Source organism: Lynx rufus, unplaced genomic scaffold, assembly GCF_022079265.1.
Source record: "Lynx rufus isolate CCGP_SWC_20201006 ecotype Redwood Valley unplaced genomic scaffold, mLynRuf1.p SCAF_10, whole genome shotgun sequence".
Classification (NCBI taxonomy): domain Eukaryota; kingdom Metazoa; phylum Chordata; class Mammalia; order Carnivora; family Felidae; genus Lynx; species Lynx rufus.
In genome coordinates, this window is record NW_025814824.1 from 28,547,839 (window position 1) to 28,606,051 (window position 58,213).

A 58,213-nucleotide genomic window follows, 5' to 3' on the forward strand; every position below is an offset into this window, starting at 1 on the left:
GTCCGTGAGTTCGAGCCCCGCGTCGGGCTCTGGGCTGATGGCTCAGAGCCTGGAGCCTGTTTCTGATTCTGTGTCTCCCTCTCTCTCTGCCCCTCCCCCGTTCATGCTCTGTCTCTCTCTGTCCCAAAAATAAATAAACGTTGAAAAAAAAAATTTAAAAAAAAAAAAAAAGCAAAGGAAAGCAAAAGTTTTTATACTTCTCTTTCATGCAGGTGCCTGGATTGGCAAATGTTCACAAGGATGCAGAACCACTGGGATGCCTGAAGTGTTGAAGCCATAATAGGAATCATTACAACCCAAATCCAAAGGGCTTAAAGACCACTGACCTCACTGTCCCATCCTGGGAAAGGCCATGAAGGCAGGCCAGGGAGCCTTTTGACATCTTTAGTGCATGAACTCAGGTGAAGCTGGAACTGTCTGGCAAAGTCTCACCATGGGAAGCCGGCTCCACCCCCTACAGGAGGGAAGAAACCAGAACACGTCTCATTTCCTTCAGCCACAGTGAAACTCATAGGGTGCAAGTTCTTAGGAGCCAGAAAGCAAAGCCTCCTCGGATCTTTTTTTTAGTGTTGCCGTGAAATGCACTTGGGAACCTGCTCCTTGTCTCCTATGGGCGGTGCTGACCATTGGCACAAAGTCCACCCTTAGGCTGCTCTCTGGCGCCTGTGGTCTCCTTTTGGACAGGAGATTCCCAGGGACCACAGCAGCTAGAGGACACTGTGGGAGTTCTGACTAGTTCCAAATCTGGATGCACTGTAGGTGGAGATTCTGGTGGACAGTTTGCAGAAAGGGGGTTTTAATTACAACTACAGGATTCCCTGAAATGTTGAAATCGACCGGCTCCCCTCGTGTGCTGAGTCCACACGGGTCTTACGAAACCCTGATGGGGTGACCCTGACAAGCCGCTCCAAAGCGAAGGGCTGACTTAGGTCTTCCTACATAAACAGCGGCTACATGCCTGTGAGGCAGTAAAATTGAGAGGGTGGTCAGGAGATCCGAGCTTGACAAGTGGAAGGCCTTCACAAAGGGTCAAACAGTAGATCCAGTTCTGAAGACGAAAAGAGTTCTGGGGACAGATGCTAGTGATGGTGCATGGCAATGTGCATGTTCTTGTAAATGTGGTTAAAATGAACAACTTTATATTCTATTTTACTACAATTTTTTTTAAATAGAGAAAATATATAAAGGTAGAACATTAAAAAAAAAATCCAGGTAACAATAAGACTTGCAGAGGGATGCAGAAGATTATCTGCTGTGTTTAGACCATCCAGCAAAGCAGGACTCCCAAAAAGAGGGATATAGAAAAAAAAAAAAAGATAGATTTTGTTTTGGAAGAATTTCATGTGTGTTATTTCAAAAAAAAATTCTTTAAGGGATGTCTGGGTGGCTCAGTCAATTAAGCATCTCACTCTTGATCTCAGCTCAGGTCTTGATCTCAGGGTCATGAGCTCAGGCCCAGCTCTGCACTGGGTGTGGAGACTACTTAAAAAAAAAAATTCTTTAAAGTGGTATCATGGGAAGAAGAAGTAAGAATTTAGTTTGGCTTCTTTTCTCTTTTTCTTTACTACTCAATTTTTTTTTCCTCAGTTTCAATTCATACATGGGATAACGCCATAGTCTTTTCAGGACATTGGATTCTGGAAGACTTAATCAGGCCAAACTTTATGGGGAGTAATGTTGTCTGATTCATTATACCCCAGACCTTTGCTGAGCACCTACTATGGGTGCCAGCCCTGGGCTCACAACAGGGCACAGAGACAGGTGACCATGTGTCTGCTCACCCAGGCTCATCACAGGGATCCACTCCACAGCTGCCTGAAAAGGTGGCTCTGAGGGGCTATTTCCAGAGACTGTAACTATGCTTTGGGTGGCCACCTGAGGGTAGATCAGACTTCATCTTTGCAACCAAAGATTGTGCATTTCTGAGAGGCTGGAGCCTCAGACCCCTCTGAACTCAGCCGCTTCCAGACACGGGTCAGGATAGGGTTGGGAGTGCAGGTCCCTGCTGAACACCCTGGAGGAGGGAGGACCAGGGAGGAGTCCCTGGAAGGGGATTTTAAGGAAGTCAGTCCCCTGTCATGGGCACCTCTGGAAATGTGTGTGGCAGGAGCAGGAAATGATCCAGGGGACAGCTGCTAATCTCCCAGAACCCCAGCCTCGGATGCTTGCTGGTCGTAACTATTGCTCACAGGGCCAAGTCTTTGCTTGGAAAAGATGAAGAAGAGTGTAGGTATAGGGAGGAGGGGCAGGAAAGAAGTTGCACAGGTTTCTACAGCAGAGGTTCCCCCGAGATGGGGCTGTGATGTGCCCTCCCTCTCAGGGCTGATGCTTGGTGAGGGGGCCTGGCCGGGTGCCCAAGGTTGTCACTCCAACCTGCGGGGCTCCTGTCAGGGCACAGAGAAGGTCCTGAGGCCAGCTCTGGGTAGATGATGTGCCTTGTCCCCCTTAAATCATGGAATTTTATAACTGAAAGAAATTTACAGATGGTTTCATTCAGCCACACTCTGTGGGGTCTAGAAACAAAGAGCTTAAGAGATTTAGACAAAATTGTACCATCAGTTATTAACAATTCAGACTAAATATCAGGACATCTGACCACACCTGGGGATTCACTTTTCTCCTGTGCTAAGTATTTATATTGTAATGAAGTATGTGTGTATTGTGCTGAGTGTATGTGTACATGTGTCTATTGTGTAACTGTCTATGCATATGTGTGCATCTGTATATATGTGCATAAGTGTATGTGCATAAGTATATGTGTCATGCATATCTGCAGGTGCATGTGTGTAACTGTGTATTGTGCCTATAGGTAAATTGTATGTGGGTACATACATGCATAATGTGTGTGTGAGAGAGTATGCCTGTGTATATATGTGCATAAGTGTGTTTTCATGTGTGTGTACCTGTATAGTGTGTGTATTTTATATATGCTTGTGTATATGTGAGTGTGTGTTTCACAAATTAAAGGATTCTCTGTCCCTAAAGACCTGTTCTCCCGGCCAAGAGTCATGACCCTCACCAATCCATCCATGAGTGCCTGTTCCCCACAGTTAGGGAGGCTCACAGAGTAGGTGAGGACTGTCTTCTTCCCCCCAGCTCCCCACCATCCCCACCCCTGTGTGAGCCCCACAGGGTTCTGCAGAGCCCTCAGGTTGCATCACAGCCAGTACTGATGATAATCTTTCTGTCTTCCAAGAAGAGAAGGCCGGTCATCTTATAGTCATCTTATAGGGAGACCGGTGCTGACTCCTGTGAATCATGTGATTCTGTGACCAGCCCTCACATGGTACAGAGAAACGTGGAATTTATTGCTGACAATCCAGTGTACTAGAAGTCAGCGCAACAAAGTCCTTTGGTGCTGGCTCTCCCTGGAACTCGGGCAACAACCCTCTGGGATTTGAGGACAATTTGATGCAATGAAAGTTTTTATTCCCTTCAATTTTTTTCCTAGACATATTTTAATGTAACTGAAATCAGAAAATGTACAGTTTTACATCCTGCCTTTTTAAAATTATTTTTAATGTTTATTTATTCATCTTAGAGAGAGAGAGAGAGCATAAGTGGGGGAGAGGCACAGAGAAGGAGAGGCAGAATCCCAAGCAGGCTCTCCACATTAGAACAGAGCCCGATGTGGGGCTCGAACTCACGACCTGAGATATCATGACGTGAGCCAAGATCAGGAGTCAGATGCTTAACTAACTGCGCCACCCAGGCGCCCCTACATCCTGCCTTTTTTCACCTAATGTGTCATAACAGCAATAATTCAATGTTATTAGAAGCTCTTCAGAAAGTACAGTGTTAATGGCTGCATACACTTACATGTTCCCTACCATGAAACACACATTTTTCCCTATTAGAAATAAAGCTGAGAGGGGTGCCTGAGTGGCTCAGGCAGTTAAGTGTCTAACTTTAGTTTTTGGCTCAGGTCATGATCTCACAGTTCGTGGGTTTGAGCCCAACATTGGGCTCTGGGCTGACAGTACAGAGCCTGCTTGAGATTCTCTTGTCTCCCTCTCTCTTTGCCCCTCCCCCACTCACTCTTTATCTTTTCCTCTCAAAAATAAATAAATAAACATGAAAGAAAGAAAGAAAGAAAGAAAGAAAGCTGGGATAACCAAGTTCCTGAACTTTTCTTCTGTATTTTGGATTAGATATGAATTTTTTTTTTTTTTTTTTGCTTTGTCACATGACAATTAAAGTCCAAGGAGAGAAGTACTTCTTACTGAGGAGAGAAGCACTTCTTGTATTTATATGGCTCTTTCTCTGGTTTCCTTTTTCCCCAGAATGCATTACTATATGAATAGACTGTTGACACACCTCATAATGCTTTTAATACAGTTTTTGCTACATATAACAGATTTCATAATAGCACTCTGACCAAAACAGAAAGATGATTCAAGCATTCCAACATGAGAAATGAAAATGATTTGTCAGTAATTATAGTTACTGATAGTTTAGAAAACTTTCAGTTTCAAAATGTATTCTTGGTACTACCATGCACATTTTTAGGATTATTTTCAAATCTGGGGAACCTCTATCATGTTGTATTTTTTTCTTATTGAAAGCTGTAGGCTTTTCTGATGAGGAGTTTTTTTTATCTAGTGACCTATTTTGAATGTTTCTTGATTGTCAACTCTGGTTAACCAGTCTGTGGGGGTCATCGTCCTTCTCCGTCTGGTTTGAGGGGTTGAGTTCCTCTGCGGGCTCCCCTTGTTGGGGACACAGCCTTACTAGTGCTCTGGGTTCTTCTCCGTGAGAGTCTCCCCTGCCACCTGGCCCAGGTCCCCACTTCTCCAGCCTCCTCACATCCCTGCTCCTGGAGGCCTGCCATCCAGCTGGGGGCCCTGCCCCCCTCCCATTGGGAAAGGACTGGGGGACCTTATCACTGTAAATGGTGAAGATGCCAAGAAAGACTCTTCTTTCATGTGGAGAACACTCAGCCCCAGGGCCAACATGCAAAAACGGTTATCTTCTAGAATGTTCTCATTTGTGGTCTTATCTGATTGCTTTCTCCTGCTGACACCTAACTTATCCTCCATAGTCGGGACAAAGGTGGACTTCAGGCCCGGTTAGGTTCTCATTCATCATTTTGGCAAGAATGCTGTCCTAAAAATAAGAAATAAAAATTAATTGTACTATTCTGTGTCCTCAAAGAGTGTAGCCTGAAGCTGTTTTCCAATGAAGGTGAGAAGCTGTTTTCTCATCTACCGACTCCTCAACCCTGAGAAGCCCTACTGTGTGCCAGTGGTTCCCATACTTTGGGATTTTCATGAAATAGTAAAATTTCACGAAGAACATAGGGGCTGACACTTTCTTATACAACGTAAGACCACTTAGAAACTGTTGTCACCAGTCATCACAAAAAACATATATTTTTTAAAGATTTTATTTTTAGGTGATCTCTACATGAGGTTCGAGCTTACAACCCTGAGATTAAGAGTCACGTGCTCCACTGGCCGAGCCAAACCAACCAAGCAACCCACTAAAATTTGTCTTTCATATGTAAAGACATCATAAAAGAAAGAGTAGATTTCAAAAATCAAAAAAGATACAGTCTTGGAATATTGGATATTTATTTCAATTAAATAATTTAACCTTAAGAAAAAAATCACCCAGTGGTCCTTATTTCTCTACTTCACTAAACTATTGGACACATTGTTGTGGTTTTAAAAAGTTTACTGTATGGTTTGTTCTGTATCGTGTGTAGAAATGCAGGGAAAGCCCACAGGCCCCTTTCCATGTAATATTTCGTGCCCGCGTGGATCCCATCCCCTGACACTGTAAAACTCACCCTGTGTTCGCAGGCAGGGCCTCCCTTTGGGAAGACCAGTGATTCTGGCTGTACTTGAAATGTGCTCACAGATCCCAGCGTTAGCAGGAAACCTGGAGTCACGCACATGTCAGACCACGGCCCTGTCATGAAACACAAGGGTTGACAGGTCTCTGCTCCAAAAAAGCCCAGGATAAGGAAAGGGAAAAGTAGTTTTTAATTCATAAGTGCGCTGACACTTGCCTCCTGAATTTCCCATCCCTGTTCTGCCTCCAGGTTACATAGAAACCTTGATATCTGGGGCACTTGGGTGGCTCAGTCTGTTAATCGTCAGACTTCGGCTCAGGTCATGATCTCGAGGTTGTGAGTTGGAACACGGCCTCAGGCTTTGTGCTGACAGCTCAGAGCCTGGAGCCCGTTTGGGATTCTGTGTCTCCCTCTCTCTCTGCCCCTCCCCTGCTCACACTCTGTCTTTCTTTCAAATATAAGTAAATGTTAAGAAAAAACTTTTTTTTTTATTTTTTTTTCAACGTTTATTTATTTTTGGGACAGAGAGAGACAGAGCATGAACGGGGGAGGGGCAGAGAGAGAGGGAGACACAGAATAGGAAACAGGCTCCAGGCTCTGAGCAGTCAGCACAGAGCCCGACGCGGGGCTCGAACTCACGGACCGCGAGATCGTGACCTGGCTGAAGTCGGACGCTTAACCGACTGCGCCACCCAGGCGCCCCAAGAAAAAACTTTTTTAAATAGAAGAAACCTGGGTTCCACGTCTACAATAGCCACATAAATATTCGTTAAAATAGTGATTATGCTGCTTGCTATTGTTTTCAATCTCCTAAAGACATGTATAGTGGAAGACAAAATGATCTTGAGTCAGGACAGCATAGGGTGCACAGCCTTTCATGAGTTTTTTTTTTTTTCGGCAATTGGTAGCACAGTGTCTCTCTCTTTATAAAGCCTGGGTTTATGTTGAAAGCCATGAGCTCAAAAATCTTGTTTTGAAAGTTAAAGACTGAACATGTGACTCTTTTTCCTATCATTTCATTTTAATTAATCCTAAGACTTTCCAAGGCAATGCATAGCTCTGGCTGAATGAGGGGCGGGTTGCACACAAGAAAGTCAACAAGAAGTGAACGTTACCCTTTCAACCTTACCACCTGGGAGACTCAGGGGAGAGCAGGGCGTGCCTAGCTCCCTGGTGCTGTCCTGTGAGTGTGACCAGCCAGCCGGGACCCCGTGCTTCCCCCACCTGTCTAGATCATGAGCTCTGAGCAAGCAGGGGTGCAGCAGGCTGTGCATCTTCCCTAAGGCAGCGTATTTCCTGTCTGGCCCCTGCAAATGCTTGCACTCTTTGTAGACTGCTGCAGGGTGCCTGCAGGAGGGGGCAGTGGGGTCACATTTCACCTGTATTCAACCCAAGCCGTGTGCGCGCCTGGGGCGGGATCTCTTCCTGCGCAGGTGATCCTTAGCAGCACACCCTGACCTTTCTAGTATATCCATTTGGCACAGCCTGAATCTCGTTTGTGCCCGGACTGCCTGGAGCTCACCAAACACTCCAGTATGGAAATCATGGGGCATCAACTGAGAACAATTCCCTTTGCAACAGGAAAACACACAACTCAGGTGGAGGAGACTCAACTGGAAGGAGGTCACCAGCCAGGAGGCACAGGCTGAGCGCACATCGCTGATGCGGCAAAAATGTCCTAACCCATTAGAGAGACTGTGGCATTTTCTCTGTTTGTCAACCTTCACCCTGTTAGTGGCTGAGTGGGACTAGAAGTTAGTGATTCCACTGCAATGATAGGAATGGCCCAAGAAGAAGCAGTAACCTTAATCCCCCACATTCCAGCAACCCTGTGCATTTCCTTTCATTTTTGGGGAAATGAGTCCCTTTCAGCTTTAACATGACTCCAACACTGCCCTTGGGTATAGTCACTGTCCACACTGTCGAGAACTATCATATTCCTTTATTATTCTTAAAATGAATCTGACTTGGAACCATTCATGCAAAATCTAGCCTCTTTCATTCTTCAACAAGTGTCTCCTCATGGAGAGTGCAAAGGTCCTGGGGTCTTACGGGCAGTCTGTGTTTCCTACTCTTGGTCATTTCAAATATGTGACCTGTACCCCTCCTTGCCAAAGGCTGTGTTGGGAATCTTCCAGAGCCCACCAGCCACACATGAGTGTAAGCATGAGTGTAGGCAAGTGGTTCCCTTCAGAGCAGCCTCCTGCCCCTCTCCCAGTGTTAGGGAGACACCTCTCCCCTCTCCCACTCAATAGGCAAAGGACACTTATTCCTCCCTGCAATGACATTATGGGAGGTTTTCAGACTGGGCCCTAGGATTAGAAAATCTTTTTCTCTCTCTTTAAAGCCTGGCTTTCAGGCCCCTCCTGGGCTCAGGAATTCTAATTGGAATGTCAAGTGCTGAACAGTGACCCTTCTTTGCATTCCTGTTGTTAAAATTCTGATTGTCTATGAGACAAGGATGTCCCTGGTTGTAGAGTAGACCTGTCCCTAGAAATGGAACACAAACAGGAAAAGAATACAGACATTTCAGACAGTATCACTCCCTGTGTCACACATGACACAGGTCTGCAGGCCACTACAGGGCCCCTCTCTGCATCTGATACAGTCTCCCTCAGCCCTGACAACTGTACCCTAAGACCTACTCTAGAAGAAATAACTCAGGGGTGGAGGATCTTCTTCTAGGAGAAGAGGGTGATGGTTCCTGCAGGGAGAAGGGAGGTCTCCCCATACACAGTCACAGACACAAGAGGCACTTTCCAGAAATGTTGAGTGGACACAGTGACAGTGGTTAGTGACTGTGCCTGGGGTAATGATGTGGGGGCCAAGGGAAGACTGTGGTCCCTTGGTTGCTGTCCCCACACTGCAGCATAAAGTATTAGCCGTTGTCCTCTGCAATTCTCTTTAATGATCTTTATTGATGTCCAGCCTTCAATCCCGGGTCTGGTACAGCCCTGTGTGTTGCCTTGTCTGGAGTTACAGCTCCTGAGATCAAACCCTGACTCCCTGCTCACCAGCTGAGGAAGCTGCCAAGCCCCTCCAAGCTTCAGTTCATTCATCTGTAAGGTACAATAAGGGGTATTATGGTGAACAAAGGCCATCATCCAAAGCAGAGCATTGGTGAGTGAGCCATACATCCCAGTTGTCTACTGGCTTCAAGAAGCCACAAAGACCAGAATTTTGGATGCATTTTTCCCCTTTTTTTGCTTATCTGTACTTTTAAAGTTTTTCGTAATGACTGTTTTGTTTTTTTAGCAAAGAAAGGGGGGAGGGAGGAAAGAAAAAGAAGAAGAAACAGAAGGAACCAAAGAAAAAACAGAAAAAACTCCCAGAAGGACAATGGCCAAGGTCCCTCTGAGAGTCCTTGAAAAGAGCCACTGCCAAGTTGTTCATAAAAACTCTAATGGGACGAGACAAGCCAGGGTGACAATGTGCTTACTGTCCCATCCCCAGGGGCACAATATAAGGAATGTGTGACATTGTGGTTCATGAGCCAGGTAACTGGTTGGTTAATTGTTCCTCTTGGGAATAGAACAGCCACATACTCTATATTTACAAAAAAAACCACTGCCTTTTCCATTAGATTACAAATAGGTCAGGACCTAGAGACTGAAATTTTAAGGCAACTGTTCACTCATATTTGTTGGCAAGTTCAATTTGCCAGGACCAATTGGAGAGTGGATCCACTAGACATCTACAAAGTCATTTTTCACTTGCCTGTTATTTTTCTGAGAACATGCAAGAGAAGAGGGGGAAGAACACCAGATTCCCAGATGGATCACCGATGACCAAGGTTCACCAAGACGAGGCCTGGACTGAGCATTGCATTTTGCCAACAGTCTGCCCACAGTTGACCTATTTCAGTGCATCGTGCACATTTGGGGGCTCCACAAGCAGGGAAATGCTGGGGGGGAAGCCATGATGATGGAAGCTGGTTTGGTTGAGAGTCTCCAAGGTCACCTTCGTCCTTCACTCTCAACGTTTATTTATTTTTGGGACAGAGAGAGACAGAGCATGAACGGGGGAGGGGCAGAGAGAGAGGGAGACACAGAATCGGAAACAGGCTCCAGGTTCTGAGCCATCAGCCCAGAGCCCGACGCGGGGCTCGAACTCACGGACCGCGAGATCGTGACCTGGCTGAAGTCGGACGCTTAACCGACTGCGCCACCCAGGCGCCCCCGTCCTTCACTCTCCATCCAGCCTTGAGCACAGAGCACACCGGAGGCAGCATGTTGGCATGGCTTCAGCTGAGACTTGTGGCCTCGTGTCCCTAATCCTCTGTCCACCTCTGCTGGGTCTGGTGACCTCAGGTGTTCGCCCCCTGCCCCACAGCCCTCAAGGGCTTATCATGTGTCCTATTATATCTGGACTGTCTGATATTCTAAAACTTTCAGTGATATATCTTAAGATATGACACCAACAAGGATGTTTTGATAAGAGCCCTCTTAAATTCCAGAACATCATTTAGCATAATAATAGTAGCTACATTCTAGGGATTGTATGCTGACCATCATATCCTCTATAATCCTTAGAAATAGACATTTTTTATTCCCTTTGACAGGTGAGAATATAGACCCTCCAAGGTGAAGTGTTTTGCCAAAGTTACATGACTGTTGAGAAGCAGAATCAAAACTTGAAACTAAAACTGTTTTGCTTTAAAATCAATGGCCTGAATTAGTAAATATTTATTTACATATCATGTCTCTTGCCTGCCAACCACCATGTTCACCACTCACCTGATATATGATTGACCTAAAATAAATATTTGTTGAATGAATGAAAGCTATCTCCCCTCCAGACCTAGGGAATGGAGGCATAATCGTGGAATGACAGATCATTGTTCTGTTTTGCAGCTCATTGAACTATTAGGGCCAGTTGCCTATGGCTCCAAGGAGTCCAGCCAACTCCATGGTGCCTATAAAAGGGGGGATGCCTTGTTGCATTGCAGAAGTACTTTAGTTCAAAACTTCTGTAAGATTTCTTTTTTCTTTCTCTGCACTCTGCACATTAGATTCATTAGCTCTAGCTGTTATAAATCCAAAAAATTCTGAATTAAGTAGAAAACATGAACAAAGAGGCGCCTGGGTGGCTCAGTGGGTCGAGCATCCGAGTTCAGCTTAGGTCATGATCTTGCAGTTCCTGAGTTTAAGCCCCGTGTCAGGATCTGTTCTGACATCTCAGAGCCTAGAGCCTGCTTCGGATTCTGTGTCTCCCTCTCTCTCTGCCCCTCCCCTGCTCATGCTCTCTCTTAAAAATAAACTTTAAAAAAAAATAAAAAGAAAAAAGAAAACATAAACAAAATGATTTTCAAAAGGGAAAAAACTAACTCTAGCTCAAATGGAAATTCCTTGCCCAAAATATCACTTCCTCTAAAAAATATGGCTAGCTTTGTTTAAGGTCATTCGTGGATTGCTGACAATTTTCCAGAAAGGTTTTTGAATGTTTCTTTTGGCCACTGGGGACAGAACTGCTGAAGCACCAGGGAGCATAAAGGAAATGGTCAGATGGAGGAGGCTGAGGGAAGCAGAAGGCCCAGCGGTGACCCCTCAGGGCTGTGTCAGCATGATGAGAAGGCGGGACCCACATGCCCCAGGCAGCAGGGCCTGTCCCTCCGACCCCACGTCATGGGAGAAGGACTTGACTTTCTCCCACAGATGAGAGTCATTATTAATTACATTGGAAGTGCAGGATGCATTTCTGCCCCTTTCTCCACCCAACCTCCCACAAATAGAAGCCTCAGGTAATAGTAGCTTGCCCTGATACCAGGAGCTAGTTCAGTCAAATGTATTTTTAATTTCAACATCTCCTGAAAATCCTGGCACATTCCCCAGCTAGTTACGTTTCCAGTTGTGTTTCTTAAACGCTTAGTTACATAAATTAATATTCATATATAAACATATTTTCCTCCATTGAAAATATTCTTACAAACTGCCATGGAAATCCTGGCATTACATGTAAATTAAAGTAATAACCACAGAAGTAAAACTCATTCAAGCAAATTTCTTAAATCTAAAGAAAAACATGTCGGATACTGAGGAACATAATACTCCATAACACAGAGAGTGGGAAAGAAAAAGCAGTTTCTACATTTTGCCTTTCTTTTATTAAGCCAGATTTTTCTGTAAATGACACGTTTCTGTCAGTTCTGAGAAAGACTTAAGAGGGAAGTAGAATCCCTGCCTGGGGGAGGCAGGACAGGAGCCTTACCAAATGCCACGCCTTCCCCGGACACCCTTCCCCGTCTGCCCCTTTCCCTGAAAGGACTTGAGCCTTGCCCAGCGCATGCCCCGTGTGGGGCATTGTCAGCCCTCTCCAGATTCTTCCATAACCCCAGGGCATCCCATCCTGACACAGTGATAACACCTCCCCCTGTGGGCTCTGCATCCTCCGCCAGCCCTCCGGGAGATTTTAATCCAAAACGCTAGAACTAAAGGACAGGAAGGGTGACGCTGAAAACCCACTTGGGGTTCCCTGTGAGGTTCTTCACGTGAAACACCTGCCAACACATAAATTCGTGGTAATTAGTTGATCCGGGTCCCCAGGGAGACGCCGGACCCCTCCACGGGGCTGTCACTGGTCCCCCGGCTCACCTCCCCCGGGGCCACTGAAGCAGGTGTGGCCTCCTCTCTGGGACAATTGATCCAGGCAACTTACTCCCCGGGCGCGCAGAGCTCCAGGGCACAGAGGCCCCGCCCACAGGCTGGCTCAGCCACTCGCAGCCTGAGCAAGGCGAGCAGGGCGGGGCTGGCCGGGCCGAATCCTAGGTCTTAAACGGGCGGCTGCGGGCCCAGTGCAGGGCCTTCTGGACCCCCCCGACCTGCACCTGTGACTGAGATTGCTCAGCTGTACCTACCACAGCTGGTCTGCCCCCGCCAAACCCGAGCAGGGGGGCCATCCGAGGAACCAGCGCGGCCACCTGCCTTGGGGGTCGGAGGTTCGTGGCTCCCAGGAGGCGCTGTCCCCGGGCCTGACCTCTCCTTACGCGGCAGCCTGAGCCTCCGACGCCGCGCTGCGAGGCCCTCCCCTCCCTGCGCCAAGATCGAAATCCCTTGCAAAGTGGGAGGCGGGTCTCAGGGAGGGGAGCAGGGCAGCAGGCCCCCAGCACATCCCACATCCTCAGGCTTCCTTCCCAGCCCTGTGCAAACACTCGGGAGGATAAATTCAATTCCACCTTAGTGGCTCTAACATCTCAGAAGAAAGGAGGATGGCTTGGTCTAATTAGAAACTCATTTCCCTTTCTAGGTTTTGAAGCATGCATCCTTCTCTCTTCCTGGCTGCCCTTTGCTTGGGAATAGCCTCAGCTGCTCCGCAACTCAACCAGAGCTTAGATGAACTATGGTCCCAGTGGAAAGCAACACACGGGAAGCTATATGGCATGGTTGGTAACATTTAAGCTGCACAGAGGGACCCCCGCAGAGAACAGTCTGTGCTGGTGGGAGTTCGTAGCAGGGAGTAGCTTCTTGAGGCCGCTCTTACCAAGGCAGTAAGCGGGGCACCTTGACTGTACACAACGTGGGCATATGTCCTGCTGTGTGGTTGCTGGAGAACAGCTCGCAGAAGCATCAGGCCATCCCTGGCTGTGGTTTATCCTCCTGTCTGTGAGCACACGCGCTTGGTGCAGGTGAGTTGGTTTTAAATAGAAATAAAGATGATGAATTATATGTTTGTCTCCAGGATGAAGAAGGATGGAGGAGAGAGGTGTGGGAGAAGAATATGAAAATGATCAGACAGCACAATTGGGAACACAGCCAAGGGAAACACAGCTTCACGGTGGCAATGAATGGCTTTGGTGACATGGTGAGTGTGGCATGGATTGCTGACTTTTTGTGCTTCCTCTCCCCAATACTTTACCAAAAAATCTCATGCTTGTCAAACATTGTATTCCCTTTTCCTTGAAGACCAATGAAGAATTCAAGCAGGTGATGAATGGCCTTCAAATGCAGAAGCACAAGAAGGGGAAAGTGTTCCAAGCACCTCTCTTTGCTAAGATCCCTTCATCTGTGGACTGGAGAGAGAAAGGCTATGTAACTCCCGTGAAGGATCAGGTGGGACAATGTTCAGCAGGTCCCTCTCAAGAGTAAAGGCTAAAGGAATCAATATCCTTGCTACGGTAGACTGAGAAACAATGTGCAGTTCGCCATGTTTTAAGTTTTCAAATCTGTGGGCTGTTGTCAAATCTTGATATTTGTTTTGTAGACTGAGAGCTTTATGATTTGTTTTCAGGGTCCGTGTGGTTCTTGTTGGGCTTTTAGTGCAACTGGTGCTCTTGAAGGACAGATGTTCCGGAAAACTGGCAAACTTGTTTCACTGAGTGAGCAGAACCTGGTGGACTGCTCTCAGGCTGAAGGCAATGAGGGTTGCAATGGTGGCCTAATGAATAATGCCTTCCAGTATGTTAAGGACAACGGAGGCCTGGACTCAGAGGAATCCTATCCATATCATGCACAGGTAAGTGGAGCTCTTTACCTGTCATTCCAGTTCTGTTTTTTAGAGTTAAATACATTTGAAGAAAACAGATACCACATTTAATATGTGCATTTCATTTTTAACGTTTATTTATTTTTGAGAAAGAGAGAGAGAGAGAGTGGAGGAGGGGCAGAGAGAGAAGGAGACACAGAATCTGAAGCAGGCTCCAGGCTCTGAGCTCTCAGCACAGAACCCAATGCGGGGCTCGAACTCACGAATCATGAGGTCATGACCCGAGCTGAAGTCAGACGCTTTAACCGCTTAACCGACTAAGCCACCCAGGCGTCGCTTAATATGAATATGCACATTTTAAATTGTAGACTCTAGATCTGCAAACTGTCAGATCTGTCATTAAATTGTATCGGCCGGGCACATTTCTCTGCTTAGATCGTTACCATATAGCTGTTCCTATTTCTATGTTATGTGGTGATATACATACCGTTCTATATATATTGCAAATTTCTTCAGAGCAACAAAATTCTTATGGACAGGTAGACTGAGAGTGTCTCATTAAATACACAGCAGCGAATATTTCCATTTCAAAACAACCAATAGCATTTCAGCGTTAACAAACCTGACTTGGAAATCTTTTACCTGTAAGCTGTCTTGAAGTCATGTTCCCAGTGGATGGTAGTAATCAAGTCTTTTCCCCTTCACCTTTGAAAGGATGAATCCTGCAAATACAAGCCCCAGGATTCTGCTGCCAATGACACTGGCTTCTTTGACATCCCTCAGCAGGAGAAGGCCCTCATGGTGGCTGTAGCAACCAAGGGTCCCATCTCTGTTGGTATAGATGCAAGCCATTTTACCTTCCAGTTCTATCATGAAGGTAAGCTCTGTCTATGTAGAAATTTAGGCAGAAAAATGGGGAAACCACCATAAGGTACAGCAAGATTGACTCTTTGTTATGTAGAAGTCGATGTAGAATTTTGGAGGGTGTAGATTTAACATCATTCTGTACATGTAATTTTTGTGCCTGTTGTTTGTTTGACGTGACTTGAACCACATCCCCACAATTTTAAGTACACCATAAATATATTTAAATGGCTATATAGTTCAATTGGCATACTTTAATTTACTTTTTTCTAATTGTTAGACTATGAAACATTCCAAAGAATTTTACCACTGTTGTTGAGATTGGACAGAATCCCTTGGCTCAAGGAATTTAGTGTTCTGTGCTGTTTCCTTAAGCTGACATCCTAAAAGTCAAATCACAAGGTTTCAATGAGTGCTCTTTTAAGCCTCTTGACAGGTTGTTTTATGCTTCTTGCCAAATTGTCTTTCTGCCGGTACTAGATGAGAGCCTCAATCCCTAGCCTGGCTCAGAAAAGATCTGCTTTTAACTCTTATCTGGTGTTATGTCATTTCGCTGAAGGTTGAAATGCCTCCCTTACTCTGGTTGATAGGCTGGGTTGCTATCACATGTCACATGGGAATCCTCACCCTAGCATTGAGTTTCACTTTTCCAGGCATTTATTATGATCCAGACTGCAGCAGTGAAGACCTGGACCATGGTGTTCTGGTGATTGGCTATGGCACTGAAATAGGACAGTCGATAAACAAAACATACTGGATTGTCAAGAACAGGTATAAGAAGCCAAAAATACTTATCTTTAAAATTGAAAAGGGAATCCTTTCCGAAATCAGTGTTTGGAGGCGTGTTCTCAAACCCTTGGGCACACTTCTGAAATCACAGAAGTCTTTACCCTACGTAGGGGAAACACAGACATATTCATTTCATGACAACATGAAGACACTGTCTCAAGCTTGCTGAGGTAGTGCTATAGTTTTGGTACCACTGCATTTCTAAATTGGAAATTTTTCGTTATTTCAGAAACACATCTGATCCCAAGTGCTTTGGGGTCTCTCATTTTGCAGTCTGTGAAAGGTCTGGGGATAGAATTCTGTGCTGGGTTAGAATCCAATCATGAACAAGAATGGCCTCTCCTGATTCTTCCTGAATCTGCCGTAGCCTCTGGTGCACTGCTCAGTATCGGGTATTGTTGTTCATAAAGATAAATGTGTTTGTTTGTAATAAATGGCAAACCCTGTCTTCTTTCAGCTGGGGTGCAAATTGGGGCATAGATGGCTACATAAAGATGGCCAAAGACCGGAAAAACCACTGTGGAATCGCCACCATGGCCAGCTTTCCTGTTGTATGAGATGATCTCTGTAGAAGGCCTTGATTGGGAACAGAATACTACGAAGAAGAATTTTATCTTACAACTGACCACACCTTATTGTGTGAAACAAAACACTTGGAGCTCGAACTTGTGATTTGATTCTGTGACATTTTATACCAGTAAAATGTCACTTCTTTAAATACTGCTTTGAACAGCTTTGTATGATTGATTTTCCTAATAACTTCTGAATTTTTATATTTTGTACTGATGTATAAAGTTTTACCTTTTAAAATAAAACCATTTCGTTGGGGCGCCTGGGTGGCGCAGTCGGTTAAGCGTCCGACTTCAGCCAGGTCACGATCTCGCGGTCCGTGAGTTTGAGCCCCGCGTCGGGCTCTGGGCTGATGGCTCAGAGCCTGGAGCCTGTTTCCGATTCTGTGTCTCCCTCTCTCTCTGCCCCTCCCCCGTTCCTGCTCTGCCTCTCTCTGTCCCAAAAATAAATAAACGTTGAAAAAAAAATTAAAAAAAAAATAAAATAAAAAATAAAATAAAATAAAACCATTTCGAAGTAGAAGTGGGGTCAGTTTTCAATATATTAACTTTCTGTAGAATAAGGCTGTTAAATAACAGAAACTCAACCAAGTAAATTATAAAGAGCTAATTGGTTCAATGAAGGATTTATGGTTCATGAAGGATTCATGAAGGATTTATGAATCAGGCAGCTTCTCATCTATCTAGCAAGTAGAAGACAGCTCCAAGAGCTACAGAAAAAGAAAGGTTTGTAAAGGTAGAGAGGGAACAAAAAAAAGGAAATTATTAGCAAAGAATCTTATTTTAGGCAAGATCACTTTCCTAAGAAGAGAAAGAGTCTGCTGATGTATTTCCTAGTGCTGACCAGGACATTCCCATTACTGGTTAAAGGTTATATTTCAGTGAGAAGGGAGTTGAAACTGCAGTTAGGTTAGATATTGAGTCTTCATTTGCTGATTTGCTTCATTTACCTAAGTGCTACCACATTGGGCCTGTAGCTCAAAAGACCTAACAATGTGCCCATCGTCCACTAGGAGAATGCTGGGTGGGGTCTGGCTCTTGTAGTTGTAAATAGGCACATGTCATCTCAGCTGCCCTTTGGCTGTGTCTGTCCCAACCCTTGAATGGAGCAAATAGGAAATACTTTTGAGGGCAGGAGGCAAAACTAGTGGAAGATGAGGGTTATTTAGGAATTGTGTCTGCACAGAGATGTGTTCAGTGTTGACTTCGGCCTCCAGTGATCAGGATGTTCTCTTGCTGGAAACTTTCTCAGGGGAGAACACCTTTCTCAGGGAAATTTTATGACCTGCTTCTGGAAAGGGAATGTCAGAGAGCCCTTCCTGCATCTATCTGCTGCTTCTCAAGTGCCTTCATCTCAAAATAACCAATATGCCACTGTGGCTTATTTTGGAGCAGCGTGTCCTGAACCCCTACATCCTTACTGGGTCATTTGAAAGTCTTAGGAGCAAAACTGAGGTCTCCAAGGGAAGAAGGAATTCGGCCTCAAGACTGTGGCATAGGGTGTGTGTCTGTGTGTCTGTGTGTCTGTCTGTGTGTGTCAGGGCAGGAAGGCTTGAATCCTATTGGTTGTGTTTCTCTGGAGAACCCAGACTGGTACACAGACCCATCTTATAGACCCACCCACAATGTCCTACTTTCCTGCATATCTTTCTCATGCCTTTTCCCCTTCTTTGAAAATAATAATAATAATGATGATAGAAGGTGGTTAGATTTCATTACAGGAAGTGAATACAGAGAGTAAAGATGGTGTTGTCATCAGGTTAGGTGGAGCAAAAGGGCTTAGCATGGTGCCAATATATTTATTTCTTTACACATTTGTCTATTGTGATGTCCCTTGAACTAGGGAAGGGATTTATTTCCATGTTCATAAAAGCTGGAGCGGGTTTCTAAGTAATTCGCAACTTTCTCAAACCACTGAAGAGCTTTCCACAGTCAACCATCTCCCTACTGCTGGACACTTCGATCCTTCCCATCTTTTTGCTCTTACAGACAATATGTAACTTTAGAAAGGCTCATCTAGGTTTTCCTGCTGACCCGCAGGTCAGAGGGCCTGCTTACCTAAACTTCTCAACGTCCACAGAGCTGCCACATTGCCATCCCGTGGCCGTCCTGTGATCTGTCTCTCCAGCAGACAGAAGAGGGCCGTGTCCCAGCACCTGAGGACATCTGAAAGGATCAGTCACTGCTGTTTATTGTGCATCTGCTAAGTGAGAACAGATGGGCCATGTTCTTCTCATTTCCTGATCCTTAGGGAGTCTCACCATCTTCCCACTAGTTTATAGACTATTTGTATTTTTCTCTTCACAAACTGCAGTTTTATATCCTTAGTTTATCTCTCTGGGAGGGTGGTTTATCTTTTTTCTCTTAATATGTATGATCCTTAATGTGCCTTTTATTACCTGTCACAAACATTTTCTCCTGCACTTTGGAGTGGCTTAACTTTGTGTGGAGGATGTTGTTAAATCGCATCTCTTTCCTTTATACATTTTTCTTGCTGTCTTTTGGTCCCGTTTAGGGTCATAAATATATCCCTTTCATACTTCCGTTTTTTATGTTTAATTCTGGAATCCATCTGTAATATGTTTTGCGAATCCACTTCTATTTTTTTCCCAGACGACTAGCTAATTATTCACCATTCTCTTCCCACTGATTTGAAACAGCATGCCTTCTTCTTATTTTTAAAAAACATTAAAATAATCATATGGCTTTTCTCCTTGTGTTAATGGCTCTGCCTTCCAGTTGCTGAAGCGCATTTGCCTAGAGTACAATGCAAACCAGTGAATAGTCCCACCTTCCCCAAGTAGGGCCAGACCCATAAAGAGTACTTTGGGAAATGCTAGAGAATGGAAAGCAAACCAAGGGGCGCCTGGGTGGCTGAGTTGGTTAAGTGTCCAATGTCGGCACAGGTTATGATCTCATGGCTCGTGGGTTCGAGCCCCACATTGGGCTCTGTGCTGACAGCTCAGAGCCTGGAGTCTGCTTCGGATTCTGTCTCCAACTCTCTCTGCCCCTTCCTCTCTCTCTCTCTTACTCTCTCTCTCAAAAATAAACATTATTATTATTTTTTTTTTTTTTAGAAAATGGAAAGAACACCTGGATTCCCCCCTGAGACAGGCCCAAACATTTAACCTGGGAAGGCAATCAGGAGAGAATGAGAAACCAAGAAGAAAAGGATCCTCAGATCACTTAGACCAGAGATCCCACCAATAATTCTTCTGTCCCCTGCCTATGGAAGGACAGTCACTCAGGCACCATTCCACCAATTCCCTCCAATCTTTGATATGTGGCCTCTGAGGATGGACTGGGGGAGTCCCAAGCTCTTTCCAGCTCCTTGTTTCAGGATTTCACTTACAGGGACCCATGGTCTCAGCCTGAAGAAGGAGGCGTATGAATCGTGCACACTTATCAAAGCAACACACACCATGACCGAAGGTGCTGTCTCTCACCTCTGTTTCCAGCAAAACCTTCTCCTCATGGCTGTGCAGTCTTTAGACCAAGTGCTGTACGCTCACCAAATCAAAGTATTCCTAAGAGGTTTTGAAGTGAAGACTTCAGTTGGGATCTTTGAGATATACATTTCAGATGAAGTCTATAATAAAGTAGCCCATTGCTTAAAATCAGAATGTTTCTTAAAAAAAGAAAATTGATGTGTCCTTTGGAGAGGCTGAAAGCATTTCAATTACATATTAAAATTTTGCCACTATTGTTACTGCTGCCAAGCCATATTTAGCTGAGGAACAACGCTGAGTTCTGAATTATACACATGCTGACATCTGCACTGGGTTGTATGAACCACCCACCCAAAGCCACAGTGAGAAAGGAGAGCCTCGCTTCCGCCCATGGCTCCTCCTAGTCCCCACCTCCCCACCACCATTGCCTAATGCATTACTTTAGTGGATTTTCTAATGTTGAGTCACTCTTGAATCCCTGGGTTAAGCCTGATGTTGTCCTGATGCATCTTTGTTTAAGTACTTCTGGATTTGATTTGTCAATCAAGGATTTTTGTCCTCTGGGTCCATATACATATATAGTAATTCTTGTGAAAACAAGCTGAGGTTCCTGATGTATATGCCACCCCAATCCCAATGCTGACGTAATTTTGAAAAATGATTGATATTTAACTATGCACTCTGGTCAGGCCCTAGGATAAGTTAAAATCTTCTCCCCAAAATGAAAATTCAAAGTTAAGGGGTTGAGAAAAGTAGGTATTAATTTTTAAATCTTAACTCTGTTTCATATGTGGCTTAGTCAACAGGTGACCACAGCTTTCTGTTCAAACAATTATTGGTCATCCAAATCATCGCTCCCGAAAAAGGCTCAATCTGAAGCTTCATAATTTAATAGACATAAGGTTTCTAACTCAAAACTTATCCAAAGTAAGACAAAAGCTCTTCCGTAACTGCCAGCCATTTAAGTACATGTAAATATACATTTAAATATAGAATATATATTAAATACATCTATCTCTTTCACAAGAAAGGAAATGAATCACTACAGGATAATACATTAGGTTCAAATTATAAGCCAACCAAGACAAATTCTTAGCTAATCTCTGGACTTTTTGCCGCAAGTCGGTAGTTGCCAATTCTCTGGCTGGCAGACTTATAACTATATCTCTACTAGCTGCCGTCCATGAAAGAAGACAAATCAAAGTTGTTCTTTTTACATGTGGGTTTTTATTTTGAGCCCTTTACACTGAGCACAGAACCGCCTCTAGCGTCTGGATCTGTGACAAGCAGTTCACTGCTGTTCTTCTGGATGTGACTCAGGAGCTTTGCCTTTTGTTACTCATCACCATTGTTTCCACTTATCGTTCATTTAGGGCCCTTAATAGAAGGGACAAGGCAAAGAGAAGACAGCTTGCAGGGTCAAACCCACTACTTGCCTGCCTGGCTTTTCTGTACACAGGTGAGGTATTCCTGCACATCATCCGGGGACCCTAGAATGAGGGGAACTCGTTGGTGAATGGACTCTGGCTTCACATCCAGCACAGGCTGGGTGCCTGTGGTCGCTATGCCTCCCGCCTGCTCTATGATGTAGGACACGGGATTGCACTCGTACAGGAGCCGGAGCTGTGGAGAAACAGAGTTAGGTGGACAAGCTTGGCAAGCTGCCAAAAGTCCCATGCCACACCCCTAAAGCTCAGTGAAGGAATTACAACTGCTGAACTTCTGTCTCATTAGCATGAGCACACTGGGCACCCCAGCAGAGTGGGCTTCCTGAGGTCAGGGCCCTCCAGAAGGCTGGGTACATCAGACGTTGTTCATCATCACATCTTTGGGGCACTGCTGGTCAGTATCTACCCATCTTGTGACCTTTGTGTTCATAGGAGACCTGCCTCCTTGTCTGGAAGTATGAGATCTAGATACTAGTTTCTTACAGTTTGGCAATGAGGCAAATTGACACTGAGGCCTGGTCAGGAGCCTCTGTACGTGAGGCCTTATGACTAGGAAGGAGTCCTACTTGGGTGGGATGGGAGGTCACCTGGAGAATACTAGGTAGCCTCTCAGGATAACCTCAGTGTCCAAGATCATATGGAGGAATTCCACATCTCAAGCATCAACTTGACAAGGTAGATTGCTAGTATTTAAATGGTCTTTTCTCTTAGCCCCCGAGACTGAATAATTTCTACTGCTTGCACTCCAATAGCACGTCCCTCTTCATATATTTGTCACACTGAGCTCTGTTTAGTAACTGCCTTCCTCCTTATATGCTCGCCCTTGAAGGCAGGAACAGAGTCTGTCTTGGTTGGTCATTGGCTTTGAATCCGGCATTCCAATAATTCAAATTGCACACACTGGGAGACATATATACATGTGGCTAGTTGTTGCTGTGCCCCAAGAATACAGTAGACCTGTGTTTTGATGTGTCTACTTACCTATGATTTCTGTGATTGGCTAAAAAACAGACACGTTTCCATGGGAGGGTCTATTCAAGACAGATGCACTTGGATCATAAGATTCCCACCTAATAATACAAGTATTTTGGGGTTTGTGTCATAAAGTAGCAGTAAGATCTTCCAGGAGCTATCTTTGTAGAAATATTGAATAAGTTCTGACCAGTTCTTATTCTTGAGTTTGGGAACTCTCTAGGGGCTTCATAGGTAGACTTCAGGTCATCTGTGAACCCCCTAAAAACATATATAGTGTGTATGTTTATGTGCATTTTTTTTCTGGAAAGTGAGTCCATACTCTTCATTAGATTTTTAAAGGATCCTTAATCTAGAATCAGGTGGCGCTGAAGCTACAGGTCAGGCACAATATGTAGAAAGTGGTAGATGAACACAGTTGACTCATGGTGAGTTATGGGCATGAGGAAAAGGGGAAGTGAAGGCCAGTGAAAATTGCCAACAACAACAATTTTCGTCTCTCCCACAGCCTCAAATTCATTAATGGGAAATAGCCCTCATTTCTCTTCCACATGCCCACTCACAAATGGACGTGAAAAGGACAGAGCAGTAACTAAAAAGCAGACATGAAGAGAAAGGGAACTCCAACTGGCTTACTGACCAGAGCCAGTGGACAAAAGAGAATTACCTTGCCCTTAGGACTTTTCTGGTTCGCTGGGTATAGGAAGATCCCTCCATACACCAGGGTGCGGTGCACATCAGCCACCATGGAGCCCACGTATCTGGCCCCATAGGGAGCACTGCCATCCTAAAAGGCAGAGAGAGGAGATAAGATGCTCATCTGAATTACATACTCCGTTACCCAAGTATCCTGGTTTAGGAAGTGTGCAACGCACGGGAAATTAACTATTAAAGGCTTCTAAGGAAAGAGGGAGACCCCAAAAGCATTTAGGCTTGGATTAGACAGCAAGAGAAATTCACCCAACAAAACAAACTGAAATGCAATAAAAACAGGCACTGTAGGTGATTCCAAACCCTGAGTATTAGATCCAATGCAAAATCTGCAATATGCTCTCCTAGGTAACAACATGAGTAGCCATGTTCAGAAATCTTGTATAAACTCAGCTCAATAAATAATTTTCAGGGGCACCTGGGCAGCTCAGTCAGTTAAGTGTCCAAATCTTTATTTTGGCTCAAGTCATTATCTCACGGTTTATTAGACTGAGCCCCATGCTAACATGGGGCTGCTTGGGATTTTCTCTCTCTCTCTCTCTCTCAAAATAAATAAATAAACATTAAAACAATTTTTTTTTCAGCATCTTCTTTATGCCAGGCACCACGCTGGGCCCCGAGGAGGCCAAAATTGGGAAGACAGTCCCAAGGAAATCACCAACTAAAGGGGGAGAGTAGCATACATAAATGAATAAAAATAAATGAATTTACAATTCAATGGTAAGAAGATGAATAATCCAATGTTACATAAAAACGAAAAGCTTACCTTATACCATATGACAAATTAACTCAAAGTGGATAGATGACCTAAACATAGGAACTAAGACTCTAAAACTCTTAGAAAATATCAAGACTTTTTGGGGAAGAAACTCGAAAGAAATGGCATTAAAATTATCTGCCAAAGTAAACTTGAACATTTATGAAAATGAAGAACAAGAGAAACATATGTATCTCTACCAAATCTAAGAACATATAATGAACCAACAATGCTTACATATTCAAAGAAGAAATGCAAACACCAAACAGTGGATCAGAATAGAGCATGGTCCTGGGCCTAAAGATAGACAAGAAATTCATTTATGGTAAACATGACCTTCCAATCAACATGGAAGAGCACTATATAGAGAGCAGCACTGGGCTAGCTGCTTAGAAAACAGGTGTGTAAGACTCCTACCCTCATTCTTGACAACCAAATTACTTCAAGATGGAGAGACACTTAAAAGGAGAAACTCACAAATAATTTAGAATAAGGCTGTCCAAAGAAATTCTCTGTGATGATGAAAATACTTTTTATTACCACTGTTCAACATGGCAGCCCCTGACCACATGTGGCTGTTGAGCTCTGGCAATGAGACTAGTATAGATGAAAATGGAATTTTACATGTTATTTAATGGTAATTAATTTAAATTTAAATAGCCACATGTGGGTAGTAGCTATGTATTGGACAGCACAGAAGAAGGAAACATGAATACATTAATTTATAATCTGGTACACAAAATCCATTAGATATAACAAAAAATAAATATATAGAAAAGGCCCTGAATAGCCAAAGCAATCTTGAAAAAGAAAACCAAAGCAGGAAGCATCACAATCCCAGACTTCAAGCTATACTACAAAGCTGTAACCATCAAGAAAGTATGGTACTGGCACAAGAACAGACACTCAGATCGATGGAACAGAACAGAGAACCCAGAAATGGACCCACAAATGTGTCGCCAACTAATCTTTGACAAAGCAGGAAAGAATATCCAACAGAATAAAGACAGTCTCTTCAGCAAATGGTGCTGGGAAAACTGGACAGCGACATGCAGAAGAATGAACCTGGACCACTTTGTTACACCATACACAAAAATAAACTCAAAATGGATGAAAGACCTCAATGTAAGACAGGAAGCCATCAAAATCCTTGAGGAGAAAGCAGGCAAAAACCTCTTTGATCTTGGCCACAGCAACTTCTTACTCAACACATCTCCGGAGGCAAGGGAAACAAAAGCAAAATGAACTACTGGGACCTCATCAAAATAAAAAGCTTCTGCACAGGGGCGCCTGGGTGGCGCAGTCGGTTAAGCGTCCGACTTCAGCCAGGTCACGATCTCACAGTCCGTGAGTTCGAGCCCCGCGTCAGGCTCTGGGCTGATGGCTCAGAGCCTGGAGCCTGTTTCCGATTCTGTGTCTCTCTCTCTCTCTGCCCCTCCCCTGTTCATGGTCTGTCTCTCTCTGTCCCAAAAATAAATAAACGTTGAAAAAAAAAAAAACTTAAAAAAAAAAAAAAAAGCTTCTGCACAGCGAAGGAAACAATCAGCAAAACTAAAAGGCAACTGACAGAATGGGAGAAGATATTTGCAGATGACATATCAGATAAAGGGTTAGTATCCAAAATCTATAAAGAACTTATCAAACTCAACACCCAAAAAACAAATAATCCAGTGAAGAAATGGGCAAAAGACATGAATAGACACTTCTCCAAAGAAGACATCCAGATGGCCAACTGACACATGAAAAAATGCTCAACATCACTCATCATCAGGGAAATACAAATCAAAACCACAATGAGATGCCACCTTACACCTGTCAGAATGGCTAACATTAACAACTCAGGCAACAACAGATATTGGTGAGGATGCGGAGAAAAAGGATCTCTTTTGCATTGTTGGTGGCAATGCAAGCTGGTGCAGCCACTCTGGAAAATAGTATGGACGTTCCTCAAAAAACTAAAAATAGAACTACCCTACACCCAGCAATTGCACTACCAGGCATTTATCCACGGGATACAGGTGTGCTGTTTCGAAGGGACACATGCACCCCCATGTTTATAACAGCACTATCAACAATAGCCAAAGTATGGAAAGAGCCCAAATGTCCATTAACGGATGAATGGATAAAGAAGATGTGGTATATATATACAATGGAGTATTACTCAGCAATCAAAAAGAATAAAATCTTGCCATTTGCAAGTATGTGGATGGAAGTGGAGGGTATTATGCTAAGTGAAATTAGTCAGAGAAGGACAAATATCATATGACTTCACTCATATGAGGACTTTAAGAGACAAAACAGATGAACCTAAGGGAAGGGAAACAAAAATAATATAAAAACAGGGAGGGGTACAAAACATAAGAGACTCATAAATATGGAGAACAAACTCAGGGTTACTGGAGGGATTGTGGGAGGGGAGATGGGCTAAATGGGTAAGGAGCACTAAGGAATCTACTCATGAAATCATTCACTATATGATAACTAATTTGGATGTAAATTTTAAAAAATAAAAAATCAATAAATAAAATAAAAAATAAATAAATATAACATGAAATTGTAAGCATCTCTATAGGATCAAAAGTTGAAAGTCCCGATATATTTCTAATATGAATAACACACAAAGGCTATTTTCTTTCATTTACTAAGAGCTTATACAAAGCAACAAGAAAAAGATAAATAATACTAACTAAATATTTGAAAAGATAGAAATAGGCAATTTACCAAGACAAAAGTAGATGCTCAATAAATACAAGGAAACATGTATGACATAAATCATAATTAATTACACACTAGTCAAGCCACAAGGTTCATTGTTTACCATCAGATGGACAGGAAGTTTTAAAGATTCACCATATCTAGCACCATCAGGGATGCAGGGAAACGGGTACTCTTTCATATGGCACCAGAGACTAAATCGATGCAATTTTTGTGGAAGAGTATTTGATAACATTAACATGTTAAGTGCTCATATACTTTGATCCAGTAACCCCAGTAAGCAATGTGCTGTGCACATCTACTTGCACGAGGTCACGAGTGTACACATTTGGGCATCTCCATTGCAGCTCTGGGTCTCCTGGTGGAAAATCAGAGGCAAGCAAAGCTTTCCTCCGTAAGGAATTAGCTCATTCTGTCCTCTCAACACAAGGCTGGGCAGCCTCTTCAGTCAATGCCACAAATCTGTCTGTGCTTGTGTAGAACAATCTTCAAGTCATGAAAGAGAAAATCAGGTGAGACTAATATGCTCTACCTGATCTTCTGAAGGGGTGAAGGGGTAGATATGGAGATGGATGTGCATAATCCCTCCTGCCATCCCAGCTCAAAGAATAGAAGCAACACTGAACAGTGGTCATCCCTGGAAAGAACAACTTGGCTGGGGGTATGGGAGGGGGGAGACTTTTGCTTTTAATTTTGTATATTTCTGTAAGTTTTACATTTCCTCATCTTAGATCACATTTTAAAATTGAAGTAAAATTCACCTCAGATAAAATTAACAACTTTAAAGTGCATAATTCAGTGGTATTTAGTACACATTCATAATGTTGTGCAACAATGACTGTCAGGTTACAGAACATTTCCATCACCCAAAGGAAAACCCTACACCCATTAAGTAGTCCCTGCCATCCCCTCCCTCAGCCCCTGGCAACCACTAATCTGACTCTATACATTAACCTTGTCCTTGCATCTGGCTCCTTCTGCTCAGCATAAATGTTTCTGAGATTCACCCATGCTGTGGTATGCAACAGTACTTCACTCCTTTTTGTGACTGAATAATATTACCGAGTATGGATGTACCATCACTCATTCATCCATTCTTCAGTTGATGGACATTGAATTGTTTCCACCTTTGGTTATTATAAATAACGTTGCTATGAACATTTGTGTATAAGGTGGGGCTTTGTGTGTGTGTGTGTGTGTGTGTGTTTAAATACCTGTTTTCAGTTATCTGGGGTATATACATAAGAGCACAATTGTTGGGTCAAATCATAATTCTATGTTTAACTTTTGAGATATATTACTTTTTAAATTTTGTTAACAAGAATAGAAATCAGAGTTTCAGTCAAGTAGAAATATTGCAAACTATTTATTGCCTTCTTCTTTGGACCTTTCTTTTTTGTTTTTGTTTTTGTTTTGTTTTAATTTTTATTTCTTTATTGGGGGGGCATGAATGAGAGAGGGGCAGAGAGAGAGAGAATCCCACGAGGGGCAGAGAGAGAAAGAGAGCAGGAGAGAGAAAAAATCCCATGCTGACAGCACAGAGCCCAAAGCGGGGCTTGAGCTCACCTGATGAGGGGCTCTAGCTCATGAGATCATGACCTGAGATGAAGTTGGATGCTTAACTGACTGAGCCACTCAGGTAACCCTGGGCCTTCCTTTATTTAAAAATAGTAAAAAGTACTTAATAAAATAAAGCAACAGCTTCAAGCCGACGCCCATCAGGCCAACCTCTCCTGCTTTCATCTCTGCCCCTCTCTCTTCACAGAGAATTTTTGAGGAAGGGGGCACAGATTATTTTCCCTAATTTTCTTTTAATTTCTTTAAGGGATCACTGCAAACCTCCACTACAGCCAGGAGGATGCCCACCACCCTGTTGAGTGTATTCCCATTTGTCCAAAGTCAAAATTCCTTTTTGTATATTTAGGTAGAAATTCTGGGATCCAACTCTAGGTTTCATTCTGTTCTTCTGATCAGTCAGAATTGGACGCTCCCAAGACCATCCGGCACTTGAGTCAAAATGATCATTGTTTTTACATCCAGAAGAAAGTACCTCCCTGGACTCTCAAGCATTGTCTGAGAAAATTATCAAGCATTCACACTAGTTTCCAGCCATTGTATGTAGACTAAACTTTCTGAAGCCAGAAAGCGACTTTCCCTAACAACTAATCCCTAGTCTTCAGTTTATGGAATTTGTAAGGGATTTTATGTAAAAGTAAGCAAGCAAAACCAAAACCTCCTATAGGCAAAACAATGCCTTTTATGCTAAGAACAGATACATAGTAAATCTCAGGTTTCACATTAAAGGGCAACTGGAGGATTCTGGAGATTTGCTTTATATTGGAGAATAGGTACCTTCCTTTGCTGTTTAAAAGGGTCTCATCTTTGAATCCGTATAGAAATATTGGTTAATATGTTGGGCTCAGCAGTCTACCATTTCTGTGATAAGTGAACACTGACTTTTTAATTCCAATGACATGCCCTAGAGTTTGGTGAGAGAGGGTTCCACTTGTAAACAAGCTTGAGCCCCTCTTCCAACTTAGACCAGAATTTACACTTCTGGTCTAGAAATTCTTTGACTCTGCTCCCATGCCTGTCTTAAAAGCTCTCTTAGTATGGTGGACATACTGACTGGAGTGTTTGGGCTGCATTAACAGCCACATGAAGTCTAGAACGTGGTAATCCCTTTGAGAGCAAAAAACGTCCTGAAGCTTGCAGTAAACACAAGGCCCTGATATTAGGGCATATGAATGGGACTTTCAAATAGAATTAATTATTCCATCTAAAATGGAATGACCAGAATCTACATAGGTGGTAGCTCAGTAAACAAATGACTTGAGAAGTTCAGGCCTGAATCCTGAATTTTGAAAATGTAGTCTGTCTTCTTCATAAACAATGTCTCCTAAAAAAACTAACCGGGGAATATTATCTTGAGTAGGTAACTTTAGCTGTAAAAGACTTTGGTCATTTATGAAGAAAGGCAGAGTCAGTCATTCTAATACCAACCAGAGCCATAATCAGTGTCACCGACCTCTGTCAGCCAGGCTCCCAAAGCCACCACCCAAACAGGGATCCAGTGAGGCAGCATTCTCCCTGCTACTGTGTTAGGCTTCCTTCACTCACCTCTGGAAATTTCTTCTTCTGCACATATTCCGAAGTGGCAGCATCAAAATACTTGGCATAGCCCTCATTGAGACTGAAAATCTTTCCTTTCTTTTTTATCTTGACATCTTTTTCCACCAGGATAAATTCACCGAGAGCCTAGAAAGATGAAGAGAAACACCTGGAAGAAGAGAGAAACCAGGAAACAGAAGCCCACAGCACACTGCCGAACAATCAGAGAGCATCAGAAAATGTGGGACTGCTGGAGAACATTCCTTGGTAATGTTCACTGCCTGCCCAGTTACTCATTTATAGGGAAGCTTGCAGTATGTATCCCCCAAGTTCTCATCCCCAGTTAATTCCTAATGTTTCAAGGGAGTTTTGGGCCATAGACAATGAGAGGAAGAAGTTTCACGGATTGAATTTGTCATAAGGGTGGGCGATGCAGTTCCCCTACCAATGGGTGGTCCATTTATGTAAATGACTCAGTCTTAGAAACCATTAAAAGTTCCTGATATCCCAGTGACTCTTACACAAGTTAAGGAGGAAATCCCTTCCATCAGAAACTGTATTCACTTGGCATAAGGAGTAAAATGGATAAAAAATTTTAAAATCTTCAGAATCATTAATAAAAATGTGGCAGTGCCCCCACTGTGGTTGCTCTGCGGGATATCCCCAGTGTACCCCTTTATCTGAGTGCTGGTATTATAAGGACATCCCTCAGGTACCCGTTTATCTGAGTACTTATGGATGTGATTAGGTGGTTGCAGGTATCACTTTGAAAGGCTAGATATCTCTCTAAGTCACTAAGAGGAAAACCAGGCTTGGAAATGTAATCAGCTTTAATGAACTTCAAAGACTAAGAAAGTGAAAATCCCCCACGATGACAGCTCACAGCTGGCAGCTAGATTAGAAGGTTCCTAATAAACATAGGAATTTACCTTCCAAGAGTATAAAGAGGCAAGACCATGTTGACCATGTCTGAAATAAGACAATGATAAGAATACTCAACAGCCACAAAAGTAACTAAGCATCCCTCTCTTCTGTATGTGATGACTGCTTCTTTCCCAATGAATCTCTACCCTCACTTTAATCTTCCCACCTCCTAGATAAAAATTATTGATATACAATCATTAATTGTGCCCACTTCTAGACAACTCCCAAACCAGAACTAACCCTCTCTTTCTTGAATCCTCCTGAGATCAAGCAAAAGCCCACTTGCTATATAGTTAAGTCCATCCCAACTCCCTCCTACCACGACACTCTACTGTTCCTCTAGAACACATCCTCCCTTGTTCAGTAAACCCAACTTCTTTTTATTAGAGGAAAGTTCTTGGTGGTTTTTAGTTCATGAAATTTAATAACTTGCTGTGGACATTTGTTGCTTTGGAACAGCCCAGTGTGGAGTAATACTTCCTAAAAGCAGCCTGACTCCCTTTGAAGAACTAACTCTCCTCAGTGGATGCCAGTCTAGGAAGACTAGACTGAGCCTCCTCTAGCTCAGTTCATGCATTTGACTTATCTTGGCAAATTAAATTCTCCTCCCTGGCAAGTGAACCTGGAGTGAGAGACACAGAATCAGAGGTAGTGTCCAAAACAGACTGGCCAAGCTGCAAACCCATTCCTGTGACTCCTGCTTCCTGGTCCTCAAGACCTACCCATTTCAGCTTGCGTTTTGAGCTTTACCATTAATGCAGTAACATCCTTTACTTAATTGGGAAGAACATGTATGTTAGAGGCAGTCCTACAAACCCAGCTGTCCAATAGGGTAGTCACTTAAGTTAATTAAAATAAAATAAAATTTAAAACCCAGTTTCTTAATCACACTAATCACATTACAAGTATTCAATAGCCACATGGGGCCAGTGGCTACCAAATTGGACAGCACAGATTATAGAACATATCCATGGTCACAGAAAGTTCTATTGGATGGTGCTGCTCTAAAAAGTCCATGTTACTGTCTAGACATTGGCAACATTATGATTTTTTAAATCATTGTATTCCCATAAGCCAAAGAGGTTTAACACATTTTTAGATTAGAAACTCCTTAAGGATAGGGTCTGGGTTGGTAGGACAGACCCCTAAGAACCCTTCAAATGCCCTCCTTTACACAAAAGTCTTTAACGTTTTTTGATGTTGGTGTTGGCTCACCAACTAGACTCTCTGGCCCCAAAAAGCAAGTATTAAGAATGACCAGAAAATTATCCCAGGGGACTGGAATTAAAGCACAGAGGCACATGGAGTCCTAAGTACTGATGCTGCCATATTGGGTACCTACAGGGTCAAGCATGAAGAGGTCCACTCCCTGCCCAGTGGAAAGAGCCACGAGCGTTGCACTGCCATAGAGGGCATAGCCCGCAGCCACAATATTTCGGCCTGGCTGCAAAGCATCCTTTTCAGAAGGCTCGTCGTCTGAGGTCTGCGGAAGAGAAAAGAGGAACATGGTGTGTTATTGTCTCTGGACAGAACCCTTTGCCAGAGGCCGCTGGCACTGAAGGAAGCGCAGTTCTCAGCATTTTGAGCTGAAGCACATGCACCTGGAGGGAATGAGCTGCCATATTAATGAACGGTTCTACCTGAGCCATTTTGCAAAGGCCATTCTTGGACTTCTCCCTGGTTTCTGAACACATTCGTCTGCATCCTGCCAAGAAATCACTCAAGATGCTAAAACCACAGCCTCTCTTCATAGTCATAAGCAAGAGGGAAAAATCTTTATCATCTCCATTGTGTAGATGAAGAACTCAGAATCTAAATGTTTGGATAACTCACCCGACATCAAGAAGCCTCAGAGGTGGAGTCAAACCCAGGCAGCCTGGCCCAGGGCTCTTCCCTGTTCCATGTGCCGTACCTTGAAGACCTAGTCCTTGCCTGCTCCCCACCTCCATCCCCACACCACAATGAGCCCATGTCTACAGTTTGGAACATTTTCTTCAGGAAGACTCCCCCTTTGCCATGGCAGCAATGCAGGTGTGAGTGAGAATTCAGAGACAGGACAGGTAGGGATGCCAAGGAAGAAGCAACAAATATTCTTGATGGAGGAACAGAGCTGCAGCTGAGACTCTATTTCATAACCCAGTTTCCCCAATACCTCTTGAAGTTTCCTTCCCTCCCCACCTCCTTATTCTCTAAAAGGCAAGTTTATCAAAACTTATGAGTTTGGTGGGGCATCTGGGTGGCTCAGTCGGTTAAGCGTCCAACTTCGGCTCAGGTCATGATCTCATGGTTGGTAAGTTTAGGCCTTGCATTGGACTCTGTGCTGATAGCTCAGAGCCTGGAGCCTGCTTTGGATTCTCTCTCTCTCTCTCTCTCTCTCTCTCTCTCAAAAATAAACATTTAAAAAATTTCTTAAAAATAAAAGAGAAGAGATGGAGGTCAGGAGAGGTACCCACACAACATCTTGAAACCAGTGAGTGATAAAGCTGGGACAGACCCACATCTCCCAATGCTAAGCCAGCATCCTTCATCCTTCAACACTGTCACAGAACATGGGACTAGTCTGACCTTTGCAAACAATATCCTAACAACTTGATTATAATTACCAAACCTTACCCTTCTTTAAAAATGGCATGTTCCTTTTAATAATTTTTCCTTTTCCCATCTTACATTCTTTCAAATAACTTTTTTTTTTTTTGCAAATAATTACATTTCCATCTGACTTGGATACATATTCAATAAATTGGCCTTACTTCCAGATTTACTGGTCACATACAGATTCTGAGAACCAGACCCCAGAGCAGATTCTCAAAGTGGACCAGCAGCATCAGTATCCCCAGGGATCTTGTTAGGAGAGCAAATATTTGTCCCCCCTCCTCCCCCAATCTGGCTAGGCCTACAGAATCAGAAACTCTGGGCCTCCAGAGTCAAGCTTCCAGGTGATTCTGAAACATGCTAGTTTGGGAACCACAGCTTTAAAGAATGAGCTCTAAAGACTTTTCAGAAAATTGAAAGGTTTTTAATTAAAACTTTTAGTCTTCACCATTGATGCTCCTAAAACACCTCCATTCGGCCATCAGAAGGACCACATTTTCTGTGTATGAAACTAGGGTTCCTTCCCACTGATTTTTCCCTGACCAGAGGCTGTTCTATCTTTGAGCTGTGATCCTGTAGCCCCTGCACAGGGTAGCACCCTCTCCGTGGCCCTCTGGCCTCTTCCCCATGGCTGGAGGAGAACCACTCCTTCCCCCTGGCTTCACTAGCTTTTAATAACAGGCAGAACTCTCTGGTCTAAAGAAATAACAAAAAAGGGGTGCCTGGGTGGCTTGGTCGGTTAAGTGTCCGACTTCGGCTCAGGTCATGATCTCATGGTCCATGGGTTCAAGCCCTGCGTCGGGCTCTGTGCTGACAGCTCAGAGCCTGGAGCCTGTTTCAGATTCTGTGTCTCCCTCTCTCTGTGACCCTCCCCTGTTCATGCTCTGTCTCTCTCTGTCTCAAAAATAAATAAACGTTAAAAAAAATTTAAGAAATAACAAAAAATACATTCCAGATCCCAAAACTTCCCTCTAGTCATTGCCCTATCTCTGTCTTCATGTAGATCCTGGAGTCTGAAATGCCTGTCTACAGTAGCTGTCTTTCTTCTCCTGCTACCACAGCAGGCTACCACCTGTCCACTCTATCAGGAGCACACTGTCCAGTCCTCCTGACCCTACCCCTGGGCAATGTTGGGTCCCTTGACTACTGTCACCTTCTTAGGTGAGAGACATGGGTCTCTCCTAAGCATCTGTCCACTTCCCTCTTTTGTGGACTGCAATATTGTGATTTATAAGAAATATGTATTTGCTCCTTCAGATGACCAAAATGCATTTCTCCTATATATTTGGTTTTTGCCCACAGTCCCTGGCTCACAACTTCCAAAACACTCAGACTTTCCTAAGTGTTGAGAGTGATGAAGGTGTCTTTGTCATGATGATGAGTGACTTTGGGACAGCACCTAAGGAGGAGGGCTGGTTGCCCAGAGAATCAACCACGTGATCACGTGATTAGAAGGCTGGAACTTTCTTCTTCACCCTCTGACCTCCTGGAGAGGTGAGGAGATGGAGATTGAATCAATTGCCAATGGCCAGTGATTTAATCAACCATGCCTATGTAATGAAGCCTCCATAAAACCCGAAAAGGACAAGGTTTGAAGAACTTCTGGATTGGTAAACATCTGGAGATACAAGGAAAGTGGTGTACCTGGAGAGGACAGGGAAGTTCTGCACCCTTTCCCGCTTACCCTGCCCTAGGGATCTCTTCCATCTGGCTGTTCCTGAGTTATATCCTTTAATAATAAACTGGTGATCTAACCACATGTTTCTCTGAGTTCTGTGGGCTGCTCTAGCAAATTAATCAAACCTGAGGAAGGGGGTCTTGGGAACCTCTGATTTGTAACCAGTCAGAAGCACAGGAAAAACCTGGGCTCTCGACTGGCATCTGAATTGAGTTGCCGGCAGGGGCGGCAGGGAGAGTCATTGGAACTTTCAATCTATAGCATGTTGGTCAGAAGTACAGGCTTGCCTTGTAGGACTGAGCCCTTAAACCCTGGAATCTGATGCTATCTCCGGATAGATAGTGTCAGAATCGAGTTGATTTCTTGGACACCTGCTGGTGTCTGAGAATTGCTTGATACTATGTGGGGACCCCATGGCATCCCCATGTTGGAATTGGGTCCAGGAACCTTTCATGGACTTCTTTTGAACTCTCTAGCTGTGCCTTCTCATTTGTTTTTGCCATCCCCTATTCTTCCAATCCCTTAATGCAGGTACTCCTCCTGGTTCTCTGCAGTGCAAAATGGACTTTCTTAACTGCCACCCTATCCAGTGTGGAGACTCTGAACTGCTGTGAGACAGAAAAATTTAATGAGGTCTGGGGTAGATGCCTGACCCAAACTGCCCCAATCACAGTCTACCCAGAAATCCAGATTTGGGGCTAGAACACTCTGGTTTATGTCAACTTGGGAGCTGTGGGATGGCACCTTTCTTCTGCCATTGGCCAAAGAAGCAGAGAAAACTTGGTCCACAGAGAGAAGGAGTGAACTGGCCACGTGGCAGGAAGGCAAGATAAGAGACTCTTTTCTGGTCCTAGCTTTCCCTGAGGCTGGCCATATTCCTACCTTGGAGTTTCCTAATCCATTCCTGCCATTCCTGCCATTCCTGCCATTTACACCAGAGCCCTAACTAATAAAGCTCTCTTCTTAGTCTACACACTGCTCGGTAATCTCACCCACAACCAGAGTTCAAAGCCCTACACACACTCCCAGTCCTCCATCTTCATCTCCCCTGAGAGCCCAGCCTCAGAGTCACCTGCCCACCAGATATCCCTAGTCAGGTATCCCACAGGTACCCCAAACTCAGTATCATCTAAGATGGCATTTGTCTGCCCCATCTCAACCCCAAAATCCCTGCTCTTCTGCCATTGCTTCCTGTCTCAGCAAATGGCACTGTCATTTGCCCAGTAGAAACCTCAGGGTCACCTGCCCCTCCCTTTCCCTGACCACCCTCCTTGCCATTACCCCATGCCCTCCACTCAGTCACTGAGCCCAGTCTCTCCTTGCACCCACTCTTCACAACTCCATGGCCTCCTCTCCATCCTTACCATCACCGCTTGGCCCCAAGTGACCTTTACCTCCTTCCTGATCCCCCAACTCCACCCTTGCCCCACTCTGATCCATGTCACTTCTCACTTAAAACACGCTATTGACTTCCCACTGCCTCAACGTCTGATATTCTTAACTCATTTTACCAGGTCTTCCATGATCCGTCCCCCATTGGTTGACCAGCCTTGTCCAACACCATCCTCCACCCCACACCCAGGCCCCCACCGCAAAAAATACTGAGCTTCTTTTCTCTTCTTGAACATTCCACCACCCTGCATCGGAGCTCCAAGAATCTGTATATGACCTTCTTTCTAGCCAGCATGGCCCAATCTTTTCTCCTCCCACCTTCTGCCTGAGGAACTCATAGTTAACCTTCACATCCCAGGTGAAGCATCATCTTTCCATGGAGGCCTTCTCTGACCTCTTGGTTAGTCTTCCAGGTACTTAGTGCTTCTCCTGGGAAGCTCCCAACACACCTTCATTAGTGCTGTTTAATGTCTGCCTTCCTAAATAGACTGCAAGCTGCATGGTGGCAGGTGCCAATTGTCTTGTTCAGGCCTGTTTTCCCACCATGAGGTGCAATCTGGCACATGGTTATGGCATTCAGTTGATTCACACATGCAAACACCCATGCAAGTTAATACATGTGCATATATATGCATACATACATACATTTTCAGGAGCATGCTAGACAGGCAATTGCAAGGCATTCCCAAATTTCATCAACCTCTTATATAAATTTAGATTTTCCTGAATTTTAACCTTTTATTTTAAAATAATTAAAGATGCACTGGAAGTTGCACAGATAGTACAGAGATCCCATGTACCTTTCATCCAACTTCCTTCAATAGTTGCACTGTAAATATTTTGCTACAGTACAATATCAAAACCAGGAAATTGGCATTGGTATTAAGTCTGTGTACCACTCTGTGCCATCTTGTCACATGTGTAGACACCATATAAAGACACAGAACTATACCATCAGGCACAGAAGTCTCCCTCATGCTACCCCTTTATGGTCATTCCCACACTCCGCCCCTCCCTGCTATCCCTAACCCCTGCGACCACTGATCTTTCAACAGCTCTATAAGTACACTTTATAGAGAATATCACATAAATGGGATCATAAAGTTTGTGAACTTCTTAAATTTTTTACTCAGCGTGAAACCCATGAGATCCATCAAAGTTGTTACATGTATTGATAGTTTATTCCATCTTATTGCTGAGTGGTTCCCCATGGTATGAATGTATCACTATTCAACCATTCATCTGTTGTAGGACGTTTGGGTTATTTTCAGCTGTGGGCTATTACAAATAAAGCTGCCATGGGGCGCCTGGGTGGCGCAGTCGGTTAAGCGTCCGACTTCAGCCAGGTCACGATCTCGCGGTCCGTGAGTTCGAGCCCCGCGTCAGGCTCTGGGCTGATGGCTCGGAGCCTGGAGCCTGTTCCCGATTCTGTGTCTCCCTCTCTCTCTGCCCCTCCCCCGTTCATGCTCTGTCTCTCTCTGTCCCAAAAATAAAAAAACAAAAAAACAAAAAACGTTGAAAAAAAAACAAATAAAGCTGCCATGAGCAATCACGTGCAGGTTTTTGGGTGGACATAAATCTTCAATTCTCTGGGAAAAATGCAAAAACTGCCAAACTTTTCCTGAGTAGCTGTGTCACTTCACATTTCCACTAACAATGCATGCCCTTGTAGCAGTTGGTATTGTCACTGTTTTCTATTTCAGGGGTTCTATTAGGTATGTAGTGATGACTCATCATGGTCTTACTTTGCATTTCCCTAATGGCTAGTGATGTTGAACATCTTTTCTGTGCTTCTTTGCCAAGGAACTTCTTTTCACCTGTTTGGTGACACGTCTCTTTATGTTTTATGTTCTAATTGGATTGTTTCGAGTTTTTTACTGTTGAGTTTTGAGTCCTTTGTCAAACTCTCATTCTGTAGCTTGTGCGCTCATCCTCTTTACAGAGTGTGCTTTTTGAGGAATTGCTCATCTAACTTGTTCAATTTATGCAGGTAGAGGTGTTTATAGTATTCCCTTTTTATCCTTTAGATGTCTCCTTTTTTTTCAATATCAAAACAACTCTGAGATGAACAGTCTAGTGAACAAATACATGTTTCCATGATTATTTTCCCCAGAGAAATTCCAAACAATGAAATTATTGGGTGAAAGACTTTTGATATATATTGAAAAGTTGCCCCTCAGAAAGACTGCATTAACTTATAGCTTTACCATCGTGATAAAAGCATTCACTTTAATTCAACCTCATGAACATAAAAGAGCACTATCTTTTCAACTTGGCCAATTTGGTGACTGAAAAAAAAATGATATTTCTTTTGTTTTAATTTCCATTTTTTATAGTTAACAAAGTAAACTTCATAGCCTTCTTGTCCATTTTTATTTTTTATTTTGTAAGTTTTCTGTTTCATATCTTTGCATATTTTTCTCTCAGGGTGTTTGTATTCTTGTTTATTGTAATACCTTTTTACATATGAGAGATATTAATGCCACATATTTGTTACACCTATTTTCCTCAATTGTCATCTGCTTTTTAATTTTATTTACAGTGTCCTTTTCTTTTGCAGTGCAGTTTTTCTAGTAATTGAAATTATTTACTACAGCCCACATTATTTTCTTCTCTTGTCTTTATGGTTAGATAGAATTTCCCCTACATCAAAACAAAGCCAGACAAATATTATTCTGTTTTTGCTCCAGTTTCATCTCCCATCTCTCCATCAAGTCCATTAAATCATCTGTAATTTACTTTAGTGCATGGAAAAAAGAAAGGCTCATTTTTTTCTGGTTCCGAGACTTCAAAAATCTACTTCACATTAGTAATCTCTATTGCCATGACACTTCTCTCAGAAAATCTCAGAATAGTTTGCAAATAATTTGGTGTTATCTTTATCAGGTGTTTTTTTTTTAATGTTTTATTTATTTTTTGAGAGAGAGAGCACAAATGGGGGAAGGGCAGGGAGGTAGGGGGACAGAAGATCCAAAGCAGGCTCTGCACTGACAGGCTGACTGCAGGGGGCCTGATGCGGGGCTCGAACCCATGAACTGTGAGATCATGACCTGTGCCAAAGTCAGATGCTCAACCAACTGAGCCACCCAGGTGCCCCTCTCGGGTCTTTTTATTTCTTCCTACCCCAATAAAATATCTAAATCTGTCACGGGTAAAGGAAGGGATGCATCATATGGCAACTTACCAGTAAAGTTAGTGACAATTGCAAAGACTCAATGTGTTGGTGGTAGAGGGTATGGAAAAGTAGACTATTTTTCTTTTTGTTGAGGTATAACTTAAACATAGCAAAGCACACAAATCTGAATTGTTCAGTTCAATGAATTTTTATATACATGTAGTATATATTCATGTAACTACTGAGATTAGCTTGCAGAATATTTCCAGGGCACCTGGGTGGCTCAGTCGGTTACACATCTGGCTCTTGACTTCAGCTCAGGTCATGATCTCACAGTTTGTGGGTTTGAGCCCTATATTGGGCTCTGCATTGACAGTACAGAGCCTGCTTGGCATTCTCTCTCTCTTCCTCTCTCTCTGCCCCTCCCCTGCTCTTGTCACTCTCCCTCTCTCTCTCTCTCTCTTTCAAAATAAATACACTTTAATTTAAAAAAAAATTACAGAACATCTCCAACAACCTAGCAGTCTCTCGGTACCTCTTCAGTCATTATCACAGCCTCCAAAGGTATCATGTGGACATCAAAAGGATAATTACCTTTGCCTGTTTTCATATAAATGAAATTACAAAGCATGTGTTCTTTTGTATCTGCTTATGTTTCACAACATTACATCTTTGCAATTTTATCTATGTCTTTGCATTCAGAAACTTCTTGTTCTTTTTCATTGCTATGTAGTTTTCTGTTATATGAATATATCACAATTATTTATCCATTCTAATGTTGATACACACTTGGGCTTTGTTTTCTAGTTAGGGGCTACTATGAATAATTTGTGCATGTCTTTGGGCAGTCACAAGTGCTCGCTTATCCTGGGTGCGTACCAGCAGTAGACTTGCTGGGCCACAATGTATTACTACATGTTTATCATCACAGGTGCCATGCCAACTTTTCCAAAGTATTTGTATTACTTTTTACTGCTGTCAACAATGTACAATTCCAGTTTCTTCATCAACACTTGGTATACATTTTTCATTTGAGCCATTCTTGTGGGGATGAATGATGTCTCATTGTTTAACATCCATTTCCCAGATGACTAACGACTTCGAGCATCTTCCTTGTGCTTATTAAACAGTTGTGTGGAAAATATCTCTTTAGTGAAGTGCTTATTCAAGCTTTTTCCCATCCCTTTGATTATACTGATGGTATTTTTTTATTGATTTGTAGAAGTCCTTGATTTATTCTGCATAGGCGTTCCTTGTTGGAAATATGTATTGAAAATCTTTTCTGCCAGTCTTTTCACTTATCTTGTCTTATGATGAATGAAAGTTCTTCATCTTAATGAACTACAGTTTATTAGCCTTTTTTTTCATGGTTAGTGCTTTCTGTGTCCTATTTAAGAAATATTTACCTTCCCCAAAGTCAGGAAGATATTGTCCTATGTTTTTTTCTAGAAACATATTGGTAGTTGCCAGAAGCAGGGGTGGAAGGGTGAGGGGGAAATGAGTGAAGGTGGTCAAAGGGTACAAACTTCCAGTTAATAGATGAATAAATCCTAAGGATGTAATGTACATTGTGGCGACTATAGTTAACAATACTGATTGTATGCTTGAAAGTTGCTATGAGAGTAGATCTTTCTTTTTTTTTTAATTTTTTTTTCAACGTTTATTTATTTTTGGGACAGAGAGAGACAGAGCATGAACGGGGGAGGGGCAGAGAGAGAGGGAGACACAGAATCAGAAACAGGATCCAGGCTCTGAGCCATCAGCCCAGAGCCTGACGCGGGGCTCGAACTCACGGACCGCGAGATCGTGACCTGGCTGAAGTCGGACGCTTAACCGACTGCGCCACCCAGGCGCCCCGAGAGTAGATCTTAAAAGCTCTCATCACCAGACAAAAATTTTGTTTAACTATGGTGATGGATGCTCACCAAACTTACTGTGGTTATCATTTATATATATATATATATATATATATATATATATATATATTAGATATATCAAATCATTATGTTGTTCACCTATTCTAATACAATGCTATACATCAATTAGATCTCAGTAAAATTGGGAGTGGGGGCAAGGAGCTATTAAGAGCCTTGATGGCAGAGTTGGAGAGCCTGTTTGAATTCTTGTCCTTCACGTACCAACTGGTGATTTTAGTTGAGTTACTTAACTTCTCTGTGCTTCAATTTGTTCCCCAGTAAAAAAAAAAAAAAAAAATTGATAGCAGTGTGTGCACCTGCTTCATGGGCTGAGGTGATGAGTGACCCAGGAGCACTGTGCTTGTAGGTGGGCAGAAGAGTTCCTGACTCATGCTCAGCAGTCAACAGTATTGGCTACAATGAAAAAGCCAATGTTGAAAGCCACCTCAAAGATACAACTGGTGTCTTTTTTCAGAATCTCATAAAGATCATACCACCTATCTCTTTATTTTTATTTCCAAGCTTTACTTCAAAAAGAGAAGTAACGTTCCTTTATACACCTATCTCATTTTGGCTTAACCTTCAAACATCATATTAGTCTTTCACTTTCTCAAACACCAGAGAAAGTGTCTTGGGTCATTCTCTCCTGCTCCCTCAGCAAAATTCTCCTTTTCTCTCTTCACAAGAAAAAAAGAAAGAGAGAGAGAGAGAGAGAGAGAGAAACACCAATTGGGAAACATTCTCAGAGTATTCCTCTAGCCTGGGCTGGCTTGGCTTACATTTGGTTCTCCAAACAGAAGTAACAGAGCCCCCATCCTGCTCCTTGATTTTCTTCACAGAAAGAAAGCTTAGGCTAATTCACATATTCTGCTAAGGTTAGGTTTCTGCTAAGCTTTTGCCCCTGAAAATCAAATTCTGGCCTCTTTCTTTGGACAACCATCAGCCAAGCACAAATAATCTTGCAATATCAAAATCTACAGACAACACACTGGGTGACATGGGATGTACCCAATCCTCCCCCACATTTATAATCTAAGAGCATGAAGGAAAACACTCATAGAAAGTTAATTACATACACATCACATGATTAGTGCCAAATTGGTAGCATAGAAATCAGTGATGCCTGTGTGTGTTTGATCATAGTTTAGTGGAAAGAATGTGTGCTGTGGAGCCAGAGGTATGGGCCTCTAAGACCAGCCCAGAAGGCAGATTACCCAACCGAACAATCCTTAAGACCATCCAGAGCCTGTAGTGTCCCTTCGGCCTGACAGCCCCCCTGGGGAAAAGGCCCAGCCATTCTGATTGGAGTGAGGACTGATCTCAAAATGAGATATACTGTGGACTATGTTGTGTGACATGAAGTTTCTGGTAATACTGGGTGGTCACAAACCCACCCATAAAATCCTCTGTTGGCAGGTATGTGGTATATACGCGAAATGGCCCCAAACAGGTCCTAATGCCCAGAGTCTGTGACTAGGTTGCATTACATGGCACAAGGGACTTTGCAGATGCAATTAGGGTCACTAATTTAAAATAGAGAGGTATCATTGTGGATTTTCCAGATGGGCCCAATCTAATCAAATGAGCCCTTAAAAGCAGAGAACTTTCTGTGGCTGAGGGCAGGGGAGACAAGGCAAAGTGGGGATATCAGAGAGATTAGAAGCCTGAACAAGACTTGGCCTGCCTTCACTGCCTTGGAGGAGAAAGGAAGCACAAGCCTGGGAATATAGGAAGCCTCTAGAAGCTGAGAATGACCCCAGTACCAGCCAGGAAAAAAACAAAACAACAACAACAAAAAAAAACCCAAGGACCTCCATCCTGCAACAGAATGGAACTGAATTCTGCCAACAACCTAAAAGAGCCTGGAAGCTAATTCCCCACCCCCAGCCTTTCGATAGGAAGCCAGGCTGGCTGACACCCAGATTTTGGCCTTATGAGACCCTGAGCAGAGAACTCAGTCATGCCTTTCAGACTTCTGACCTACAGAATGGTAGATACTAAATGGGGGTTATTTTAAGCCTCCAAATGTGTGGTTAATTGTTACAGCAGCAATAGAAAACTAATGTAATAAGATTTGAGAAACATAAAGAAGAAACAGAGGAGTCCTCAAATGCCACCTGGAACCTAATACTCTATCTGATATTTGTGTCACTCCCATTTTCTTAAAACCAAGACTCATCTGTCCTCTTATTTTACCTTCCCACCCATGCAGTGAAGAAGGCAGATGGAAAATTACCATATCAGCTCTTCCAATGAGGAGCCCGAGGCCAGAGTGAGTTATGGTTTGCTTACAATGGTGGGTCTGGTCAGTGGGAAGATAGAGGCTAGAACTCCAAACGTGTGGCTCCCAGGCCAGGAACCTTCCAGAAGCCACCAAGAGGGAAAAGGCATTAAAGATCAGACTCACCTTTCTGTAGATGGCAAAGATGGTTCCAATGGAGGCCAGGCAGTCGATGTTAGAAGATCCATCCAGTGGGTCAAAGCAGACCACATACTTCCCCTAAATGCACAGAGAGAAGAACCACCTGATTGGTGCCCTTCCAACCAATACACTCTGTGAAGTGGCAGTGCATGGTCGGTACCACTACATCAAAAGTGACCCAGAGCAAAGGGATATCCTTACCAAAAACTGCAATTACTTAAGGAGGGCAAAGTATCCCTTAAGGAGGGATTCAGCATCTATGAATCCTGAGCTCGGGGCCAATGTGCCCATAGACAGATGAGTCAGTGCCCACATGGGGCGACGGAAATCCCATCCACCTCCGTGCCTCCTCTGGCTCTGCCCTTCCCTCCAGGGTGGGCCCATGGGGGCCTCATAGCAGTGGAGGGTGTGAGAGGAAACCATGTCTGAAACTGGCACCTGGCCGGGAAGAGGTAGAGGAGCCGAAGATAAACCTGAGCGAGCTCTACCCATATCCACAGTAAAGTCAGTAAAGTCAGTTATGGATTTATTCATGATTCTTTCTGAACCTCTATGCAGACAGGCTTTTCTCACTGGGGAGCAATTTTGCCAAAAGACTTCAGAAAATCTCAGAACAATGTCCCAGGGCCTCTGGATCTGTCTTATTTTTTTTTTTCAACGTTTATTTATTTTTTGGGGGACAGAGAGAGACAGAGCATGAACGGGGGAGGGGCAGAGAGAGAGGGAGACACAGAATCGGAAACAGGCTCCAGGCTCTGAGCCATCAGCCCAGAGCCTGACGCGGGGCTCGAACTCCCGGACCGCGAGATCGTGACCTGGCTGAAGTCGGACGCTTAACCGACTGCGCCACCCAGGCGCCCCTGGATCTGTCTTATTAAGAGAGCTGGCATGTATACATACGTCAGGAGAATAAAAATACTGTCCCAGGTTTTGCTGCATCCAACCCACCTGTCCTGTGTGAAGGCCAGAAGACAGATCTGGATCTTTCCAGCCCACACACACCGCTCTCACAGGCTGCTCCAGCCAACATTCCACGGGAAGAAATCATCAGATACTTTTTACAGACCTCCTATGTGCAAGGTTCTGGGAGAGCTGTAGTGATGGGGACCAGAGTTTCCTGGCTAATTAGGCTAATTAAATACTGGTAATATAACATCAAGTAAGATGGAAGTCATTTCTCCCACCACTAAAATTACTTTTCCCTGACTTTCTGGTGACTTAATGCCCTAGCTTAAGCTGTTTTTTTTTTTCCCTCTCTCACTGGGGGTGGAGACGGGCTAAAAAATGGGATAATCCATAAGTTTGGAAATTTCCCATTCTCCCTGTGGATAATTCAACTGAACCCATTCAATCATTCATGCATTCATTCAACAGATATCTTTTGAACATCTAGCATATGCTGGAAAATGTTCAAAGAACTGGTGTGGAAGTAGGCATAGAATATTCAAGAACCAGCACTAAGACCTGTATAGATCAGGCCAAATGGGGAAGAAAACAATAGATTAGATAGGAGAGATGATTGAGAGGCATGTAACAGTGGGAACTGAAAGTTGAAAATAATAGGTATGATTTAGCTTAAATTGTGTGAGACAACAAGAGTAAAGTGCTTTGCACAGTCCCTGGTATAAGGTAGATGTTTCATACATTTGCTTTTACCTTTTTCATCCTCTCAGCTAATTATGAAGAAATGGTCTCCAACACCCAATATATAAAACAAGGCCCAGTCCCAGTATTTACTTTGTATCACAGCTGGACATGGGTTGAATTTTTGGCCACTAGCAAACCTCTGACTTTAATGAACTGTTTTTGTGAAACCAGAGTAGCTACAGACCCTGCCTGGTCATGCCCTGCACTAACCAAGTTTGCCATTGTATTAAGGCAAGAGAGCACGATCTTTACGGTTTCTTTTCTATATTGGCTAACAGTTTCTCAGGAATGAAGAAATCTCTGATGAAACCAGAGCCCCTTGGAGAAGTTTGTGTTGGGGAGAGGGAGAATAGAAGTGGGGATGGGAAGAGTACAGGTCTGCTCTTCCCAGGAGCTCTAGTTTTTACTGGACTCGATGGTTTTGAAACCACAAAAAATGCAGCACTTGTTCCTGGCAAATGAAGACAAAACCCCACCCACTGAGGCATTTTCAGGAAATTACTCTTTACCCTGAATGAATCACCCCCCTGTTGTGGATTTTTTTTTCCACTAGACAGCATAAGACTTCTAACTAAAAAAGTATTCAATCTCCCCCCCCCCCGGAAAATAAAAGTTAAGGAATAGGAATATCCCAGGAACTAAAGAAAAGTAAAGCAACCAGATTCTTCCCAACTCAGTAGTACCATCTACTGGTGGCTAGGGGAACTGCATCCCGTCCCCACACGCACCCTCTTCTCCTTGGGGGTGATAATCGCGTCTTTATTCTCCTCAGAGACCAGGACACAGGTGCCGTAGGAGGACTGGAGCATGTTGATCACCAGAGAATTGGATAACACGTCCAATTTCTTCACCTCATCCCCGGTCACGTTCACGCTTCCCGCAATTCCATACCTAAGAAGACGAAAGACTGAATGAAATGGTTAAGGGAATCCAAAACTCCATCAGAGAAGCCCAGATTTGGGGGGGGGGGGCGCACCAGGGTGGCTCAGTTGGTTAAGCATCCCACTTCTGCTCAGGTCATGATCTCACGGTTTGTGCGTTCGAGCCCCACATCAGGCTCTTTGCTCTCAGCACAGAGCCTGCTTCATTCAGATCCTCTGTCCCCCCTCTCTCTGCCCCTCCCCTGCTTGCACTTTCTTTCTCTCTCCCTCTCTCTCTCTCTCAATCTCTCTCTCTCTCAAAATAAATAAACTTTAAAAAAAAAAGGCCCAGACACCATTATTATAAGCCACTTTTCCCTTCATTGCTGCCAAATCTCCAATTTATACAGACCAAGTGCAACGTTTCTCAAAGCTGTGATTCTCAACCTTGCTTCCTTTACACCGTGAGGATATTGTCATAGCCCCGTATTCTCCCAACAATGCTAACTGGAATTCAATCTTATAAAAACACAAACCTGCAATGGGCAGTGGGAGGTGAAGGGAAAGAGCCAATTCATAAAGTCAGACATGTCGCCATCATTACTAACCCCAAAACTAAAGGACCATGGCTTCCCAGCACAGGAATTTCAAGTATTTATTGATCACCCTCAAATAATGGCCTGGTGGACTGAATGAGAAATTTGGCCTGTGGTGGCTTTGCATTACTTAAGATGGAAATTTGGGGACAGACTTAACTAATTTAATTTTGTTCTTCATTACCATGTCAAGCGACGTAAGAAAAATTCTATCTAGCTTTATGTTTTAGAATATCAGTATGCAAAGGTCTCCTAACTTCCACCGTCATGGGCAGGGTCCTTCTAAAATACCAACAAGATCACTCTGGTCTCACCCAGAATCTCCAAGTTCCCCATGGTGGACTTCAGGCCTCACCAAGGAAGCCCTGTTCCCATGCTGGCATTGCCTCTTGTCCCACTGACCTCACTCAGCCAGTCTCAGCCTCTGGAATCCACTAGGCACACACTTGTCTTACACGGACCCCTCGGTTGGCTGCCCCATCCCCGCACTCTTCCCGCCAAGAGTGGCATGGCTATACCCACTCAAGCCTTTTTCATCTCAACAGCCACAAAAGTCCTGTGGCCACCAGCACCCAGCAAGATGCTCCTCTCTTTTTCACCCTCACTTATGGTGTTCACTCCACAGGAATGCTGTCTGCCTACCATGAGCTTTTCCCTACTCTCCCTCCTGATCCATTCCAAAGGCTTCCTTGGCCCCAACACCACCAGGCACACCCCTGTCATCCTTCCACAGCAGTTTGTGATCTGTTCATGGGAATACCTTTCCTGGTAGATTATCTGCTCACTGAAGACTAGAACGGTGGCTTATTGTACTGGTTTCCACAGCACCCAAGGATGTGGTAAATGCTCAATATACGTTCACTGAATTATGAAGAAAGCATGGCAGGAAAATAATTTCTCTACATCCCCACCCCCTTTTTAAAGCCATGTATTTGCTGAAGGAATCCTCAGGTGGCTCTAACAGGTAGCCCGGTTGAGAATCACTGATGTACCCTAAGCAGGGGACAATTCACTTCCCACCCTCTTCCTTGACTGACAACCTTCCTCCAGGTGCCATTTACCCTTAACCCCCATTAGCACCCCTCCTTCCAGAAAGAATGGAAGCACATTCATAATGAGATCTGTCTGACACCTGCTCCAAGTTAGATCATGGATACAGCAGAGCTTTATAATCCACAGGACAATATCTTTTACTATTTTTTGAAAGCTTTACTGATAATTTTTGAATGGGATGTTCTACCACTTTGGCAGAAACCCATGAAGATGCTTCCAGGAGAAGGATTCTAGCATTCCCTTCTTCCTACAGCAATGAACAGACAAAAGAGAAGAAAAAGCATGAACATTTTTTTATCACGTTTGCATTCATTGAGCTTGTGCCTAAAATGTCTTCCCCAAAAAAGGAAGCAAAGAATGAGGGGCTTGAGGCTCCCTAGATGAGAAAAGGGGCAGGAACATGTGAAAATCCTATTTTCAGGAGAATTGTTCCAGGACAGAGAACGACCTTTTAGCAATATGAGAAGCAATTCCACAGTCCTCTTAAAATAACCTCAGCATTTTGTTAGAAAGAAGGAATTTCCAGGCAATGGGCATCTCACACTGCCACTTTGGTGTTTCAGTGAGGGGTCAGGAGAAGGATGACATCTGAATTGGCAGAATGTGGGGTTTCTGTCAGCCTGAGGACCCCTGCCTCAGCCTCTGAGAAAATAGTGGATCCTGAAGTCTTGATTCCATGGGCTACACCTGCCACCTAGTGGACATTCAGCAGCATGGGCCAGCCAGCGGGCAAATTTCCCCAGATCTGGGCTTGGACCCACTGTAATAATGAGCATTTACTGAGCATTTATTATGGATCTGGCGCTGTTGAAGTTATCATCACATGGATTCACTAAGCTTTACAACAACCCTATAAGTTAGGGGCTATTCCCATCCCCTCTGTTTTACAAATGGGAAACTGAGGTCCTAACAAGAGTAGACAGTCACATGGAAGGCAGCCAAGTTAAATGAACACCTTATTAACCAGTTCCTGAGTCTACTTCATCTGGACACTCGACAGGCACAAAGTTAGAGTTCTGAAGCCACGTAGTACAACTGTACCACCGCATCCACTGCCTAGCTAAGCGTCCTGCACAGAGGACGAGCACATTAAGGCGGGTAAATAATACTGAAAAGCAGTGGAGATGCCCAGAAAATGGCTCTAAGCATAGCAGAGCCATATGCAGGGACAGGTAAAGTCACTACTTAGTGTCACTCAGCACAGCCCATCACCTGGTGGGATCAGGACAGAGGCAAATGGCTGCACCTCGCATTCATGAAGATTGTTACAAGTAAAGATTGGCCATTATTGGTCTATGAGGCAATACAGTTATAGCAATACACAGAGATCAGGGAGGGCCGATCATAATGTGTCTTTACACTGGATGTCATTACTGGGTTACAAAACCTTATCCGTTATAAATAAATCCTATAGTTATCTTGTGAGAATTACATCTTGTGATATAACGCTATCAAATTTTTGGTTCAAAAGTACTAAATTGTTAAGAATTACTATTTTAAATATTAGACTTTATTTCTTCATTTGGGGGAATAATAATAATGGGCCCCTTCACCTTTGGAGAGGACCTTTGCTACAAAAAAAAAAAAAATGGAAGTGCAAAGAAAGTCAGCTTCTTTTCAGCACAGACTTAAACTGGACTCTTGGCCGTGTGAACGTTAAGGAAAACCTCACTAAAATTGAGTCGGGAAGCCAGAAGGGGGAGCCCTCACACTGTAGCACTGGAGGTCATTGCAGGAAGTGTCAATTCCAGACTAACACAAAAATCCTCTGGGGAAAGAATCATCAGTTATGGGCTCCTAGAAGGAAGGATGTACATTGCCTCTCCTGCAAGAAATTGACTTGCCAACTCAGCCAATAAGAAACCATTATGGCCCTGAACTCTTGCTTTTCACCAATGGACTTTTGTTCAAAACAGCTCCTGCCAATGTCCTCCTTCATAAAATAACCTTCTTCTCCTTTGTTAAACCAGCCTATGGTTTTTGGCGTAGCTCACTTGTCCCATATTGTAATTCTCTGACTATTCCCAAATAAACTCATTTGGGGGGGGTAAAATAACTGACTTATTGGGGTATCTGGGTGGCTCAGTCCGTTAAGCTCAGATCATGATTTCAGGGTCATAAGATTGGAACCCCACATTGGATTCTGCACTGGGCTTGGAGCCTGCTTAAGATTCACTCTCTGCTTCTCCCTCTGCCCCTCCTCCTGCGCTCTCTCTCTCTCTCCCTCTCTCTTACAATAAAATAAAATAAAATAAAATAAAATAAAATAAAATAAAATAAAATAAAATAAAATAACTGGCTTATTTTTTAAGGTCAGCAGCTGTGACATTCAGCAGCCATAGTATGAACTTGGCCTTCTTCTGTGCTTGGATAAAGTACTGAAGAGAACAAAGTGGAAGAATGCTCTTCATTTCCTCCTCCTGGACCCAGAACCTCCCAGCTTCCTGCACACCAAGTAGAGAAAAAGATAATGAGTCTCAGAGAAGAAATAAAAAATTGTTTTGAAAGCAAAAGACTCCTTCCCTCAGTAAGGACAGAGACGCAGGGCAGGAAGTCATTTTGTAAATGATTGCTAGCTCCTAACACACTGGCAAAGTTCATGGCAATAAAATGCTACTACCTGCAAAGATCATAAAGCAAAATCTCAAGTCCTATTCGCTGTTTCTTTCTGCCATAAGAAACAAGCCGGGATAATACAATCTATGTTTTTAATGCAACCAGCCACTGAGCTTCTCATCGTTATAATACATGGCAACTGGAAAAATTATATATTTTTTTCTTCATACCACGTCTCCAAGTATTTCGTTCCTTTCTGGAAACAAGTCAAAGGCCCCTTTATCAACAGACAGAAACTTTAAAAGCGCCTTCCCTCCAGAGCACAGAGGCAAATAGCTTTTGACATGGTCGCCTGCCCAAGTGACCTGTACCTGAGGCTTTGCCCACGCCCCACCTGGGCCCGAATCCCTCTACGTCAGGGGCAGGTCTGTGCACCCACACCTACTCCCCCAGGACTCACAGGTGGGCCAGGCCGGCCTTGCGCACAGCCGAGGATATGGCTTTGATGGCTGTCAGCATGGAGTTCAGCAGCTGTGTGAGCTCCCCGGTTCCTTTGGCCTGACGCCCCTTTTCCATAACGTAGCGAGTCAGGGTGAGCATGTCCGTTTCAAAGGGGCTGCTGTCCGACATGGTGGCGGATAAGTGTTCAAAATCTTCTTCTCCTGGAAAGCCTTGTTTATCTCTGAAGTCTGTGGCTCTTTGGTATCAGAGCTGGTTTGCACTAGCCCTGCCAGGACCTTTAACGAAAAAGTGCCCCAACCCACGTGATTAAGATAACTGGGCAAACCCTCAAGGAAATCTCTCTGGCAAGGTTGATGTTGAAGGCTGCCAAGGCACCATAAGCAAGCTGTAAATAGAATCGGGCAGCCCAGAAACACACCTACTTTCTTTTGATGAACCTTTTTATTTAAAGATCCTAAGAAGGAGCCATTTAGAAACTGGTGGAAGATGAGAAATCCAGCCACTAAAAAATGATCCCTAGAACCCTCTCATTCAAGGACTCAGAAGGATTTTTTGCATATATCTACTGTAGAATCCAGTTCCCCAATGACTCTAAGAGGCAGACTGGCAGATCTTACCTAGGGTATAGGTCACACAATAAAATATGGCAATCCTGGGACCTCTCAGCCCGGGGTCTTTTATATACTTTTGCAAAGGATGCTTTTTATTTCCAAAAAGACATATGCCTGAGTATCCTTAAAAGCCACCCAAATCTAGAAGAAAAAAATTACATTCCTAGCACAGTGCCTAGCATCAGGTTATTTTATCAATTCCTTTAGATTTGCACATCTAATTCAAAAATACTACTTTCTTGGGATGCCTGGGTGGCTGAATAGGTTAAATGTCCAACTTTAGCTCAGGTCATGATCTCGCAGTTTATGAGTTCAAGACCTGCGTCGGACTCTGTGCTGACAGCTCAGAGCCTAGAGCCTGCTTTGGATTCTGTGTCTCCCTCTCTCTCTGCCCCTCCCCCACTAGTGTTCTCTCTCTCTCTCTCTCTCTCTCTCTCTCTCTCTCTCTCTCTGTCTCTCAAAAATAAACATAAAAAATTTTTAGATACTACTTTCTTACTGAAAAGGAAACACTACAGAAGTATATAAAAGAAAAAGTGAGAGTCCTCACCACCAGCCCATCCCCCAGCCAACTCTCTAGAAATAACTGAGCTGGTGGGGGTCTGTACTGGTATTAGGCACTGGCAGGGGCCTGGGTAGCATAGACCAAGACCTTTCTCTAGGGGTGCATAGACCTGGCACTGAGTCCCAACCTAATTATCTGCTAGTTGTCCTGGGAAAGTTCCTGAAGCCTCAGTTTCCTCTCCTATAAATGGGAATAGAAGTAAAACATCTATGTTATAGAGTGGTTTTCAGGATTAAAAGTGATAAGATGTGCCTGGCACAGAGCAGGTTCCCAGTACTTGGTAGTTATTACTACCCTTCCAAATTTTTGATGCATATATAATTATTATGTATACATATATAACTCCACTTTATAAAATAGAGGAATATGCATGCTGCTTTGTAGAATACATACATTGGTCTGCAATATGATTTTTCTTTTGATGGTTATTTCAATCAGAATGTGTTCAGCTGCAAGTAAGAGAAAACTCAGATGAAATAAATATTGTAGGGGGTTATTGTTCTCATATTTTCTCATGCGTTCACGAGGAGGTGGCTGCTGGCATTTATTTAGCTCTTCAAAGACTCCATTTTAGGGGCCCCTCTGTCTCTTCTGTTACCCTGGGTCAGCTGGCTTCTGCCTCCAAGTTGAAACATCTTATGAAAACAAAACGGCAACCACCATTCTGCCCATGTAGCCCACACTGAAGGCCCAAAGAGGGGAGAAGGGCACTCTAATCACATCAGTTCCCTTTTATTAGAAAAGAAATATTTCCTCAGAACACCCCCCCCCCCGCACACACACACACACACGCACCAGTAGATTTCCACTTCCATAGCTTCGGCCAGATTTGTTTCACATGGTGACCCCTCACTGCAAGAGTTGGGCACTGGTATTGGATCAACCAATCTAAGGTGGCTGCCATAGCCTACCATCTTGGAAATACACATCCATGTTGGTACATAGAGGTATGCTGCATTCTAGTGTGTGAACAATTAATTTACTTTGGAAATGTGCATCCTTGAGATAATGCTTCCACAAGCTTCCTTATCTTTGTGCATGCTCTTGTGTGAGGCCTTCAGTCAGAACATTTTCATGTTGACATCACCAGGATCTAAACCAGACAGCTCTCATTCTTTTCGGAAAGCTTCAGGGAACTGTAAGAACTATAGAAGGGAACTTTCTTTGATCCTGATGTGTCATGTTGCCATTAACAAATAACTAAGCTTTGTCTTTCAAGTGAGAGATCAACAATGATTCTTCTGACATAATTATAGGAAGACCAGTGGCTGCATGTTAGGAGTTCTGGGCCAGTAAGTGAATATAAGAGAAGAGGGTGTCCTGCTTGTAGGTTTCCAGGTTTCCTTTGAAGTACAACATTGTCTTCAAAGGATTTGAAGGTGAACATTGGATTTGAAGGATTTCAAATCCTTTGTACTTCAAAGGATTTGAAGTACAACCTTGTCTTCAAAGGATTTGAGAGTGAAAAACAATGCCAGTTGCAGTGGGCCTTTACATCTTTCCTAAAGAAATGATTATGTATATTCACACAAACACCCATTCACAAATATTAATAGCAGCTCTATTTATGTAAGAGACTGCAACCCCAAATGCTCTTCAGTGAATGGATAAGCAAACTGGGGTAGATCCATAAAATGGACTACTATTCAGCAAGAAAAAAGAACAACCCTGCTACACGCAGCACTGGAATGAATCTCAAAGACATCGTGCTAAGTGAAAGAAGCCAGTCAAGGTGGCCGGGGTGGCTCAGTTGGTTGAGCATCCAACTCTCAACTTCAGCTCAGGTCATGATCCCAGGATCGTGGGATCGTGCTCTGCATCAGGCTCCATGCATAACATGGAGCCTGCTTAAGATTGTCTCTCTCTTTCCCCTGCCCCTCCTCCTGGCTCGTGCTCTCTCTCTCTCTCAAATAAATGAAAAGAATTTTTAAAGAAAGAAGCCAGTCTCAAAGATTATATATGGTATGATTCCATTTATATTTTGAAAATACAAAATTATATACAAAGAGAACAATTCTGTGGCTATGTGGGGAGGGTCAGGACAAGGGAGGGTTTTTTGGCCTGATGGAACTGTTCTGTATCCTAACTATGGTGATGGAAATTTGAATCTATTTAAAACCCAAATAATTCTACATTTTTAAAAAAATTCATTTTACTGTAAAACAAAATGCAAGGTGGATCATGGACAGTCTGCAAACTTTACTAGGCCATGACAAAGTTAGTAGAAAAATTGGCAGTATTTAGAAATTTCTATAGCAACTTCTCTGTGTTACACTTGCTCTGACTATATTAAAATGCAATTTAAATCTAGCAATAAAATGTCATTTAAATTTAAATGAAGTTACAACCAAACACTAAACAGTTGGGGCTTGCCTTTTTGTAGGTAATTGTTTTTTATTTCATTTTTCCAGGTTTTCTTTTTTGACCATTTTAGCCATTTTTAAGCATACAGTGCAATGTCATTAAGTACATTCACAGTGTTGTGCGACCATCACCACCATCCATCTCCAGAACATTTTCATCTCCCCCAGCTGAAACTCTGCTTAAACAATAACTTTCATTCTTGGCCTTTCCTTTAATTCTTTATATTACATTTTATAAAGTATCTGTTAACAAGAGATTGGAAGTGAAACCAACCAATCAGTGCTTCAGCACAACTCCCTGGAGAAGCTCTGGGCCCAGCACACTACAGATGCTAAGAGTAGGCAGAAGACTGGAGAATTTGGAGACCAGGAAGGAGAAGTATTGGCTAGCGTCATTTATAAGCGGTCAATTACTCATCTTAAAGGGAACTGGGGAGGGTCTGCTATTTTTGCCACTGTCTGGCTTAGGCTGGCAGCTGGGTACAGCAATCAAACCCTTTTGCAGCTACATTTAAATGTTAGGAGTTTGAGTTACCCAATGGTCTAAAATTGCAACTGATGACCTTTCAGCAAATGCCAAAGTTCTTTCAGGGCACACGGCAGGGTGGAAACATAGAACAGCCGTGGAGAAACCCTGGAGAAAAGGAGAGAGCATCCAGCTTACATTTATTTCAGGGCCACTGATATACCGGGGACCTCAAAGCTCTCTATGGCCTTGTTCCACTTTGGGAAAGATGCTCACAGACCTGAGTCAAAGTGAGTAAGGGCAAGCAGACCTTCCTGATAGTTGAGACAATCTAGCTCTTGCATCAGATCTGAAGACAAAAGCAGGGATCTAAAATGTGACTTAGGGTATCAACGGAGGGACCATTCTTTGTTAGCCAAACTCTACTGAGATAGTTTACGTACACTCTCTCAGGCAATGTCAACATATGGGTTTTTTTTTTTTTTTTTAGTTTTCACTCAGAAAAGATTTTATTCTAAGAATGATGCCATCAGGTAAAAATGAAAAACAATGCAGTTGTGGCACAATGTTTAAAAATATCTATACATCTTCCCTCGTAGGACTGCAGTGCTTCCTATGTACCTGAGCATGGAACACGGAGCGCCCTTATAAGCTGCTCCACATGGGGAATCTGATTCCTTGCAGGTCAACCTACTTTTCCTCATGTACTAATGAAATCGGCTTAAGCCTCAACTTTGTAGGATTAACAGAACACAAAGATGGAAAATCAAGAATCCAATTTCTACTTTCCTGTAATATGGTTATACCAAGTCCAGTCTTCACTGTATAAAAAATACATAGGAAAGTGCTGTATACATTCTTCACATGGAAAAAACAAAGTTAAAGCAGAGCTGACCTATTTCAGACCTGTATTTTAGTTCTGTGGTGACCACTGTGCCTCATGCTATGCATTTAAAAAAAATTAAGACTTCGTTTTTTAGAGCAGATTAAGCTTACAACAAAATTGAGAGGAGATACAGAGATTTCCCATTTCCTCCCACACCCACACATGCACAGCCTCCCCTGTGACCAACATCACTCACCAGAGTGATGTGTGTGTGTGTGTGTGTGTGTGTGTGTGTGTATAAACAAATGATGAACACATCATTATCACCCAAAGTCCATAGTTTGCCTTAGGGTTTACTCTTGATGTTGTACATTCTATGGGTTTAGACAAATGTATAATGGCATACATGTATCATTATAACATCATATAGAGTATTGTCACTGCCCCAGAAATCCTCTATGCTCTTCCTACTTATCTGTCCTCCCCCGCCTATCCCTAGTAACCACTGATCTTTTTACTGTCTCCATTGTATAACAGAAGGTCATATAGTTAGAATCATACACCCTGTAGCCTTTTCAGATTGGCTTCTTTCACTTAGAAATATACATCTGAGTTTCTTCCATGGCTTTTCATGACTTTTGAGTGCTGAATAATAGTCCATTGTCTAAGTGTACCACAGTTTATTTATCCATTCACCCATGGAAGGGCATCCTGATCGTTTCCAATTTTTGGCAATTGTGAATAAAGCTGCTATAAATTACTTTCCGCAGATTTTTTGTACAATGTAAGTTTTCAGCTCCCTTGGGTAAGTATCAAGTCCTGTGATTGCTGAATCATGTGGGGAGTATGTTTAATTTGTAAGAAACTGCCAAGCTGTCTTTCAGAGTGTCTGCACCACTTTGCACTCCCACCAGCAATGGATGGGAGGTCCCCGTTGCTCCACATCCTCGTCAGCATTTGGTGATGTCAGTGTTCTGGATTTTGGCCATTCTAAAAGGTATGTAGGGGTGTTGCTTTAATTTGCATTTCCCTGATGACATCTTCCCATATGCTTATTTGCCATTTTGCCATCTGTATATCTTCTTTGATGAGGTATCCGTTAAGGTCTGTGGCTCATTTTTTAATCAGCTGTTTTCTTATTGTTGAATTTTTAGAGAGTTCTTCATATATTTTGGATAACAGTCCTTTATCAGATATGTCTTTTTCAAATATTTTCTTCCAGTCTGTGACCTGTCTTCTCATCCTCTTGACACTGTCTTTCCCAAAGAAGCTTTTTATCTTAATGAAGTCCAGCCTATCAATCATTTCTTTCACGGACCATGTCTTTGGTGTCATATCTAAAAAGTCATTGCCACACCCAAGCTCATCTAGGTTTTCTCCTATATTACCTTCTAGGAGTTTCACATTTTATATTTGTATTTATATTGAGTTTAATTTTTGTGAGGGCTGTAAGTTCTGTGTCTGGATTCACTTTGTGCATGTGGATGTCTGGTTGTTCCAGCACCATTTGTTCAAGAGACTATCTTCGCTCCATTGCATTGTCTTTATCAAATATCAGTTGACTATATTTATGGGGGTCTGCTTGTGGGCTCTCTATCCTGTTTCATTGGTTTATTTGTTTATTCTTTTACCAATACCACACAGTCTTAATTGCTATAGATTTATAGTACATCTTAAAGTCGGTAGCATCAGTCCTCCAGCTGTGTTCTTCTCCTTCAAAATTGTGTCAGCTATTCTGGGTCTTTTGCCTCTCCATATAAACTTTAGAATCGGTTTGTCAATATCCATAAAGTAACTTGCCGGGAAATTGGCTGGGATTGCACTGAATCTATAAATCAAGTTGGGAAGAACTGACATTTTGACAATATTGAGTCTTTCTATCCATGAACATAGAATAACTCTCCCTTAAGTTCATCTTTGAACTTTCATGCTTCAGAGTTTTGTAGATCTTATACATATTTTGATAGATTTATATCTAAGTATTTCATTATGTTGGGTGCTTCACCTAGGGATGAATCCTTCTTTGGCTTCTCCAGCTTCTGGTGGCTATTGGCATTCTTTGGTTTCTTTGGCTTGTGGAGACTCTAGTCTCTGCTTCCATCTTCACATTGCATTCTCTGTGTGTCTCTTCTAAAAACACATTTCATTGGATTTTGGACCCACCCAGGTAATTCAGGATGATCTTATCTCAAATCCCTTAATTAAATCTGCAAAGACCCTCTTCCTAAATAAGTTCATATTCACAGGTTCCAGAGGTTTGGATGTGGACATGTGGGTTTTTTTTTTTGTTTTTTTTTGTTTTTGTTTTTGTTTTTTTTGAGGAGGGTGGGCAGAGGGACACCATTCAACCTGCTATAGTAATCTTGAAATTATTTCCAATTCTGAAGCTGGGGACCACAGTCGCTCTGAGAATTTTGAGAAACAGTGATTTTCATCCGCGGTTTCTACTCTTTTCCTGGTTGGTCACAGGGTGTCCTGTCGAAAGCCCAGTAGCATAGTATGGTGGCAAACCATGGCAGATAGGTGCTTCAAGTCAAACTGGACTTAGCTTTGGGTGAAAGACACAAAG

At 43.2% G+C, this 58,213-nt stretch overlaps 2 protein-coding genes across 4 annotated transcripts; one reads left to right on the forward strand and one right to left on the reverse strand.

The window, feature by feature from the left end:
- The first annotated feature begins 13,049 nt into the window (after positions 1-13,049).
- On the forward strand, positions 13,050-16,533 carry LOC124525410 (procathepsin L-like). Of its 3 annotated transcripts, none has more exons than XM_047097800.1 (7): positions 13,050-13,179; positions 13,479-13,594; positions 13,696-13,830; positions 14,021-14,245; positions 14,930-15,092; positions 15,733-15,850; positions 16,326-16,533. In XM_047097800.1, exons 1-7 carry the CDS (start codon positions 13,050-13,052, stop codon positions 16,423-16,425), a joined length of 987 nt encoding a protein of 328 aa, XP_046953756.1. In that variant the 3' UTR covers positions 16,426-16,533. The 3 variants fall into 3 exon arrangements, with proteins under 3 accessions (XP_046953756.1, XP_046953749.1, XP_046953763.1); XM_047097793.1 differs by having other exon boundaries at positions 13,050-13,175; positions 13,472-13,594; positions 13,696-13,842; XM_047097807.1 differs by lacking the exon at positions 15,733-15,850 and having other exon boundaries at positions 13,050-13,175; positions 13,472-13,594; positions 13,696-13,842; positions 16,326-16,348.
- A 4,781-nt stretch (positions 16,534-21,314) lies between these two features.
- FBP2 (fructose-bisphosphatase 2) lies at positions 21,315-50,981 on the reverse strand. Its single transcript, XM_047097815.1, has 7 exons — positions 50,812-50,981; positions 46,015-46,177; positions 43,625-43,717; positions 31,867-32,007; positions 29,610-29,747; positions 22,974-23,093; positions 21,315-21,509 (listed from the first exon to the last, which is right to left on the reverse strand). Exons 1-7 carry the CDS (start codon positions 50,979-50,981, stop codon positions 21,315-21,317), a joined length of 1,020 nt encoding a protein of 339 aa, XP_046953771.1.
- Positions 50,982-58,213: the final 7,232 nt, after the last annotated feature.

Excerpts from the sequence above, each read along its gene's own strand:
- FBP2 (XM_047097815.1), bottom strand. The coding sequence starts at position 50,981 with ATGTCGGACAGCAGCCCCTTTGAAACGGACATGCTCACCCTGACTCGC. Across the intron at positions 46,178-50,811 it reads AAGGCCGGCCTGGCCCACCT|GTATGGAATTGCGGGAAGCG; the intron begins GTGAGTCCTGGG and ends TCGTCTTCTTAG. Across the intron at positions 29,748-31,866 it reads ACCTCTTCATGCTTGACCCT|GCTCTCGGTGAATTTATCCT; the intron begins GTAGGTACCCAA and ends TCATCTTTCTAG.
- LOC124525410 (XM_047097793.1), top strand. The coding sequence starts at position 13,050 with ATGCATCCTTCTCTCTTCCTGGCTGCCCTTTGCTTGGGAATAGCCTCA. Across the intron at positions 13,843-14,020 it reads TAACTCCCGTGAAGGATCAG|GGTCCGTGTGGTTCTTGTTG; the intron begins GTGGGACAATGT and ends ATTTGTTTTCAG. Across the intron at positions 15,093-15,732 it reads CTTCCAGTTCTATCATGAAG|GCATTTATTATGATCCAGAC; the intron begins GTAAGCTCTGTC and ends TCACTTTTCCAG.